Source organism: Coenobita brevimanus, chromosome 64 (genome assembly GCF_032717465.1).
Source record: "Coenobita brevimanus isolate Jiangsu-jjx chromosome 64, ASM3271746v2, whole genome shotgun sequence".
Lineage (NCBI taxonomy): Eukaryota > Metazoa > Arthropoda > Malacostraca > Decapoda > Coenobitidae > Coenobita > Coenobita brevimanus.
In genome coordinates, this window is record NC_137017.1 from 10,168,937 (window position 1) to 10,241,025 (window position 72,089).

A 72,089-nucleotide genomic window follows, 5' to 3' on the forward strand; every position below is an offset into this window, starting at 1 on the left:
TCCTGAGGTGGTGGTGATGGAAATGGCTGTGGTAGACAGAGGACAAAAGCGAGAGGTAATGGAGATGGTGATGATGGTGATGATGGTCGTAATCGTAATGGGGATGATGGTGGTGGTGGTGATGACCTTTCTTGCAGTTGTGATGATGGTGGTGACTGTGACAGTCTTGTTCGTAGTGGTGATGATGGTGGTGAAGGTGATGATATTTGTATTGGTGTCGATGGTAATGGTGGCGATGGTGGTGGTGAAGATACTGGTGATGGTGATTGTGGTGGTGAAGGTGATGCTGGCAGATTGTGGAAATGTTGGAGGAGTAGCTGTGATGGTTGTGGTAACGGTGGTGACGATGAATTCATATAGTTTTCTAGGAAAGATGGTGGCGATAGTGACTCTGTTGATGGTGATGGTGGTTGTTGTGAGGGTGATGGTGGTTGTTGTGAGGGTGATGGTGTATGTGCTGGTGATGAAGGTAGAGGTGTTAATGGTGAAGGTGGTGGTGATGCTGATGGATATGATGGTAGAAACTGTGATGAAGGTGACTGTGGTAGTGACTGTGAAGGTGGTGATGATGGTGAAGATGGTGCTGATGATGCTGAAAGAGGTCGTGATGGTGAAGATGGTGGTGGTAATAGTGAAAGTGGTGGTGATAGTGAAGACGGTATTGGTGATGGTGACGACGGTCGTCGTACAAGTGGTGATAGTAATGGTGAAGATGGTGGTGACGATGGAGGTGGTGATGAGGGTGGTGGTGATGGTGGCGATGGGGAAGATGGTGGTGATGAGGATGGTAGTTCTGGTGGCGATGGGGAAGATGGTGGTGATGATGGAGGTGGTGATGAGGGTGGTAGTGCTGGTGGTGATGAGGAAGCTGGTGGAAATGATGGCGAAGGTCGCAATGGTTGTGGTGAAATTGGTAATAATGTCGAATTTGGTTGTAATGGTGACGATGTTAGTGATAATGAGTCCCTCAAGGCTTTCACTAGCAGTGAAGATGAAACTGGTGATGAGTGGTTAAGGAATGCATGGAGTGATGATGATGATGATGATGATGATGATGATGATGATGATGGTGATGATGATGGCGATGATGATGATGATAATGATGATGATGATGTGTGATGTAATGGTGATAGTGGTGATGAATCTTGGAGTGATAATGGCGGAGGTGATGGTAGTTGTGGAGGTGATTGTGATGTGCGTGGTGATGGTGGTCGTCGTGGTGTTTGTGTTGGTGATGTTGCTATCTGATGAAGAGACTGCGGTAGCAATGAAACCTCGAGAGTCCCCCGGAGTGATGGTGGCGATGGTGATGGAGGTGGTGACGGTGATGATGGTGGTGATGGTGTGTGGTGCAGTGGTGATGACGATAATGATGAATACTGGTGATCCTCGAGAAATGATAGTGGAGGATTGTGGTGGTGTAGTTGCGATGGCGGTAATTTTGGTTGCAATGGTGAAAAGTCAAAAAATATGTCTTCTGGCACTGACATCTGCAGAAGACCGATGGACGATGGTGGTGGTAATGTTGGTAGTGGTGGTGGCGATGATGAAAGTGGTGGCGGTGATGGCGGTGGTGATGATGATGGTGGTGTTATGGATGGTGATGGTGTTGCTGATGGTGAAGGAGAGGAGGAGGATGGCGAAGATGCCAAAAGTCGTGGTGAATGTGGTGATGGTGGTGATGAAGATGGCGGTTGTAGTGGTGATAAAGATCGTGATGACAGTGAGGAAGATGACGACAGGGGTGGTCGATGCGGTAATGGTGACAATGATAATGATGATGGAGAAGCTTGTTGCCGTGGTGAAGAAGATTGTGGTGGAGAAAGTGATAATGGTCGTGATGACGATACAGTCGCAGGGTATGAGAGAAGAAACTGCAGCTGTGATGACAGTAATGGTGGTGTTGATGGTGATGTTTCCAAAGGTGGTGGTGGTGGTGGTGGTGGTGGTGGTGGTGATGGTGCTGTTTCCCAAGGCTGTGGTGCTGGTGGTGATGGTGATGTTTCCAAAGGTGGTGGTGGTGGTGGTGATGGTGGTGGTGAATCTGGTGGGGATGATGCCGGAGGAAACTGTGGCTGACGATTCATGGTTGACTCCTTGATATGACGGTCAGATGAGTTTCAGTGAAGGTGGAAGAATGTGATGTGGGTCAGGTAGAGGTGTGTGTGTGTGTGTGTGTGTGTGTGTGTGTGTGTGTGTGTGCTTTAGAGCGTAGGTATATGTGTGCTTGGTGGGGGAGGTTTGAGGTCGGGGGTGATGTGTTTTGTGATGTGGGTGTTCGTGAGCTTGTGTGGATGTGGGCAGGTGTTTGGGTGTGCAAATACGATCTAGAATGAAACTTTTTTAATGAGACTGAATATGATACATGTGGGAAAGGTGCTGGTGTACTAAATGATGAAAGTTCATGCGAGAAGTGTAGGTGGCCGTAGAAGGTATGGAAGAGTGTAAAGAAGTTAATGAGAGTGAACAAGCTGTGAATGAATGCTAAAGAAGGTGGATATTTGTAAATGGTCTGGATGTGTGTCCCAGAAGTATAAGTGGGCCAAAAATTTATGGGCGCTGGGATATTAGGTTTGGTGTAGGTGTAATATCCGTGAGTATTGGTGGGCCATACAGAGTTGAAGTGTAAGAATGATAGAAATTACTCCCAAAATACAGCTGAGTAAAAAAAAAAAAAAAAATCTGTGTAACTGTCGCCACGAAATGAAAAATCGGCTAATATTTAGGTATCGTGTCAGCACTCCAACCACTGTGCACTCTCCCTCACACTGAAGCCCAATAGACCCACCAAATGACCAGTACCAAAACCACAGATCATTTTATACCGTATTGTCAGTGTGAGTCAACACTTTTCAGCGGCATTGTGACCGAATAATCTATTGCTGCTATCTGACCGCGCTCCCTTATCGCATGATGTAAAGCTGTATTGTGTGTCAGCTTCTCATGTATGTATGCAAAAAAACACCTGCGGAGCTATAGAAAATACAACTCTATATGGTACACTGTAGAATTTTAGAGGACTGGAGAATGCTTCTGAATTACAGCTAATGACGTATGTTTTATACGGCCTCCCAGTTGTGTGATACTGTACATCTAATAGACCTTCATTATAAAGGCAATAATAATCATGCTTTTCGTTGTTTCATATCAAGTTTATTGAACATCCATTTTTTTTTCTCTCTTTTTGCACAAAATGTTTCAAATAGCACATCACAAACTGGATATACGACCATTATGCCTTGTATTTCAGATATGTCAGCTCACCAGCAAGGTTTAGATGAGAAGATTTCCTTAAATATACTAGAAGAAATATCCTCAGATCATAAAACAGACACTGATGTGGAACATGACATGGACAAAGAGAATGAAGATAACCCACCGATTCCTAAACAGTTGACATTTAACCCACTAACACTTGCTCAGGGTTCTACATGCGAATGTGCTGAATACAGATGTGAACATGAGATTTTAAGCATATAAACTATTTACACATTCAATCACAATTTTAATATATGCTCATAAATTGGTGTTCTAGGCATATTCAGTCGTAATTACTTGGAGTTAGGGCAACTTCGAGCAGTTTCAGGGCAAATTCCTTCCGCCCCTCCCCCCCACACCCAACCCTCACTGAAATGCCTTCCATTACGCTTATGCTTAGAGTAAGACCATAGGCAGACAACAGTTGTTTAATTGAGTGCGTGCACGATATCTTGTTACTGCTGCCATCAGACGATTACGTTTATCTTTGAACAGAGTTTTCGAGCAGAAGGAATTAGATAAGTTACATATTTCATTCACCCACTTATTTGACGTTTGCCCTAAGCTGAGTAAAATCGTCTAATGATATAAAAAACTGCCCAAGATTATTTGCGTCACTGGACTGAAGGAGCCAACTCCTTTAAGCCCATAACATTTCAGATTTGGTTCTTGTCATCCCCATAAGTTTTTATACGGCTTAGGTAATCTTTTCGACCTGGACATTAGAGTGTTCGTTAGCCCCTTCATCATTAGGGTTCCCTTGAAGTTGAATACAATCGTATCGTATGGTGGCGACTTTATCAAAATTTGAAAAATCGTAAATGTTCTGTACATCACCACATTGCAATAAACTTATTAGATTCCTGAAAATGGTAACCTAAAGTGCCGTGGCATCGTGGCAGCATATAAAATTATTTTGACTGATAAACTCAAGGAAATGAGCATTTGAAACTGGTTTTCTGATAGACAAGTTCAGCTGTTAATCAGCAGTTCTTACAAGTCTTCTTTTTCGATCTCAGGGTCTCTCTAGTCTTCTTTTCGATTTCAGGGTCTCTCTCTCTCTCTCTCTCTCTCTCTCTCTCTCTCTCTCTCTCAAGCACACATCCACAAGAGACATCGAATCGAAGCACACACACACACACACACACACACACACACACACACACACACACACACACACACACACACACACACACACACAGAGTTTTATATCTTTCCTATATATAAACCAAGGTCCGTGCACGTTCAGGCATACTATACATAGCCAAGCACCTCCCCCCCTTCAAAATACACAGAGCCACATACAATGCTAGGATGGTTCACACACAGAGGGATTGTGTAGCATATCTAATCTGAGGGGCTGGTGTGTTTTTTTCTTTCACCACACCAAACATACATACATACATACATACACACATACATGCATCAACTATTCCAGCTAATACCACATGATTTTCTTCAGATGAGAATGCGTCATTAGAGCTTGAATGTTTTAATACTGCCACTATCAACCAGAAGAAAATATTGAATGATAGATTATCCCTATTAACCCAGTATCGCGATTTCTACATTTATTGTTGCTATTTCCAGACAATTGTACTCAACTCAGGACAGTCCATTGCTTGTGAAGAGTCGTAAGTAACCATAGGCTAACAAAAGTAAACTATAGTAGCTGTAGATTTACATGTTGTCGGTCCACAGTGATGGAATTTACAGCAGCATTGTAGGTGGCATAGGAGGCTTCATACAATTTATCATTTAGCAATCTACCTAGCCAGTCATACAGCAACTTACTTTGGTATGTGTTTAGATATCCTTAATATTGACAGTTTTCATCCATGACGCACAGAAGGACAGTGATGTGTTATATGAATAAAAATCAACAAAACTGTAAGTGTTGCGAAATCTCCAAAGCAAACTTACTTATAATACAACCCACATTGTTATCATACCTTATCTTTGATGTCGGTAAACAATTATTGAGTTCAGTCGTTCATCCATCCATCATCAATTCACTATTTTCCTATCAGGAGCGTAGGGACCCCAAGCTGGGCTACTCAGTCCAGAAGACGAGAATTTCCTGCTGCTTATTCCTAAGCGGCAGTACCTGAGCAATGAACCCCAACTATTGTTTGAATTAAGCCCATATTGAACCATATCCGGTTGGAGCGGCCATCACTAAAAGTACTCACCACCGTCTTAAACCTAAATCTTACTGATTTCATCCCGTCAATCTTAAGGTGTAACTTCCATTATATTCTTCATACTAGCCTCTTTTTTATTCTTACATGATCAAAATTCCACGTCTTTATGGTGAGTGCCAAGCTGTAGCAGCAGATTAACAGTGCTGTATATGTAGCTAATTATGAAAGGATATAAAGCCATAGTATTATTAATTTTATGTCACTGTGCTACGTGAAATTAGCTACAAAAAATATGAGTCAAGTCAAGGTGAAAGGAGTATAATTATTGATAAACGTGTTGCCAACACACAGTACTAGTATCGTGTTACCTCTGCATTTCTTTGGTGTCACAAACAACAGTAAAGTTTCATTACTCCTCAGCAAAAGTATCTTCACCATCTCCATACACCACATCCATCTGATCCTCTTTCATTTCATGGAGTAATTTCCACTTCATTCTTCCTACACCTCATGATTTGATCACAACGGAAGCACTGGTACGGATCAGCTATTGGCAGACAAATACTGAATGTTTTTCTCATTCATCAGAAGTCTCCAGAGAGGTACTGGGTCGTCTTCTAAGTGCCTCTGGAAATATCGTGGCACCTAATCCTCAGCGATTTATTCTGCACATGACACCTGAATACCCTCTTCTGTGTTACTGGTGCATACTGTATCGATATTAAAACATATAACGTACAGGAGAATGTAGAGGGTGTAATATGTAAAATAAATCACAAGGATGATGTGCTACACTGTCTCCTGTCCCAGCTACAGTACACCCCTATGCCACACAGAACACAACTGCAGAATGTGGTTATTTTTTGTATTTCAGGCACGGTGACGCGAGGGACGCCTTCACGTGGTGGCACCGCGAAAACGGGGCGGCTACATTAACCGATTTTACAACATCTCCCTGCCTCCCCCTTTTCCCAAAAAGAAGGATATTGGACTGCCGGGACATCTAGGGCCTGCAGTTTACTTGGTTCACATTTCAGATGAAGCTCGTAGCACACCATCATGGTATACGAGGTAGCAGGCAAAACATCCACCTTAGTCGCTGATTTCAATCCTCATGTATGCAATAATATTTTTTAGAAAATTTGCAGATAAAACGATTTTTTTTTTTTTTTATGTAAGTAAGCATCGGTAATCGGCATTCATAGCTCCCTCTCTTTCAAACTCGCTCTCTAATCATTCCTGGGGCCTCCATTATCATCATGCATATGTAATAACATGCAAATAAACGTTATAGCAATGCTTGAAGACTTGATGTATGCAGTACAATTTAGTTGGGGTGTTTTTATAAATGATTTATCTATCTATCTATTGCCAGACGCCTCAATCCCGTTTGGGGTGGCCACAAACAAATCGCCTCCAAGTCGCCCTGTCCCCCGCCATTTCACTGCCCTGCTCCCAACTCACACACCCCTCTCTCATATACCTCTCCACCCCATCCCTCCATCTCATCCTCGGCCTCCCCCTCCCTCCATCTCATCCTCGGCCTCCCCCTCCCTCTTCCCCCCTCCACCTCACTCACATACACTCTCTTCGGCAGTCTTTCACCCTCCATCCTCTCCACATGGCCAAACCACCTCAGTGTGTTCCTCATAACGCTTCCTATCACATCCACATCCACACCACAACGCTCCTTTATATTCTCATTCGTCAGCCTGTCTCTCCACGTGACTCCACAGGCTCCTCTTAAATAACTCATTTCCACTGCTGTCACTCTTGACTTGTGTCCTTCCAACAATGTCCAAGCTTCACTTCCGTACGTTAGAGTTGGTATCACAATACTGTCATGTAGTAACTTTTTCACTTCCATGCTCACTTCCCTGTTTCTTATCACTGCTTTCAAAGAACCAGCAACCTTTCTTCCCTGCTGTACCCTTTCAAGCACTTCACCCTCCAAACCTCCATCCTTACTCATCACACTACCCAAGTACTTAAACGTACTCACATTTTCCAATTCCTCACCATCCAACCTCGCTGTACATTCACTAACTTCACCTCTCTCAAAGACCATCACTTTACTCTTCCCTACATTCACCTTTAGATTCCGTTTCTTACACACTCTCTCAAACTCATCCACCAAGCCCTGCAGCTCCCCTTCGTCTTCACTCAACAACACAGTATCATCTGCAAACAACAGTACAGGGAGTTTCCAATGGGAAAAAAGAAGAGAAAAGAAAGAGGAAAAAAGAAAAGGTTATAAAATCCCTACCGTAACACAAATTCTCTCTCTCTCTCTCTCTCTCTCTCTCTCTGGCTGTTGCAGTTTCTCGACTCCTCCCCATAAATATGAACGATATGAGATACCCTTAAATTTGTTTAAATAATTACCAAAAACAATCACTTATATATATACCGTTTAAGCTCGAAATATTACTCTTATTTCAGGGTTACATTTGTAAACATTTAACTTTTATGTTTACTTGTACATATTTTTTCTTAACTCTTACAGCTACTAAGCATTTCACTACCAAATTAACTTACAGTGAATAACTGAGTGACAAAATATGACAACCAAGGGGAACATGATAGGCAACTGTTATGAAGGCTTGCTTATCGGGAAAAATAGTTCATGTATTTTACATACATATATTAGCTACAGAGAGTCTTATTTGTGTTGGCTTAACCTCTACAAGAAGAAGAAGAAGAAGAAAAGTCGTAATAGTAGTAGCAGCAGTAGTAGTAGTAGTAGTAGTAATAGCAGTATTCTGGTCATCTACCACACTAAAGCACCAGTTGTTCCATACGAAGTCTTCAACGGTGGCAAGAACTAAATCAGACTATCTTTTAAACTGCTTTTTTTTTTATTCTGCTTTCAAACGACCTTACGTAACAACGACCTGCAGTAATGAAGACATTAATGTAGGCTTTCAACGCCTCTGACAAGAAAAGTCTCTCCTGAGCAGAAAAAAATTCAGGTGGTGGGAATGATAAAGCGCAAGGTATGTTGTCGATGTGAAGATATTAACCCTTTGAGTCAGACTCTGTAGACTATTTTACTCATCTCAGGAGAAACTTTTCGAACTGGAGGGCTTCGATATAGCCTTCATTAGCCTCTTCACTAACAATTATTCAAGGGGATGAGAAATGAGATCAGAGGGCTTTCTAATCATGTTATTGCTTTAACTGCTCTTACAGTAGACCTTATATCTATAGTCTGAGTGTTTTCACCTGACAAAGATCCCAAACCTCTTTTCAGCTTAGCTGATGACTAAGAGTAGTCAGAGGGATAAATCTGACAAGAAACCAAGGAGGCTCATTTCTACCTCATAACTACAGTTTCTGGAATTCCCTGCAGCCATGACTTAATATTCGAGTTGTGAGGTGTCCCAGTTCCGTCAGATGAAAGCAAACTGGCTACAGTGTTTAGTACCTTATTCTCTAGTGATATATTTCTCAGGTCTGAATTAAAAAATAAATTAAAACTAATTGGTCTATTAACACCTCAAAGCTAAATTACGCCAAGCTTTGCTAATGCTAAAGCCTACTACCATCCACGCTCTTGATGCAGTACTGTCTTAAAGTGATTATTATACTGAATGATAAGACAAATGGATTCCTGTAATCCAGAACAACTCCGCTAGATGGTGACCATATAACCAGATAGATTTCTGGTGGCCTAATGGGTTTAATGCTCCTACCGAATGTGGTTTATGAGCGATTACAGGCGAATGATGATTGGGACTTATTGTTCACATAATTCCACTCCCATAAGAAAGACTGAGCGTTCACCCTAAATATTGAAATTAAATAACGTAGTCCCTGGCTCCTACGCTACTGATAGGGCAGGCAAGGTGTGGATGATGAGTGAATTTACTTATACTAAAATCACACTAGAATCAGGACAGTGAAAGGATTGGAAAACGTAATTACAACATACTTTCTTTAGCTTTGTTGCACCTAATAAATGGATTGATTTACTACATATATTCTAACCCCTTCCACACTATGACGTAGTTTTTATTGCTGCCTCCAGACGCTTTCGTTCAGCTTGAAGTGAAGTGGTTTATGGAAGCTTTACCTAAGACATTCCGTTCGAAAAAACGATATATCCCAAGGTGAATGAAGCTGTCCGGGACATGGAAAGAATAAACTGAAGACTACGTCACCGGACTGAACAGATTATACTTTCATTATGCCGACGTAGTTTCCTTTGCTTTATTCTTGCCACTAATACACAGATTTATTCAGGTTTGGAGAGCCTCTCGTATTTAAGAGATTAAGGGAAGTTACATCTAGCCTTCCTATTGCTAAATTTTTCTTAAGTGGAATACAATCTTCTGAAGGTATCAAGAATAAGATACAAAATACGTCATCAGACTGAAGGAGTATAATGTCGTCTTAAAATTTCAACAAATAATAAGAAAACCAGAATTGTGCCACTAAACCCCGTCCTAAAGAAATAAGTCACAGCCGATATTCACATACACTGCTACCATCAGTTCCTTTCAGTATGTACAGTAGGACATATTTTTTGCTGGTTGGAAGTGAAATGGAAAGTAGTCTTCCCTTGTCTCTTGTTCTACTTGTAAAAACAAATCTTAATTGGGATTGAGAAATTATCATGAAACTGTAAATTGCATTTGCAGTAAGATACAGAAATGATGAATGCTGACGCTCCTTAAAAAAAAAAAAAAAAAAAAAAAAAATCTAAACTTCACAAAGAAACAGTGTACAAGAAAGATTAGTAACCCCTCGATATGGCATGCAATCAAAATCCTATTTTCTTCTAAATTATGCAAACTAGAGAACATAAGGTAAAAATTAAGCTTCAGGGGGAGAAAAAGTGAACTTGTATATCTGGCTGGTGACATAATAACGTTACTTCTTAGCTCTCCCGGTGACTAAAAAAATGACGTTGTTGTCAGCAGTGCAAAAACTAAACTTAAAATTAAGGCGAAAACAGATACTTTTGGTCACCTTAAGCAAGTAGACCCCTTCAAGATATTTTCAGTATTTCATCTCCAACCATATCTTAAAAAAATGCAAATATCCTGTTGCTGGTAAAGTTGTTAATGAATCCAAGATCATATCCTATGTTACGTGCTGGACAAGAAAATTTACTCTGTCTTTAATCACATCCCCATACGCGGGGTTAGGTTATGCACTCCCGTAGGACAACCTGCAATTGCTGCAACGACGCTCCTTCATCAAGAAGCAACAGATGAGGCCAATGGGGAAGCAGCAGATTCCAAGGCAGATCCCGCACGCGGTGAACTCACTCTGCAATATCCCAGCCTGCAAGAATCAGAAGAGAATGGATGCAGCGGAGAAGAGGCAAGCAACTTATCTCTGTGAAGGGCAACCTAAATACCCGACTGAGTGGAGCCAGTTGCCCATACCAGGACTTGAACACTGATGTTAAATGGCCGACAGCTTCGTAGTTAACAACATTAACCACTCCGATGCTGCTACCACATCATATTATACTGTCGTGCAGCCAAAATCTGTTCACTCCTGCTTTGCGTTCAGCAACATCGTTCCCCGACTTTGAGGGGGGGGGGGACTTGTGCTGAATGGCAAATACTCTAAATGTCCCAGGCAATGTAAATAATGACTCACGGACAGGTAACTAAAATTGTTTTTATATATCGTTATCTGATTGTCATCCCATCCTAGAAATTCACATGAATATAGCTCAGTTTTTATTTTGTAATGAGAGGACAGTGGATTATTCATCTGGAAGAACTATCTTTACATTTGGCAAAATGTTTAAGGGATGACAGATATAGTGCATACTCGCATACTATATAGTATATTCCGTCTCCCATTCGTACCTGAACAGAATTCTAGTCGAGTCCTTGTATTTTTCCAGCAAATAACTTTTCCACTTGTGAGTATAAGTTCTCCATCATCATCATTATCATCTAGACCTTCTTTCCCACCCTAGGGCAGGATAATTATACAAAATAGTTTCGAAAGGGGTCTGTAAGCTGAGCCTTTTTAATATTTAAAATGTATTGCAGCAATGACTAAGTCAGCTGATTTTAGTGTGGCGGTGGGTGTATTCATGCGTACTGCGATGACGCAGCAAGTGATAAGTTACCTGTGTTTAACAGATTAACCACAACCAACATGCATATTCTATTTGTGGAGGGTAAAATATTTTATATTCGGGGACGAAAATTTACCTATTTTACTTTTCATTCTCCTTTGGTGCCTAATATTCCTAAACTGAGAGAAGCTTGGTATGTTTCTCTGCCCGTAGAAAATTCACTTTGGTATTATGTGTCAGAGTGCAGTGATGCGTCAAAGAGAAAAGTGACGGACAAGCCCCAAGCGTGGAAGAGAATCCTTGGACCAGTAGACAAACTTCTGTCCTTGTCTGTACCGTAAGGCAGGTTGAGCCGTTTCCGCAACACATGAGAATCTGGATGCTTAATACATGAACCCCTCCATTTATCCTACGACTTACCCTACAGGCAGGACAGGTAGCGTTCAGGATGACGATAGGTGCCGCTGCTATCACCTGGGGCTGAGCTGTGACGACGGTGGGGGTCGCGTAGGATGTTCCACATTCCCCCCCCTGCACCACCGTCGCCTTCCCTTGTTGGGGGCCTGGTGGGGGAGGGGAGTCGAAGCCGACGGGTGGCGGGTTGGGGCTGTATGGGGGAGGGTAGTCGGGCACACCTGCAGGACTTAAGTTGATGAGCGAGTGCTATGGGATACAAAGAATTTCAAATATCTGAGGGAGTATAAAGGAAAAGAAAACAACATCAGATTTACTGGTTCTTTCCAAGCTGTTCTATGGGGTAGGCTAAGGAAACAATTCTGAGTAAAAGGCAAGGACATCAAGCCCACACGAGACGATGGTCCAGTGGTTAGGGAACTCGTCTGCTTTCCGAAAAGATTTTACTTGTTTTCCACAAGAATCACCAACGTCTCATATAAGTACTCTTTCTAAAGTCCTTTATATTTTTATATGCTCTTTTCATTTTAACTTGGCCCAGATTTTCACCCTTTTTCAGTTTATTTCAGACAACTCAGCGGCAGAGTACAAGACGACAGCTCTACGTCCTTTTCATAGCACTCTTCGCGACTTGCTTCATATATACAGTATAATGATGCTTGAATGTTGCTACAACTCATCATTCAAGAGGGTGAGTGTAGCAACTTTAGGCCAAGTTAGTGTAAAAAGACTATAACGGAATATTCCATTGTTAACCGCATGTTGCTGTTCACCCTTCAAGATAAACCAATTTTAGGCCAGGGTAATGTGGACATTCTAAAGATATGTACACGAACTCTTGAAAATACCGATTAACTGGTGCATCATAATGGAGAGAGAGAGAGAGAGAGAGAGAGAGAGAGAGAGAGAGATCTTATACTAACCCGTTCTATCCATGTCCTCGAGTTGATCTTAGCAGCTCACGGGTGCAACGTCTGCAAGAGTGAAAGGGTTCATCATCATCATCATCATTAACATCGACATCATCATGTCATTTCCCACCATCATCATCATCATCCCTTCCCATCATCATCATCATCATCATCATCATCGTCACCATCATCATCTCACTTCCCATCATCATCATCATCTTGTTTCGCCTCAAATACTGTACATTACCATACTCCCTGTGACAAATCGAGTTGGTAAAACCCTGCAAAATGAGAGAGGGAAACATGTAAATAGGCTACTGTAATGAAGCTTTCATTCAGCCATTAAATCCAGCAACTCCTTCTTTTTACCGGTACCTTATTCTTCTACCTCCAGACGATTTTCCTCAGCTTGAGACAGACATCTTGTAAAGAAAGAGTTAATGAAGCCGCATCTACCCCACCTAGTTCGAAAAATGTCTACAAAGCTGAATAAGTTCGTCTGGAGGTAGCAATAATGGAATACAAAATGCGTCATTAGAGGGAAATCCATGACACCCTCCCCTCCGATGAAGTAACTTTTATTTGTTTGTGCTATCTCTGGCCGATTTTATTGATTTATTTATTTATTTATTTTTTTTTAAAGCTGTTGGAGTCTGATACGGTTTTCTTTAACCTATTCAGTGCGTGAGATTTTTTGTAATTTGTATGAAATTATCTGACCTGGCCCCATTTTTGGCTGGGAATGAGTTCAGGATGATGGTGATGATGGTGATGATGATGATGAGAAAACTGTGTAGAGATACCAAAAAATAAACTGAAAAAAGCGTCACAGGTTAATCCTCTCATGGTCGAACAACTCTAGTATTCCATCCCACCTAATGTCAAACGACTTCATTCGATTGAAAGTGAGTCATGGGAGCCTGAAAGCATTATTATTGTCACTTTAACCTTTCGCGGGTGGGACAACTCTAGTGTTCTATTCCAGCTATTGCCAGACGATTCACATCAGCTGAGAGTGAGTCATGGGCGTCTGAGAGGGTATTACTGTTCCTTTTAACGCTTTTACGGTCGGGACAACAATACTATTCTGTTGCAGACGATTCTGCTCGATTGAAAGTGGGTCACAGGAGCCTGAGAAAGATAATGCTATCATCTTAACTCTTTTTTGGTCGTAACAGCTACATCATTCCATCCCAGTTAAAACTGCATGACTTTATTAATTGACCGAGAGTGAATCATAGGAGTCAGAGACTGTTCATGTCTCTACTTAGCCTTCAACCTGATGACGTAAATTCTATTTCACTCTTGCGATACTCAGACGATAATACAGTCGGCTAGTTTTTAGCCAACAGAACTGGGCAGCCCCCTCAACCTGAATTCTAAGTCGCGGTGGCATGAAATTTAGTAATCCTTATTTAAGAGGTACGAATGAGTCTCCATGATTACTGTTTTTTGTTCACTTTAACCTGGCGGGGGGTTTCATTCCTTTGCAGGAAAGACAGAACTGCGGCTCTACATTCATCTGTAAACACGTCTTCATGACTATTTAAATGTTAATTTCCTTGTTATAACAGAATAAAAACAGAGAGATGGCAATTTTAGATCAAGTTAAAATGAAAAGAGTATAAAGCACTTGCGACCAGGAAAGGGTTGATTTTAGGAGATAGTACGAGTAGGTGATTTTCTTTTATTTTGAAAGAAGAAAAAGTACTTACAAGTGTAGGGGTGTGGAATGATTTTGTGACTGTGAATATTGTTTTAAGTGGCTTTCTGTTCAGAATAAGACGACTAAAGTGATATTCAAGGTCACTTCAAGGAAAGACTAGTGTTGGATAATGGATGTGTGTGGAATGACTGTGACTGTGATTATTAGCTGAATTAAGATGCCTTCTGTCAAACATTGAGATTTAAGTGGTTTCCAAAGCAATTTAAAGGAAAGAAAAGTACTCACACAATGTGGGGGTGTAGAATGGCTGTGACTTGCGAGAGTGTGGAGTGATTCAATACTAATGGCCTTTCCCTATGACGCGCCCCCAAACTTAATCTTATCTACGGTCCGACTTATCAGCGGTTGCGAGGAAGTTATAAAGAATCCCAGCTTTTTTTTTTTTTTTTCAATTTACTACTGAAATTACAGAGATGAAGTATTTTATCCTCTCTCTCTCTCTCTCTCTCTCTCTCTCTCTCTCTCTCTCTCCACATGATTTTGTTCGTTTTAGCATTGACTTTCAAACTAGCTTTTATATATCTTTATAAATCTTGTCATCGTAAAACGTCTCATTTAAGCTTAGAAAAATCGTTTAGCTATAGCAGGAATGTAGTAGAAACACGTCCTCGGTGTGAAAGAGTTAAACCACTTTTATTATTATTATTATTATTATTATTATTATTAGTATTATTATTATTTGCAGCAAGGCATTTAATAAAGTCCCACCCAATTTCCCTAACAATGTCAAATCTGTAGATGACGAATTGTATTATTACTGTTTGGAGAAGCAGCAGCAGCGGCAGCGGAAGTAGTAGTAGTAGTAGTAGTAGTAGTCCATGTAAGGGGTTTGTCAGAAACTTCACTATTAGAGCTCTGGCAGAAGGCATGTTTAGAGATAACTTGTATTATATTCCAGTTCGAGTGGTTAGGTAGAGCCTTCACTGTTAGAAATCTTGCCTTAGTCAAGTCTATAGATGAAGTATTTTGTATTTTATTTAAAATAAATTGGAATTTCTACCCTTCACTACAACGGGTTCAAGCCAAAGTCGAGAGGCGACTGTTTTTATGATAGGGTTAGTTATAGCCTTTCTAATAGTGGTACTGTACTTATGAAGTTGAACAGAATCATCTGCAAGTAGTGAGAAAAAAACACTCACACGCGCAGAAACACTCGCATGCACACACACACACACACACACACACACACACATATATATATATATATATATATATATATATATATATATATATATATATATATATATATATATATATATATATATATATATATATATATAAAATAGCGTATACACTCAGAATTAGCTCAAGAGTCACCTCCTGAAAATTTCTTACGCAATTTTCTGGGACCATTTGTATTAACCCACGTCATTTTCTTCATAACCCAAGGTCTGTTTTTGTTGAAGGAATAAGGTACATGGGTAGACTTGCTGTTCTCCTTTCTTTGTCTTTCCTTTTAAAGAAATCACACTTGCGACAGAGAAATGATTGTGTTCGAGAAATCCTCTCCGATGATGGATAGGGTCGCCTTCCTATGGTAGCTCCTGTATAACTAGGTGGCTCCTCTGCCTGGTTACACAAACATCTCCCATCTCCCCCCTTATTCATTCAAAGGACAACTGCTCCCCGGTTTCAAGTTCAGACGAGCCTGGAGCCTCAGCAGCAACAACGGAATCCCATCCCAGGCTCAAGAAACTTTATGAGTGTGGCTTAAACAACAGCTTGCTACAGACAGTCACTGTGGTAGTTCCTATCAGTTAATACAATAGTCTGTATTTGTAACTTTTCCTAAGATTTATCTGTGTATCAGACTGATTGTTTATACACAGCCACTAATCTTTTACACAGTGAACACTTCACATTTACATGAAAGTAAAGTCACAGTAGCTGCTGCCTAAGGTTCATCTAAAATGTGATCCGGTAGATTACAGGCTGATGTAGCTCACCTACTGCAGTCCGACATCCTCCTTTTGGGGATAGGGAGATAGCTGACAGTGCTTAGACAACCAGGCAGTTGAGTATTAAATCTCATGTTCTTATAGTCACTCTCCATCCATCCCTCCGTCATCCAATGCTATGTTGCCCCATGAGGAGCGTAGGAGCCCTAGGCTAAGCAAGTTGGTCCTGACATTTAAGATGAAAGTGGCCAGCCTCACTCATCCCTGAGTGATATTACGTGAGCAAGAAACCCCAGCCATCCCTTGGATATAAACCTACACAGGCTCAGTCCGACTGGAGGGCCTTAATTACTCAGTAAACCACCAGGGGCCATATTTTGGTTATATGGTTACCACTCAGCGTAGTAAATGGTTTACTGGTGCACATGAAACTATTTGGCTTGTCACTCAGTGTTGAGTCTCTCATAGGCAGAAGGAAGAGGAAAGAAAAACAGAAGAGGGAGTGTAAAGTCACCCGTAGGCAGAAGGAAGAGGAAAAAATGAAGGAAAGAAACTAAGAAAGACAGAAGATGAAGAAAGGAAAAGTGGAAAGGGCAGACCCCCAAAGCAGCACTACATCGAGTGAGTGGACGGTAAGCGTCCCCATCTACCACCAATATATAGTCACTCTCAACTGAATGAAAATGCCTGTCGTTAGCTGACATAGAATACTTGAATTGTCCCGACCATCAGAGGGTTCATGTTGCCAGTGATAACTTTCAGGCTCTTATGATTCACTATCATGTGAGCAAAGACGTCTGTATTAAAGCAGTCTAAATGACATACTTGAGAATATTAAGATGTAATATGCATAATAAATCGTTAAGGAAGAGATGTAAAGAAAACTCGTAGGGTAAACATCCTCTTGTTTGTTACTGATGCAAACGATATCGATAATAAAAAGAATATAAATGACATAAGCGAATGTTATGGTGTAATATACATAATAAATCGTTATGGGAGAGGTGCAGCGAAGCTTCCTATGCCACCTACCATGCGTCTCCAATCTCTTATCAACATATCAGTTTCCAAGGAGTTATTTCATTAAACGAGGCCCTTCCTAATTCTGCCCACCTCTTCAGTATTGTACTGTACGGTACTTTGCTCTTTAGACTTTGCCTAAACTGCAATCTCTCCATCTTGAATGCTGAGCTGTAACAAGAGATTAAAGAGATTAACACTAGCACTTGACGCTAGTTGCATATAATTGCTGTGGAAAGGATGCAGAGTTGCAGTATTGTCTTGTTCCTATATTCAATTACGAGGAATAACCTGCGAGAGGAAAATCTCCGCCAAGTTAGGGTGAAACGACTTTGAGAGCAGTCCCAACTCAGTCACTTCGGCCCTATAGCTCTTTCACCTTAACCTGGCTTCGATTTTCTTGCTCTTGTAGCCTGTTTCATGTACCTCAGTGGCAAAACAAGTGTAAACGCGCTATGTACAGTAGATGCAGAACTACTAAGACTGTGATAATAGGCGTCGTTGAAACCTACGAGAATGATGCGCCTCGGATCCGGTTAACAGTAGTGAGATACAGAAGGACAGGGGCGTTCCTACAGATCCTTCTGAATCTAAAAAGACAATCCTGTGGCTGTGCATTCATTCCATAGTATTTCATTGTAGCTAGCACCATAATCTAGTGCTAATTTACTGCTACAGCTCTGCATTCAAGATAGAGAGATGGTAGTTTAGGACCGACTTAAAATATGAAGCGTTCTCAGTAATCTCTCTTATCAGTATATCAGCTTCAAGATAAGATCTGACTGCTTGCACAATGCCGTTCCTCAATAAGCCATTAAACTCCATGACTTCATTTCCTTCGATTAATTCGTGTTAGCTTCAGATAATTTTTTTTTTTCTTTTTTAACATCCGCGACCAACGAAGCGAATGCGGGTGCTATGATTTGATAAATCTGTGTTTGTGTGTGTGTATGTGTGTGTGGTGTGTGTGTGTGTGTGTGTGTGTGTGTGTGTGTGTGTGTGTGTGTGTGTGTGTGTGTGTGTGTGTGTGTGTGTGTGTGTGTGTGTGTGTGTGTACAAAATAACAATTTTTATCCTCTTTTAACCATAGTTGGTGGAAGGGTGGAGGGACAGCCAATAAGGAACATATTGTTGAGAACAATAGGTCAAAGGTCAAGGTCATGTGGCTAGATCGAACCCTGAACTTACAAAATCACCTTATTCAGCTCTAACCCAATTTGATCAAACTTGGGGGATTCGGTGGAAATTGAGCAATAATGAAGGGATTCAGTTTTTAGAACAATCAGTCAAAGATGACAGTCACAGAGCAAAGTCAAATATTCGACCTTAGAACAGTTCGTGGTCGCGGATGTTGCACTCTGAGTGCTCGTTCTTTTTTTTTTTCTTTCTTTTTCTTTTTTCTTATTTCAGGAGAGGCTTCGCACGCTAAAATAACTCGCCGTTTCCCTCCCTAGAGTGATGTATGTTTCTTTATTTCTTCTACATTCAGACGATTTATTCTGCTTAGAGGTGACTTCTCAAACTGGAGAGAGTAGATGTACAGGGTGATCCGTACATAAAGCTCCGACAGGCGATTTTGTGTGTGTTGCAGGAAGAGCTTAATCAACTTTATCAATGTGTATCCGGTATGTTTCATTCATTCATTTCCTACGCCCGTTGCTGCACCCACACCGACACCAATAGACTGAACCATGACAAGAGTGTACAAAACGCCGCCTAGCGAATTTCTAATGGAGTGCTATTTACCTTCCACCCTACATAACCTTCACTAAACCTTCAGAACTAGAAGCTTTTTCTAAGTTTAAATAAAATAATTTGAAATCAGGAAAAAAAAAAAAAAAGCCGAAAAGGGGGTTATTGAGGCAGACAATTTTCTTCCATCTTCCTGGTATTCCCCTGAAAATCCACAGCAGTCAGTCAAATTTACATCCAGGCCCCAGACGTTATGCTAAGTCAGCATGGACAAGACGGAAATAAACTTTGGATCGTATTTGAAATGGTATAGAAGACTTCACAGTACTACTGTCATAGTGATTAACTTTACGTATCACTCCTTTTTTAATTCTTTCTAGCACGATAATTATATCGCTTTATTATCGATACACTCTGCATGTATCGCAGACCAGAGGGTTTTGAAGTGTAATGTACAGGATAGACCGATCAGTAAAATATGTTACGATTTACCCAATATCACTGGAAATACGACTCTTTGTCTCGCAGTCTTACCGGGCCAGGCTTGGAACAGGGGTTCTTCCAGACGCAAGCCGGATGTGCTAAACAAGAACCTGCCAAATTGTGTGTGATGGTCGCGTGGTCAGAGAAGTGAGCTGCTGCCTGAAAGGAGAAGAATTCAGTCCAAGACTTGGACTGGGAATAGTCAAAACAACCTTTAGTAATCTTCCACAAGGCTCACCAACATGCCATAAAACGCATGACGCCAGTTCTGAATGAGATATCTCTAGCATTCATTCAGTAATGACGGGGTATTAGGCCGAAATGGTAACGTATGAAAGTGTGCAGCACGTACGAGGATTGCTGGCCTTTGGGGAACGGAGAGTTAAATTTACACTCGGAATCAAACATGCTAAAAGTAATAAAAAACTGCAGGTAGTGCATGGTTGAGTATACTGTAAGTGCTATGTTTTGTAATATGTGAAATGAATCACTAAGGAAGAGGTGCCACGAAGTCTCCAGTGGCACTTTGTATTCGGCTTTAAGTGGTTGTAGCCCCAGTTCCCTCAATGTGAACCCAATGGACTGCTGGCTGAAGTTGCCCCACTCTTGTAGTCCATCCTCCTCCTTTTCGAGGATAAGGAGGAAGCTGAGGAACCTTTGCATTATCAAGCAGCTCCACCACGTGATCATATTGGTGCCACCACATAATGGCGTCCTTCACCAGATACCAAAAGCACTATCAGATTGCCCTCCCAACTTTGTGTGGGAGGGAGGGTGGCCTGAAAATTTCCGAACACTTTTTCCTTAGTGATTCATTCTACATATTAAACTTCAGTATCCTCTTGTATGTTACTGGTGCTAACTGTGTCAGTATTAAAACGATACAGAAACATGGTAGAGAATGTCAAGGTGTAAGGTGCAAGGTGTTACAACGCTAGGGAAAAAAAAAACGTGCTATGAAATCTCTTATGCAGCATATACTGAAGCGAAGTATAGTAATGCTGGAAGCCAAATACGGATAATGACAGTGAGAAAGGGGGAGTGATAAGGCTGGTGCTGAAGTTGCCAGATCTTTAATCAGTTGGTGTAAAGGTATCCTGTTGACTGTAAGTGCATGCGCTTTGAGAGGTACATAAACAATAATCGAATACAATAAAAATGTCTAGGCATAATATACGTCAATGCTTTTAGATCGAAAAAAAATAGTAATATACAATGCGAGAAAGAATTTATCCGATAGTAGATGAATTATGTGGAATCTTTTGGCACTTTAACACTGTTATACTTTTGAAGCTTGAAATCTTAAGACATACGGTATATGTTATTCCAGACAATTGCATCATTATTACCATGTTAGTTTTTCAGTAACTATCATAAAGAGCAAGGAGATTCGCTGTCCACATTATCGCCATTTCCTATTTCTACATCCTTCATATCTGCGAAAACAAAACACTCCCTCTCACCCGTACCTTACTGTCAGATCTTTTATGCATTTGAAATAAGAATATTTTACATACTGAGATCATTTGGAGATTCTATTTAAACGCAGATTTTTTGTCGGTCCACATCATTCCCTTTTCTATTTTTAGATCCTTACACCCACTTTTTTTTTTTTTTAAGTTGCAAAGAGGATTTGGAAAATCATGACGATGATGATGATGATGGTGATGCACTGCTCTCATTACGGGGAACCACTTGCCAATTTGTATTTTACCGGCACAGGGATGGATTGATCCAAACAATCTCTCCCTCATTTGTTGGTTAGGGGAAAAAGTGTTTTAACACATTTATGTAGGATGGTGCCCTTTATTAAATTCTATTCTTGCCATCTGTGCTGGAGGGGGACGCCATCATGCGGTGACACCTAAATGTCCGGTCGGTGGAGCTTCCATGTTATACAAGCGCCACTCAGTCCCTTTTCTAGTCCCCGAAAGAGGGATAGCAGACTTTGGATAAAGGGCAGTTTCTGCCTTCAATCCACTTGATTCACGTTCAGATGAGTCGCCTCCTCCTCCTCCTCCTCCTCCTCCTCCCATCGCTGCTGCTGCCGCCGCCGTCGCCGCCGCTTGCTTCTGCTGCTGCTGCCACATTGTTGCTGCTACATGGAAGTTAAGTCAGGAACCCCTGCACCACGACATGGCTCATTTAAGCTGCATTAAATCGTCCGAGTCAAGCCAGAATACAGAGAAAAAGGGGCGTCACTGAAGTATTGTTGTTTTTGTTGTTGCTATGGCCTTAGACTCATATGGACGTAAGCCCGGTGGACTACAGGTTGAGGCTGCCCTTGTCTACAGTAATCATCCTCTTTCCACGGGATAACGAGGAAGCTGAGGTACGTTTATAACAGTGACGGATGCAATTCATACCCAACCATGATAAAAAGAAAAAAAAAAAAAATAGGGAAAGCACGTGAGACATGTCATTCACTCATTAGTAACTACAAGGGGAAGTTTTTAAATTTAATAATTTTGAGGGTAAATGCGATGTTGAGCAACTGACGATGCCCTCTTGTCTGATAAGGCAATAAGAGATGCAGTGTTCGTCACCAAGATAAGCCTTTTTTTCCGTTGCTGACTAAAAAGGATAGGAATGCAGCCAACACCTCAATATCGTCACCTGCAGTCACTTCGCCTTTGATTTTGCCTATTTTCGTCCAGGTTTTTGTCCTTTTGCGGTTTATTAGAAGGAGCTTTGTGCCAGAAAAACACAGTACTACCGCTAAACATCCATCCCATAGACCTTCTGCACAAATATTACCATATATTAGAGCTAATCTATAGATTCAGTTTGGCACTCAAGATGGAAGATGGCAAGTTTAGGCCAAGATAGAATAAAAATAATATATCAGTAGAAATACTGTGACCGTAATCGACTCCTTTTCTAACTGTATGCAAAAAAAAAAAAAAAAAAAAAAAAAAAAAAGGTACGTGAAGTCAGTAAAACAAATAGAACATGTGACTTTTTTCCCTACAGACCAAAGGCTAGGCTATACGGGTAAAGTCAGTAATAAAATTAGAACATGTGGCTTTTTTGCTGATAAACGACGATTAAAGTTAATAATACAAATAGGACATGCGACTTTTTAACTACAGACAAAAGACAACACGAGTAAAGTCAGAAAAAAAAAATTCAACGGTGAACATAAGACGATACGATTGATGTCAGTTTTAAAAGCAGCCACTAAATTTGGCTTTTTTTTTTTTTCTCCTTCTTCTTCTTCTAACCCCTGACAAAAGATGATGCAAGTACATCCAGCAAGAGAGGTAGTTACCGACTTTGGCTTTTTTCTGGTTATTGACAAGAGACGATTCGATTAAAGTTAAATACAAAAATAAATTACAGTCATCAGAAGAAATATCTTCAGCCAACAATAAGATGAAATTTTACTTTTTTTCCTAGCTGCTGACGAAACACGATGAGATAAATTTCATTAGCCGTAGGTTCGATGAAACTGAGGGTTGTATTCAAGTTGGCAAAGGAGATTTCATAGTGCTTTTTCCTCGAACATTTACTTTTTTTTCGTATTACACATTTTTCCCCTCTTGCACGATGCTGAGGCCAACCATGTTGATACTAGAAATATATAAATAGCATGGAAAGAGAATATCAAGGCTTACTATGAATAAGAAATCGCTGAGGAGGATGTTACAATGTCTCTTATACCAACGAAAATACGGCCCTGAAAAAAAGGAAGCCTCTCATGAAAGTCTGTATAATTGGTTATTCTGAAATGCTAAAAATTAAAGCACTCATGCTATTCTACTTCAGTATGGATTATAATCATACAATAAAGTACCGTTCTTCAAAACTTTTCCTCTCCGTGTCAGACTGTAAAAACAGTGTAAGTAAGGAAATATTACTGGTTAAAAGAAAGATAAAAAGACATCACAACCTTGGATAAACTGATAGGGAGTTAAGTTGATGAGAGAATTAATATGAGAAAAATTTGACATGGGATGTTATTATGGCATAAAGCTGAAGCTCAGGATAAGTGACAGAATTTATTTTGCATGGGACGAAACTGATGAGGGATAGCTCTGACATGAGGTAAAGTTCATGTAGGATAAAAATGATCTGTAATAAATTTTATGTGAGTTAAAGCTGATGTGGAATAAATTTGACCAATGGAGTAGAGTGGTATAAAAAAAAATATGAATGTTTGTCGTAAATACTCAGTACAAGAAAAATAATCTTTTAATCAGTTCTATCGCATGAAGTATTTTGTTTTATTACTACGACCAGCAGACGATTTATTTATCTTAGGGAAGACTTCTTCCACGTAAAAAAGTCTGTCCTAAAGTATGCACAATCGTTTGATGGTTGCAGGAATGAAGTTTCTGAAAATACGTTATCGAATTCAAAAAAACAAACTAAAAAACTGAGACAAGGTTAGCGGTGATTAGATAGGTGGGTGGGTAGGTGGATGGGTGATTAAATGGATGGATAGGTAAATGTGTAGGTAGGTACAGTACATTAGGTAAATGGGTGGGTGGGTTGAATAGTTGGGTAGCGAGGTGTGCTGGTGGGTAGGTAATCTGGTGGACGGGTAAGCAGGCAGGTAAATATGTTGGTAGGTATATAAACAGACCGGTGGGTGGTTAGGAAAGTCGGCAGGTAGGAAAGGTCAAAAGTGATTGTGCGTTAAAAGACTACACTTTAAATGATAATACGAGCCAACTCTATACCATCAGCTGAAGACACTGATGACAAATAGAAAGTCTATAGTAAAGTACAATATCGCTAAGTCACTCAAGACAAATAGAAAGCCTATGGTAAAGTACAATATCGCTAAGTCACTAAAGACAAATGGAAAGGCTATGTTAAAGTATAATATCGCTAAGACACTAAAGACAAATAGAATGACTATGTTAGAGTACAGTATCGCTACTTTATTGCAGGCGGGAAATGATACTGCCTAACACCAACCATGAAGATATATACAGGGTGTGCTGGGAGGAAGAGGCGTGACCGTAATGAAATGAGAGAAACATAGAAATACACTACAATATCAATACAACTCAAAATCAGAACGGTAAGTGTTGATGCAGTTATGGATGACCTTACTGGTAAAAAACTGTCTCCTCCTTTAAGGAACAAACAGCAACAGACCTAGTGGTCATTTTGAGGCTGTTTGTTGCGGAGAAAATTATAACTATGGTATCTAATTTTATGAGTTGATAAGCATAGTAAGGCAAAAGTTGTAGTGTGGTCAGTTTGCTTTCTTCTGACAGAAGTAACCTGATATCACAACTTCAAGATTAAGCCGGGACTGCTTTAAATTCGTTCAGCTTTAGTTATAAAATTGAATCTCCTTGGTCACTAGTTAAACCTACCCTCCAATCTGACTACACTTTGCCGTCAGCAAAGCTGAAAAGGGGCTACGGATTTTTATCAGGTGAAAACAAACGAACTATAATGTAGTGGAGTGGAGGGAACTGTGCTAGCTCGGTATAGGTAAGTTAGACATTGCTCAGTGCTGGAGGAAGTTTAGTATCTTGCCGTAGGTTCTCTGGGAGAGAGATTTGCCTGGGATGAACTCTGGGGGCAAACGGGAAGAGGATGAGGAGGAGGGGGATAGAGAGAGAAAGGAGGCGCCTGAAGCAGGGGAGCGAGACACAGTAGCCGTGCATTGTGGGATGAGAACGTCAACGGGCTCGTTATCCAGGTTGGGGCAGCGGAAACTGCCAAAGACTTGGCTCACTGTGTTGTTGGTCACGATCCAGCACAGCCGCTCGTCACACTCAAAGGGGTTATCTGGGGGAGAAAAGAAATTTAAAATATTTGATCTGAACGCCATAGCAACTTTAGAAGTAAAACTGATTATGTTCATAATGGCACCTATGAATTTAAAATACATTCATCGTTAGAAATGAAACTGATAACATTAATCAAGCCGCTACATACGAGTATACGGAAGGTGGTATACTGAGACGCAGTTAGAGCTAAGAATTTATATCGACATTTCGGCCACTGTCGAATTCTTAATAATTAATCGTACTAACTCTAGACATGTTTTCAGATTAAGCAGCCAGGAATAAAAGATCGATTTAAACTGATATCGAGGAGCTACTGGAAATTCTCCCAGGCTGGTGAGATTATGGGCCTAGGAACATAGCTTGCCAGAATGTACGGCCCGTGTTTTCGTGAATCCAGGAGGCTGTCTAGCACCTTGTCCATAGCGATAAATTTTGCTTCACTCTTTTAACTTATTTAAATGTTCATGTTACCTACTCTGACCGCATAAATAACATACGGACGATAGTTGACACTGTAATGATGCAGAAATAAACTGCTAAATATGCAGGATTAGAGCTTCCTTGTTCTTGTTGTGGCCCGATGTTCATCTGAAACGTGAACCTGGTGTTGAAGATTCCCTTCTCCAATCCAGGGAGGGAGTAAAGAGATGTTTGAATATCTGGTAGTTGAGTCACCCAGTTAATTCGGTGTCACCATGTGAAGGCATCCCTCTCCAGCACTAAAGGGCTATCTTTCCCGACGAGAATATGAGTTCACGTACCAGCTACCCAGAGGCGAGAGGCTGACCCGCACGAATCGATGATGGGCCTGAAGACTGACTCCTTGAGAGTGGACAGCTGATTGTGTTGTAGGTCGATGGTACAGCTACGGGGACCAGACAGCACACCCTCCCTGACAGGCCAGTAGATTATTTTGCTTGGTAAGTTAGGTTAGGCGAGGGTAGTATAGGCTGTTTGGCAGGGTTACGTTAAGCTGGGCTGTGTTATAGGTTGATGGTGTAGTTACGAGGACCTAATCACACACACACACACACACACACACACACACACACACACACACACACACACACACACACACACACACACACACACACACACACACACACACACACACACACTATATCATTTCTCCTCCATGGTGGATTATATAGCATTTTATACTTTAACAATTTTTTGTATGTTAATTATGTCGTTTTAGTATCGACAAACTTCACATCAATAGCATACTAATACAACAAAACACTTGGATGCAAAATAAGTCGCTAAAGAACAGAGGTTTTGAAGTTTTTAAAATCAATGAAAATCCGTGCATGACTGAAAAGTTCATGGAGAAAGAGAAACAGGAGGGGCGGGACTTTTGTCGCCGACTGTACGTACTGTGAACTGTCTAAATGTGGATGGCTATGGCTCTGAGGTGGAGTCAGGATTCTGGGTACTTGACTGGTGACTGAATGAGGGTGCGACCTGTTTGGGAGGCAACAGGCCTTTGCTTGCTCTCTGGACTCTACCGTGGGTGGAAAATAAATCGGGATGATAATGATGATGATGATGATGATGTACGTACTCAATATTGGAGATGACGTTGCAGGAGAGGTTTAGGAGGAAGGAGGGCGCATAGTGGTCAGGGATGCTGAAGGCGTCTGCAGGCAGACCAGAGATCAAGTTGTAAGACAGGTCCAGTGATTCCACGACCGGCAACTCTGGGTAATGAGGAATGAGAAGGGTTAAAATAACACTTACTGTATTGACTATCTGAGGATCACTTAAGCATAGTTATTTTGGAGAATTCATAGCACCTCCTTTCTAGCGACTTATTCAACACATTACACATAATGGAGTGGCAGCAGGGTTTGTACTGGCTCTACCCTCATGCTTGGGCACCGGGTTCCAGCAGCACTTCCACTGCCTTTTTCTTAATAGGCTTCACGGCGTGACTTGATACTCCCACCTCGTTCTGGCAGCAAGGTATCAAGAATCCTTTCAACCTCTTATTTAAAAGGAGGTGATAGGGGATTGCTCGTGACGAAACCAGCACTATTTCAGATGAACATTACACATATATATTATACGGTATGTTACTGATGCAAACTCTGTCGATACTGATTATATGAACAAAATTATTAAAGCACTAAATACAAAATAAATCGCCAAGGATCACGTCTACCAAGCTTACTATGTCAAACAAGAAAAAATAATACAAGTGATAATTACCTATGAGTATCAGATGTCTTTTTAGAGGAGAAACTTAAAGGCACTGGGAGTGAGTTTAAAAACAAAAAATAAACAGTTATTTATTAAAAATTACTGAATACAGCAGACCAGTAAGACCATCTAACTTGGCTTGCTCATTCCATTAATATGGTATGGCGTTAGCTAGAATGGAATGCATGAGAAAACTGATCACACACACACAAAAAAAATAATTAGCATCTGAGGGGACAGACAGACAGACAGACAGAGGTGTCAGTGGTCAGACTTAATACATCGTGTTAAAAAATGTGTGCTCTCTCTCTCTCTCTCTCTCTCTCTCTCTCTCTGTCTGTCTGTCTGTCTGTCTCTGTCTCTCTCTCTCTCTCTCTATCTCTGCAGTGTCGCTGTATATTGGATTATTCTTTCTTCCACTAGACGATTTTATTCAGCCTGGGGAGAACCCTTGTAGGAAGGAGGAAATGAAGGCTATACGAGTATCTAATCCGTCTATTTCATAAAGCCTTTCTTATCCAGAATGACATCTACGAGTATCAAGAGATACAGGTACTCCATTCCTTTGGAAAGCAAAAAATAGAGTAAATTGTGTGTATGTTTATGTCCCTACATAGGTAGATAAATAAATAGATACATGGGTAGGCAGTTAAAGTGATAATTCGAGAAGAAAAAATAAATAGATAGATAGAATGATTGACTGATTGACTGGTGGGGAGGAGAAGGAAAGAAATTAACTTTCTCACCTGCAAAAGTATATTGTCCAATCTGCGTGAGTTTGTTGTGTGACAGCCTGAGCGTTTTCAGGGAAGGCATAATGAGGTTACGAAATCCCGGAATGAAGTCGATCTGGTTATAACTGAGTCGCAGCATCTCGAGGTGGGGAAGTTCGTTGAGGGTGGAGAAGAACACATTTGCTAGTTGGTTCATCTCTGCAATGATTAGTTTAGTTGAAGTTAGGTTATGTTACATTAGGTAACATTAGACGGCCACCATTCTTCTCCTAGAGCTATCAATATAGGTGTTCCTCAAGACTCTGTCCTGTCACCAACTCTCTTCCTTCTATTCACCAATAACCGTCTAAGCTGCACTGTATATCTGACCCCATCCACTCATACGTTGATGACTCCAGCCTTCGCCTTTCCATTCGTTTCTCGCAGCTTCAACAAACAAGGGATGAGGCCATGGCACACTTAATGTCTGATTTGAAACATATCTCTGATTGGGGTAAAAGTAATTTTGTTTTTAATGCACCAAAAAATTAGTTATTACATTTCTTCAACCCATCAAAATCTTCCGCATGAGTATCCTCTAATTTTCAACAACATCCAGTGCAATCTTGCATCGTCTTTGAACATACTTGGGATTTCATTCTCTCGGTAATTATCTTGGGAAGATCATATCACCTCTCTTGTAAAATATCCTTTCAAAAGATTAAGTCTGCTAATCCGACCCCGTGCCTTCTTTACCCCTGCACAGTTGTTGACATTATATAGGAGTTTTATTTTGCCCCTGTGTAGAACACAACTCTTATATTTGGGGAGACTTCCCCACATACAGCTCTTCTCAACATGGTAAAGTCAGAGTCTTTTTGTCTCATTTACTCTCCTCCTCTTATCAGCTTCCTTCAACCTCTGTCTCTCGGTCGTGCTGTTGCATCTTTAAGTCTTTTCTATCACTACTTCAGTGGTCACAGTTTATCAGAACTGTCTACTTGCATCCCTCCAGAGCTTCGGCGGCCGCGTAGCATCCGTCTAGCAGCAAACTCTTATCCCTTCTGTGCCCAGCTCTCTAATGCAAAAGTTGCCCGTTACTCCTAGTCCTTCATTTAGGCAACAGGTAAACTATGAAACTGTCTTCCTTTGTCTGCATTTCCTACTGCCTATGACCTCCAGTCTTTTAAACGCAGTGTGTCCAGGCATCTCGAAATGAACGAATCTTGAATTTGAGTCTCTGTTAACTTGTTTCTATTTATTCTTGGAGGGAACAATCTTGCAGGTTTCTAGGCACTAGTTCCATCTTCTTTGCTTAAAAAAAAAAAAAAAAAAAAAAGCTCAGTGGTAAAATTCTACCATTCTTTTCACAGCGTTTTTTTTTTTTTTTTTTTTTACTAGCATCACTGTCTAATTATTATTAGTAGTAGTATTAGTACTATTTCTTTGTAGTTCAGTATTCAAGTTGGAGCTGTGCCATTTATACACCTAGTTAAAGTGAAGAGTATAGGGTAAGTAGTTATACTTTATTTCTGTAGCGACGTATTCTGTCAGCGAATTATTTCTGCCCGTGAATATTTTACTTTTACCTAAAGCGTTAATATTTGCCTGTGAATTATCTGTGAGATCCTTGAGGATAAATACAGACGCAAGCAACAAAAAAAGAGTAATAGTTTAATATACACAATAGATAGTTAAGGAATGGATGTCAGTGAGTCTCCAGTGCCACATAAAATGCCAGCAGAGGAGGCAGATGAAGGTTCGTAGCACCTCTTCTTTAGCAGTTTACTTCGCATGCCTAGCAGCTCTCTTTGCACTGTACCTAAACATTCTTTTTTGTGTCATTTATATTGAGTTCATATAGAAATGGTTTGCATCCGTACCGCACGGGAGGAGACTGAGGTGTAATAATGTACAGGAAAAATTGCCTGAAAAATGGGTGTTATACAGTCTTCTGCTAGACCTACAGGGCCTTTAACCCAAAAAAGATGCTTAACCCTTTTTATCAATATGATAGCCACATGTAGTCAAACTAGATGAGCGATTTAACTAGCAACAAAATGACACTTACCTCAGCTTACCTAATAACTAAAGCACATTGAATTTAATGCAACCACGACCTGATAAACTATGCAAGTTATGGTAGTGCCCCAGTTCCGTCAGGGGAAAGTAAACATACTATGTAAATATCTTTCCCTCAAATGTGAGAAGACTCACCTAGGTTGAGGAGTTTGAGAGTACTGCTGTAGGGAGTGAAGGCGTGGTTGTCCAAGGTCTCAAACTGGTTACTGGTCAAGAAGATCTCCTGCAGGGGAAAGCATTCGTTCAGGATCTTCACTTTTTACTAGGAACACACACACACACACACACACACACACACACACACACACACATATATATATATATATATATATATATATATATATATATATATATATTCTCTCTCTCTCTCTCTCTCTCAAGGATCTTAAGTAATTTTAAATAAGAAAATTTCGTCAGACCACTTAATTATGACTGGATAATTTCATGTGATTATAGTTTTCACTCTAACCCACTGATAACGAGTTCGCCTTTTTAGTTTTCTTCCTGCCATCTCCTGAAAAAATTATTTACCATACTTAGGATACACTTCGAACTGGAGGGGTTATTTACATAATAAACCTCTTCAGTACGAGATAACTCTCCTAAGCTTAATAATATCGCACAGTAGTAGCAAGAGTACACTAAGGAGAACGTCACCCACATGAATAATTGATTTTATATTTTTCATAATAATATTCACTCCAGCTTAGCTGTGAAGCTCTTTATGAATGTATAGGTGTGGTAATCTTGGATCGTACCCAGGTGATAGTGGAGGCTTCGTAGCATCTCTCCTTTTGCCAATTATTTTGCATAGTACGTTATCATTTTCTTGTGTCCTGTTTATATACTTTTTAATATCGACATAATTTTCATCAATAACATGCAGGAGACAACTGATGTGATGTCCAGAATTAATTGCGGAGGAAGAGGTGTTACGAAGGTCTCCTGTTCCTCCTAGAATACGACTCTCATGTTAAGGTACCTGGAATCTGAGTGGCCCCCACAGGTCTTCCTCCAGCTTGCAGTCCAAAGCCGTCCCATCAACGATCAATCTAAAGTAAGGCAAAGTTTATCTTGTATAATAATAATAACAGCAGTAGTAGTAGTAGTGGTGGTGGTGGTGGTGGTGGTGGTGGTGGTAGGAAGAGCATAAAAAACGGTTGATCTTTTGTTCGTCAAAAAACACCAGTTCTTCTATTGAAATCAGTAGCTCTCAAAACCTCGAAATAATTACATTATCATCAGATTATAGGTACAGCATTGCGTCCGAACAAAGTCACCTACTATCATCTCGTAACTCTAACTTAGATTAAATCTGACATCTCTCCGTCTTGAATGTTGAGTCTTAACAATATAGTAAAACTAGAATATAATGCTAGTCAAAAAGAAGTGCTGTCTAAAGGATGTAGAGCAATAAGAATGTCTTTTTCTGTCATGGAGCCCTCTGAAATGCGCTGAAAAAGGAAGAAAATGTAAGCGAAACAAAAACAGACCTTTTAATCCCTCTATCACAGTTCAATCAACATGATAATAAATTTTCAAGAAGAATCTACAGTTGTTCCCTAAATGACCACGGAGGTCGATTGCTTTATAGATATGCATAAATTATATTTAAAAGGAAAAAGAAAGAAAGACTAGAGGCCCCCCAAGGAGGGACTCACCTGTATAAATCTAGCGCGGCTAGGAATATGACCTTGATCTTGACCTACTTTCACCAATTTCGAACCCGTCCGAGATTTTAATCCCTACTACACACCTGTAAAATTTTGTGATGACATCTTGAGCGGTTGTGAAGTTATCGTGCTAACAGACACGCAGACAGACACACAGACACTCTGAAAACAATATACCAGCTTCGCTATCGCGGCTGGGAAAAAGTGTCTGTCCTTACCTAAGATAATAGTTTGTGGGGAAGGCGGAAAGGTTGAGGATATCGGTGAGCTGAGTGCAGGAGGACAGAGTTGACCCGCAAGTGATTTCTGCGACAGTAGCGTTGAGGCACACACACTGGAACGAACAGCATAAGAATAAGTTAGTTCCGTTCATAGTCTCTCTCTCTCTCTCTCTCTCTCTCTCTCTCTCTCTCTCTCTCTCTCTCTCATGGAGCCTTTCATGTGAAAACATTTGTCAGAGATTGCACGTTTGTCCACATATATACAGAACGTTTGCTTATGTGTGGAATAGTTGGTACGTGAGGGAGGATGTTTGACGTAACATGGTTTGTGTGTGTGTGTGCGTGTGTGTGTGTGTGTGTGTGTGTGTGTGTGTGTGTGTGTGTGTGTGTGTGTGTGTGTGTGTGTGTGAACCAACTCATTTTTATTCGTGATTTGCGTATAGCACAATGATGTTACTAAGTCTCTTCTGCGCTGATTGAAGCAGTCAGACAATACCAGAAACAACAGATAAATGATAGATGGGTTAACAGACATAAAACCCACAGTGCATAAAGGGGCCAATGTAGACAAACAAGCTCAAGAATGAAGGTACCTGTTCTTAGACAAAGAGCAAAAACCTCTTTATATTCCTCTGTCTTCAGTCACTAGTATCATTAGGAAATTCTTGCAACTGTAGCGTCTTTCTGCTGAGTGTAAAATGTTTTAGTGTATAATACCTTTAACAATCTATACCACCTGTAGCTTAGAACAAGCCATATCCTAAGAAAACACTTGTTCCTTAGCGATTAAAATTGCATACTCCACTCGAACATTCCACTTATGACGAAAGAGAGAAGGGAAGGGGGACGCGGAAGAAAAGAGAATGAGTATGTTTCAATTCTGATATAGCTTGTATCAGTAACATACAATAGGATACTAAGGCATAATGTACAGAATAAGTGACTAAGAAAAAGGTGTCTCGAATCCAAAGTCACTTAGAATAAGACCATTCACCTTGACTCCTATTTATCAATGTAAATTCATATAACTCGATGATATGAATAAGGAAGAAATGAATGATGCCTGTGTGTGTCTGAGTGAGTTTATGTTCAATTGTCAAAGACCTGGAGTGTGTGTGTGTGTGTGTGTGTGTGTGTGTGTGTGTGTGTACTGCAACAGGGTGAGGTCAACCAACTTAGTATGTGGTTTGTGTGGTACACCGATCCTTCACGAACTTTCTCCTGTGGTAATTGAAATAGATGGCAACAAGATATATCGACGGATAGATGAATAGATAGATAGATAGAAAGAGAGACAGACATTCAGTTTATTAATTCATTCATTCACTGGCTAACTGAAGACCAGATAGGTGAATAAAGATATAGATATATAAGCCATCATCCTTACAGAAGGTAATACAGTCTGCGGGACCGAAAGAGTAGTTTCTGTATTCTCGTCAGCTTATGTATATTAAACTTGACTGTATCCTCGTTAAGTGTTCAGTCATTTATTTTAGTTAATTCTTCGTTGCACGTACTGTAGTGTAATTCTACCTATTTAAAAAAAAATAAGATACAAATATTCTTAACGGCATAGAACACCAACAGCAGAGGCAGGTCGTATTTTCAGTAGTTGCTTTATATCGCTAAGGAAAGGTGATATACTCATTTCACCTTGACAGTCCAGATTTTCGTCATTTTGTGGCTGAAGATCAATGGAAGAATAAGGCAGTACTACACTCTGAGATACAGTTTTTCTATAGTACTTCTATGTGACCTAGCACTATAATTTTGGGTTAATCTGTTGCTACAACTCAGCAATCAAGCTGGAGAGATGGAAATTCTAGGTTTTGCTAAAATGAAAAGAACATAGGGAGTCTCCTTACTTAACTAGAATACGGCAGATAGTCACCGACTTACCACGCAAGGGCTGATGTCGTAGGCAGCTGGGCACACCCCGCAAGTCGTGGTGTGGTGATGGGTGTGGTCGTGAAAGCGAGAGGGTTTGTGTCGGAGTGGTCTGTACTCTTGTACGTCAGGGGTAAGGCTGTGTCGAAGGGCAGAGGGACTTCTTGCATCACGGGTGTGGGTATGACCGTGGGTATGAATGTGGGTGTGGGAGCGAGGAGAAATATGCCTAAGTGTTCTTTGATCTTGTACGTCGGAGGCAAGGCCGTGCCGGAGGGCAGGAGAAGGACTTCTTGCCTGAATCGTACCAGGAATCATCATCGTCGTTAACACCACCTCCAGGAACCACAAAAATCTTATGAGCATCATTTTCAAGTCTGCTGGTCAGTTGTCTCTCCTTGCAACTGCACGTGGGGAGAAAGGCAGAGAAACTTTAACAACCGTACTCATGTGGCGTCGAGGGATCACTGGGTATTGTCGTCGAGATTTCGCGACCCGCTTGACACTGGCACCGTATCGTTGGCAACTGGGAAATCACATCCACTTTTCAAATACATTTTGTGGTTTCACGCTACCAGATTTATAAACGCTCTGGAGCTTCATATGTGCATAATAAAGCTGCTTTATACATTTACCGTCACTCATACGGCTGCCAAATGCTTGATAGCCGAACGAGAGTGAATATTGATAATACGACCAAACAGAAACGATTCTTAGCAATAGTTAACCTATGAAGACTTGTTGATCGTAGAGTCTGATTAGGACACTTGAAATATAACTCGTGTATTATCTCCAAAAGGGGCGTAACTTCTAACCCCGATTAACTAAACACGGGTTCTACTTTTCTTTCACTAACCCATATGGTTCATAATCGCAGTTACTAAAGCATACTCAGTTGCGATTTTAATAAACTCTCAGCATATCTTCATGTTGGGCCTGGAAAAAATTAAATCTGAGGTGATGTACGGGTGTAGGAAAGTAAAAGTAGCGCAGAGGCCAGGAATCATAACTAAAATATAGCTTAAGGCTAAAGTTGTGTTTCAGATTGGTTGTATATATATGTGTATGTGTGTTTGCCTTCATTTCTATAGCTTCTAAACCCTTTACAAATAACCTACAGATAAGAAAGAAAGAAAACGAAAAACAAAAGAGCTGTAATAATAGTAAAACTGTTAATGGGATCTGGTTATCGTAAAACTTACTGATTAGAGACCTTTATAAATACAAGCCCTAAATGTTGGAGAGAGAGGTTATCAAGGGTCGATTAACGCCTCTTGTATTGTTCTATGGATGTGTGAGGGAAAGCACGTACAGTTGCGGGCAGTAATCTCTCTACACTTTTTAATACAACATTTATGAAACACACGCAAATAACCTGGAAAATTTTATTGGGTTCAGAACTCCTCATTATTGGTTATATATATAAATGATCTAGACTTAGGAATCACCAGCAGTATTAGCAAATAGGCCAAGGACACAAAAAAAGGGCGTATCATTAACTCGACTGACGATTGCCTAAACTTACAAAAGGACCTCGATATATTGTCCAAATTGTCTAAAAAATGGCAATGGAATTTAACGCTGAGAAATGTAAAGTACTTAAAGTAGGGAAGACCATTGGAGACACTAAATACAACTTAGATAACAAAACAAAAATAGTAAATCAAAATGCGAGAGAGATCTTGAATTATGACTGAATAAGACCTCAAACCAAGGCAACAGTGTGTTGATGCGAGAAATAAATCAAATAGGATCCTAGGATTAACTTCGAGAAGCGTGAGCAACAGGTCGTCAAAAGTAATATTGCACCTTTATCTAAGCCGTAAGGCCACACTTAGACTACGCCGCGCAATTTTGGTGTCCTTACTATAGGATGGACATCAATTCGTTAGAGAATGTACAGAGAAGAATGACAAAAATGATACATGATGTCCGGAAACTGTCATACGCAGACAGACTAAAAAGACTAAATCTGCACTCACTATAGAGGCGTAGAGTAAGGGGAGACTTAATTGAGGTGTTTAAGTGTATGATAGGAATAAATAAGGGAGATATTAGTAAGGTAATTAAAGTGTGCATACAGGATAGAACTAAAAGTAATGGTCTCAGACTAGAAAAATTCCGTTTCAGTAAGAAAATAGGTAGAAACTGGTTTGGCAATGGAGCAGTAGACGAATGGAACACGCCACCTAGTAATGTAGTTACTGCCCTTTCCATTGAGAGTTTCAGCCTTGGGCTAGATAAGCATCTGACAAAAAAAAAGGGGTAGGTATACAGTAGAAAAATAACAAAAATCTTATAACCAGTACTAATTCATTCTTTTTCCTTTTCAGATTACACTACGATAGTCTCGTTTTCTCCTTTAACACTTTCCTATAAAATGTCCACGCCAGTTTTTCTATACTGCGTGGTGTTCTTTCTTACTTACTCCTGCCGGCTTTGGCTGGAGGGTTTGGAGGGCGGAGGAGAGCCTTCTTCTTTGCTATCCCTATCCCATTCTAGTAGTTCAATTACTCTTCTAGGAGCTGCTTAGCATGGGCCAACCGGCCTACTGCAGTTATCCTCTCTTCTTATGTTCTTACGTTCATCACTAGGTTTCTACAGCCGTTGTTCACCGTCTGATTGTATGTCGTAAGATAATGAATCGATCTATTTGCCTGAAACTGCACCTCTGAATGAAAATGTCTGGCACACACACACACACACACACACACACACACACACACACACACACACACACACACACACACACACACCACTCGCTGGTGCAGTGATAACGCTCTCGCTTGCCAATTGGTGGACGGGAGTTCGCGCCTCGCTCAGGTTGCGAAAAGTTCCACTGACGAAGTGGGTGGTTACTGTCCCCCTTGAGCAAGGGGTCGGGTGTGTGCGTGTGTGAAGGTCACAGCCTTGCCCTTAGATCGGACTATATGAGCTCTCAGCTCCCTTCCGGGAGGGTAAAAGCTGACGATCACGACCATCAAAGTGATCCTGACCGACCCGGTGAATTACACACACACACACACACACACACACAAGAAAAAAAAGAAAGAAAGATGACAGGTTACGGTTAATGTCCATCGACTGCACAATACTCATTTACTCTAACCCCACTCGGTTCAGTTGATATCCAAGTGTAGTCAGATTGGTGGGCTGACCATTAAGCAAGGAGGTTAATCCTACCTCATTACTATGGTTCACTGAATTTCATGCAACCACGACAGAGTGTTCAAGAGAATAGTTGCCCAGTTCCGTTAGATGAAAACAAACTGACTACAGACGAACTAGTCCACATAACACCAACTTCCCCCACATTAGCATGAAGTTAGAGCAGAGAGTATATTAATATGAGATAAGGTTCCAAATAAGTTCTCGATGCAGGCTGCATTCTCAACTTACAGAAGCAGATGAAATGAAACATGTGTCGAAGATAAGCAAAAGTGATAAATAGGCAGGTATGTATGTTGGTAGGTAGGCGAGTACAATTTCTTAAAACTCAGTTAGATTGAAAGAAAAGACTGTAGCACTTTCACTTTGACTTGTCCCAGATTTTCGACCATTTACACTTCACATATCTCTGTGGCAGAAAAAGGCAATGATAAGGCTTTACATGTTTTCAGTGGCATTTCCTCTTGACTAGCGTGATATTCTAGTATTGATCTTTTTCTACAACTCAGCATTTAAGGTAGAGAGACAAACAGACAGACAGAGACAGACAAAGAGAGAGAGAGAGAGAGAGAGAGAGAGAGAGAGAGAGAGCAATTTAAGGCCATGCAGTATGTGACGAACAGGTGCATACCCAGAAAGTTTAAAAGGAGGGGCCTTTTTTTTTTTCTTTCATGTGCAGCCCATGACTCGCGAGCGCAGCGATCCCGTACAGCCGGGGGGTTCGGGGGTCGCTGTAAGCCCCCCTCCCGAGAAAATTTTGCCTTTTGGCCAATTTTATAATCATTTTCAGGCCATATGGAATGGGTATATAAAAATAGCATACTCTAAAGTCGTTTTTAAGTACTCTGTGCCACTGAGTTTTATATATATATATATATATATATATATATATATATATATATATATATATATATATATATATATATATATATATATAAAATCAATCAATCATTTCCTGTGGCACCCCACGGGATGCATAGGGCCTCGATGAACTCTTTCCACCAATATTTGTCTCTTGCCGTCTGCTTCAGGTCCCACCAACACTCCTCTCCTGCTTCTCTTTTCATTGTCCTCAACCAGATTTCCCTTGGCCTACTTCTACCTCTTCTTCCTCTAGCAGTCCACTCTGGCACATCCTGTATTAAACTGCCTTCTTTTCTGTATATGTGCCCCAGCCACTTCCAGAGAGGTCTCACATATTAATTAACTGGTTCCTCTCTCGTACTATCCCTTACTCTTTCATTTGTAACTCTGTCTTGCCACTTTACCCCAAGAATCCTTCTCAGTATTTTATTCTCAAATCCTAATACTTTCTGATCTGTTGCAATTGTACTGTACCATGACTCATGCCCATAAATTAAAATTGGTCTAACCATGGACTTGTAAATTTTCACTTTAGTATGTACCGAGCGCATATTATTATTCCAAACAGATTTCAACATTCCAACAGCTCGCCAAGCCTGTCTAATTCTCTCTCTCTCTCTCTCTCTCTCTCTCTCTCTCTCTCTCTCTCTCTCTCTCTTTCTTGAAAGGGGGGAAATGGTCAAATCCCCCCCCCCCCGGTACGCCACTGGTGATGAACGTGGCAATAAACAGTCTTGCATTTAGTTACACTTTGAAATTTCTGGGGCACCCTGATTGTGGAACCAAACACACACACACACACACACACAAACACACCGCTCGCTGGCTCAGTGATAGCGTTCTCGCTTGCCATCTGGCAGACAGGAGTTAGCGCCTCGCTCAGGTTGCGAAAAGTTTCACTGATGAAGTGAGAGGTTACTGTCCCCCTTGAGGAAGGGGACGGGTGTGTGCGTGTGTGAAGGTCACAGCCTTGCCCTTAGATCGGACTATATGAGCTCTCAGCTCCCTTCCGGAAGGGTTAAAGCTGATGATCACGACCATCAAGTGATCCTGACCGACCCGGTGAATTACACACATAGGTAGAGAGAGAGAAAGAGAGAGAGAGAGAGAGAGAGAGAGAGAGCGACAGACAGACAGTCACAGAGACAGACAGACAGACAAACAAACAGACAGAGACACACACACACACAGACACAGATACACACACACACACACACACACACACACACACACACACACACACACACACACACACACATACAGTGAAGGAGAGAAAACACACACATACACAGAGTGAAAGAGAAAACACACACACACACACACACACACACACACACACACACACACACACACACACACACACACACGCAGAGAAAGAGAGAGAGAGAGAGAGAGAGAGACCCGCAACCAAGGCAAGCCACAGTGACGTCAAATGAACCTCTGTGGGGAGATAAGCGACGCTTGTATCTCTGGGAACCACAAGTGCGTAACATGAGCAGCCTAGCGGAACGTGCGGGAAATAGTTGTCACGCCCTCACATTTGATAAGGCGCATAACAAGCGGATGCTGAGGGTACATGCTTCATGCACACTTTATAATGAAGGGACAGTGCAGTACTCTTGCATTCTGTACTCATCCAATGCCTGGATTTCGTATCTTTGATGTCCTGGGAAAATTTTCATGATCATAACTTTCCCTCTCACTATCAAGGATCAACAACCACTACTAGAAAGAAAGGTGGGGGACAATTGTCTGAGATGATGCTAGTTCGATCCTAGGCTTGGGTAGTGAACAGTATGATTATTTGAAGTCACTTTAAAAAAAAAAAAGATTTTACTAATCTTCCACAAGACCCATCGATGTGTCGTTATTAAAAAAAAAAAAAAAAAAAACGCTAATACCAATACATCATTCTGAATGAGACAGCCCTAGTATGTATGCAATATAGATGGTGGGTATTGGTGTCGAAGTGTGACATGTGAAGGTATTTGCCTCGTGGGAGGGCTCCGGAGCCCAGGGGGAACGGGTTGTTGTGCCTATGCCCAGAGTCGCACGGAAAAATGGCTGATTCATTAAAGCTTAATAAAATGTATAAAACGGTCCTTCTATGATTTGTGAAACATCTGTAGTTCTTAGATGTGGTCAGTCTGTATCCGGCATTCCAGAGTTTAGTCAGCAGTGATACAGAAGGGCTAGAGATCACGTGGTTTAGAAACTTCAGCAAAAAACTTGAGGGCATATCTACACCTTCGTGCTTTCAGTTTTGGTATAAGGAAACTAGGCTGTTTGGATTATCTGTACCAGCGTACTGAGAGTTTCTGTGGAAACGCAACACTTTCGTTTCAGTTTGGACCTTCAAGTATGAAGAATTAATAATGAGGAAGCACTCTACATCAGCTCCCCCACCCCCAGAGTAAGATACGCAACCATCGATTTACAAAGACTATTCCACGTCGTTTATTTACATATCAATTTATTTATCAAGTATACTAGTTTTTTGAATTTACAGTGGCTTATTATTTTATAATAAATGTAAAATGCACTGAGCTCTATAGTATGAAGAGGCTATTTTCGCTTCGAGCGTGTGATTTTGGCCACCATATTGAAACACCAGCACTCTAATTCAGATTCAAATACTTTATTTCCACTAAGCAGTGGTTATTAATAAAGATACATTCGTGGTTCATAATACAAAAACATATATGAATTATGATTTTTTTTCTGTCTAGTTCATCGAATTATATCGGGTACATTTAGCCAATGAGTATAAAACAGGGATACTGGGGAACAATCTTCCCGCCCCATCCCAGGGGGCAGTTATGCCATAGAATTAAAAGTAATATATATTTCTTACATAAGAAATGTAACGCCATCTCTCTTCGATGAATTCCTGTGCCCATTTTTGTATCCGTAAGCTGCACAGTGGACCATGGCACTATATTTTCCGGAATCATCAGCTGCTTTCAAAAACCCACAGAGCTGCTCAGTACAAAAATTAGAGGCATCAGGCGTGGTGTAACATGCACAGAGTTATACATATAGAGCGCGCGTCCCTGTGTTGTGGTATGGGCGATAAGTGAAGCCAGCGGGCCCGGCGCGGCGGCCATCTTAGGATGCCCACTCTACCGAGTCCCGACCTTCCCGTACAGCTCATCATAATTCACAAATACTAACCTTTCCCGAGTGTTTTTTTGCATTATATCCTGATGTAAATAGATAGAGCAGTTATCAGTATAATTACTTTAGCTATTTTAAGCCTTTTCTCCATTACTATTGCGCTCTGAATGAAGTGAGAAGAAAAGTTATTCCCGGTCCCCTTACCTTGTCTCTACGCACCATTTTACTTTGAATATACAAAAATCAACGATTAGAAGCGAACATATACCAATTTATTAATAGCATTACATTAATTGAGTGGATGGTGAGTGCCCTCACTTACTGGTTCTTAAATAATACTAACTTAGTTAGTGTTTTCCTAACATAACAGCCTCTTACTTTAGCAGTGGTTGCTTTTGTAAGATGATGCAAACGTATCTTGCAATATGCAAGCACCACTGCTTTAATAAGAGAAAAATGTGATTATTATCAGGTGAACATTCAAACATATGGGAATTATGTGTTTTAAATGCAGTGCTACCAGTCTCTTTCAATACAGAATATGCAACTAGAGAGGAAATTCTGGGAATGTTACGTAGCTCTGTCATGACTTTTCAACATTTTCTGAAATATTTTCTCTGTGGATCTGCAGACAGACACAGCACTCATAGAGGGCTTTATCAAGCCGCCTTTGTCCTTAACCAGTATCAATGCACAACTTTTATCATTGTTCTTAATTTCTGTTGCTGTAAGTGCAGACAAGCAGTCTGGACATGAAATATTTCTCTTTACCATTTTAACTGCATATCCGGCAATGTAACCTACTGCAGCTTCCTTATAATCTGACACATCTGTAAAGTTTGGACAGTCTACATAATCATGATCTTCTTGGGCAGGACTACGAGGAACGATATCATATCTTCTTGCCATCATAATATCTTCAGTTTTATCCTCTAAAGCTTTCTTCATGACACTGCTAGATGTTGCAGATGTGAGCACTTCAGTGAGGTCTTGTGCAGAGACATTCCCGTTTGACATTTTTATTTCATGCCTCAGAAGGAGTCTCTTGTATGCTGCCATGAGGTTTAACGCAGAAGGGTTATTTCGAAAGCCACCAGATGCTCGAATTGCACAGAAAAAGAGTTCTAAGTGATCCTGTGACAGCTTATAAGTTAGAAAGTACTGGAGTGGCTTATTTACACCTACAAACTGTTTATAAAGTGCCTGAACACTCTTAATGGCAGCCAAAAAACCAATGAAAGGTGTCTTTCTAGAAGTTTTGTACATGAGGATGTCATCAGAATTAGTGATAGTCATTAGATAAGCAAATGCTTGATCTAAGAATGACATTGAAACTACTTCTGTCTCAGGTTGAAGTGCTGCTTTCATTCCTCTAGCAAATTTGTTTTTCGAGTTCAGTACATCAAAAAGTTTATCAGCCATTTGCAGAAATTTAACTGTACCCTGACAATCCTTAAACTGTGGGAGATGTAATGAATCCCGACAGAAGATTAATGCATCAGCTACACTAGAACTCAGTGTTTGCGCAGCACGTTTTACTTTCATCTTTTGAGTGTGCCATGAAAGATGGATATCCCTGAGTTTATTACCTAAATGAAGGCCCTCCTCTTCTTGAAGTTGATGCAGTGCTTGAATATATTTCCATTCTATTTTATTTCCTGATCACAGAGAAGCGAGAACATCTTACCTGTTTTGAATTGAGCGTGAGACTGGGCATCCCAATATGGCCGCTGAGCCACTTCCGGTTGCGTCACTTTCAAACCAGGGTGGCGCACTCTATATGTATAACTCTGTGGTAACATGGCTGCCGCTACACCAGCGCCGCCCTGGCGGCGGCTACATAAATAACGTAATGTTACCAATGAGAAAGCCTCTTCATATTATAGAGCTCAGCGGCAAAATCTGGCATCAAAATGATCGGTACTAACGGGGAAAAAAAAAAAAATATTGAAAAGCTAATAGCAACTTTCACTTCATCCTTTGACGCTGGGCAACATACTAGACAGTGGCATTTATATAACCTTAAATGAACGAACGATAAACGCCAAGTGATATAAGTGTGTGAAATATTTACATTTGGGGGAAGGCAATCAAAGCGGATAAACAGGAGTCCAACTCCGCAGAGATGAAGTGGAAACATTTCCAAATCGGCTTAGCCCTTTATTGTAAAACAAATTCCAACATTGGCTTTGAAAGTTTTGTTTGTTTTCACACAACTTACGAAGGAATAACTAAATTGCCCATGAATAGTGAAGGGATTAGAGAAGAGATTCCGAGCCTTTCTCAGACTCAACTGTGATCGTCTTTTCAGTGTAAGTATAGATACTTAGATACTTAATATGAACACTAACAGTAAGGTCCCTCACTGACTTTATATTAAGTATCTATACCGTAAGGAAGGTGTGTTCTACAATGCTAGGGGATTTTCACGTGAAAACACACTGGATGGTTGCATTTTCGTATTGTGGAATATGCAGACACCATTACATTAAGGTAGGCCATGTATTGTGATTATGTGATTCGGAGAACGATTGGAAGTAAGCCGTGTTCCCTCAATCCCCAGTTTGTTGGGGGCACCTTTGGCTGTCATCAGTGTATTTGATATAGGTAGTACGAGGTAACGCATTTGTTTTGGCGCACTGCATCAGAGCCGAGGCATCATGCTTAGGTAAGATGAGTTAAATCAGGTATCAGATAAATGTGTAAGAAATGGAGATACCCGTTAAGGGCCGAAGGCCGGTGGGAACTAGATAGGCAATATAATACCCATATTCTCTCTGCCTTTCACAAAGACCTAATTCCGTTTTTACTTTTTGGCAGGATGTTTTGAGTAAATGCCAGTTCAAAAAACACTCCTTATTGAACCAGCGATGACCCTCGTACAAAGATCTCTTGGAGAGATAGCTGTGATTGGTTTTCATAAGTTACGTGATTCCAACACAGTGAAGTGGGTGTTAAACATCATAAAATGCATTTATAACGGTTTCAAATGTATATAAAAAACTGACAACAATGTAAGACGGACCGCTGCTGCTACTATTTGGTAAACATGGCGGCACGGTCCGGGCTCTTGCCGTACTGAGGGAAAAAATCAGTAATCTCGTAAACCGTTCATTTCCGAGAGCAACAACACATCCTGGTGAGTGCAGCAAAATGAGGTGCATAGGCTGATAGGTAGAAAAAGTTCGAGTTTTCTGTGGGACCGATACTGTAGTTTGACCAATTTTTCTTCTGAATACATCCATCGCAAATGCTCTGTTTAGTACTACCGGTACCTGTAAGTAGACAAGGAGTGGGAGTGGTGGTTGTACAGCTCGTAGCTCCGTCTGTTATCAAATCTACATCCAGGCTAGATTAAATTAGGTTAGGTTAAGTTAAAATAAGTTAGGTTAAGTTTAATGCAATGAAAGACAAAGTTAGGAGCTGGTTACTCCCCCCCCCCCCCATCTGTTGTATGTATGAAGAAAAGCATTTGTGACGATTGCTTATTTAAGAGAAAATGCAAAGAATTGCTTAAACTCAGCAATGAGCATATTAATTTCAGTGTCCGTAAGTTGGGTGTATTTCCGAAATTTTACCACGTACTCTAGTGCTATTACCCACCATAACTTCGTGACCCCATTATTGTTGAATTTAAATTCCCCAAAGAATCAGTTTTGCCTTTCAGGCAGTCACAGTTTTGTACATTAAAGAAAGGTTTTCTGAATATTTTTTGTGGTTCATTTGATTTTTGACTCATTTCTTTTGGAATTGCCTCATTTCCCTGTTTTTTCTGCCTCCTCTATCTCTGTTGAATGTGGGAACTCTTAGAGAGAAAAGAAGCATTTTCTATGGAAAATGGTGGTTAATATGAAATTAATTGCATAACAAATCAGAAAACCCATGTTTAATCCAAACCTAACCACATCTAACATAACTCAATAGGGTGGCCTTGCTCCTCAGACCCCCAAAGCGTTAATTTAACCTCATCTAGCCAATCAGACTGCATGGAAGAAAAATGAGACAATGAAGTCGGCAGTTTTAAGCACTAATCTAACGTCATCAAACTAAGGAAATGGTAGGGGAAAAAGTTGTTGCTGTTGATGAGAAAAGCACAGAACTGCATACCTTGTTTGCCAGTTAGTATAAGAAATACACCACACCCTCACTGTACAATCACTATAGTGTACAGTCATTTACGTGTGAGATCAATAAGTATTTAACTTCTTCTTTTACAGTCACTGTGATGCCTGATTTCTCATTACCAGTATGTGATCTTTTCCATGATTACAAAACATAATTCATCTAATATTGGGTTTCAAAAATTCATCTTAGTCATAAAATGATGCTGTGCTGTACCCAACAAAGTATCACAGAATTAGCAAGTGGAAAAGCGGGTGAATATCCAATAATGAAAGTAGTAGAACCAAATTAGTTTCAGGAATATGTGTACAGTATACGGTATTGATTTTATTTCATTAAAACCAAGAAACAGTGTGCACCAAAATGTGCTGAGTGAAACAAGGCATTCTTGCCAGCATTCTAGGAGAGTTCACCATCAAACCAAATCTCACCCAGTAAGTATAGTACCGGTACCTTAATGTTAAAGTTTTACACTTTTTTTTTTTCCATGATATGCGAAGAGTAACTCTAGATATATGGGCACATGGCACGTTTTCCATAGACTGATCCTTTTCACAGGCCGATATCTGAAAGCATTAACCTGGGAAGGAAGACACAAGGAAGACGACTGCAAGTCTTGGCTGAACTATGTCATTCACTTTTATCGGGAGATACTGAATGGGGAGGAATCGTCGCCTTGACACTTGCATGAAGGGACTTTTATGGATGGAGTGAGAAGGTAAGTGAAGTTTACACCTCGCAGCATTTGGCTTGCATGAGTGAGTGGGAATTACAATGCTTGATGAATGAAAATATTGATGATAATGACTTCTGTATTTTCCGTATTCTGGATGATAACTGTTCCATGTATAATAATGAGAATAGAATTGAAGATGATGATGATGGTGATACTGGTAATTTTTTTTTTTTAATAGATAATGAATGGAGGAAGGAAAAACAAAGGGAAAAAAAAATAAGTCCATGTACTAAAGGCATCCTCCATTCATAAAATATTTATAACAACTGGATTTGAATTGAAGTGGATTAAATGTTTGTGGGAAACAACTCCCAGGAAGTGAATTCCAGATAGTAGTAGTTCTGGGGATAAATGAATTTTGATAAGCAGAGGTTCTGCATTGCGGGGAAGAGAGTGTGAATTCATGGGCGCTCCCAGCTGCCCGAGTATTTCGGGAGAAAATGTGAAGGGGAGGAACAATTGAAGCCAGTTCGTCTGAACACTTACGGTAAAAGTATCTATAAAATAATGCAAAAGAAGCAACATCTCAACGTACTGATAATGGAGGAAGGTCTTGCGTGATGGCAGGATTATTGATTAATCTAATGGCTTTATTTTGAATTTTGTCCAACTGCCTCAATGCAACCGCTTTGCATCCATTCCACATTGGTGAACAGTATTCGATCTGAGAACGCACATGACTTTTGTATATTGTGGCCACCTGCTCGTCAGTGAAGAACTCACGAACTCTGCACAGAAGTCCCAATTTTTTGGAAGCATTTTTAGCAAAGGATTTAACGTAAGCTGTCCAGCTTAGGTTGGGGTTTAGAGTAACACCTAGGATATCAGTTGTAGTGGATATGGGAATATTGACATCATTTAAAATTATGTGAGTCTGAGGGATTCTTTCTGTTGGAGAAATTAATGCATTTAGTTTTCTGAGCATTAAATGAGACCAGATTTGTTTGTCCCCATTGATTAATTTTAGAAAGGTCCTGGTTCAGAGAAATTGCTGTGTTTATTTGGGAATTTATAATATCAAATTGTGTAAAGGAGGTACTAAATGTGAAAGAACTACGAAGGGTCGAGTCATCAGCATAAGAGCGTATTGGGTTGTGAGTGACAGATAGGTCATTTATATGAATGAGAAAGAGGATTGGCGCCAAAACTGATCCCTGAAGTACGCCAGCATTTATGGAATGAAACCGAGAATAAATACCTTCTACCATGACCCGTATTTTTCTATTATGAAGGTAAGAAGAAATTAGAGGAACCAGTGATGCAAGGCCATAGTGTGACATCTTAGACAATAAGGCCCAGTGCCATACTCTGTCAAATGCTTTTGATATATCTAGTGCTGCTGTGTGTTTCACCGTGTTGGTCTATTGTTTTGTTAATGTGATGGGTAAGAAGGCAAAGAATGTCTACAGTTGAACGTTCTTGTTTAAATCCATACTGCCATCATTGATTAATTTATTGATTTCTAGATGTTTGATTATGTTTTTGGTAAGTAGCGTCTCAAAAACTTTACCGAGAATGGAAGCTATTGCAATTGGTCTATAGTTTGATGGATCAGAAGTTGCCCCCTTTTTTGGAACAGGATGGATATTTGTTTCTTTCCAAGAGGCTGGAAAACTTAAGGTACGGATGCATAAGCGGAAAAATTTTGCCAGTACAAGAGCCAACACTGAGGAGCAATTTTTAAGTACTATTGAAGGAATTTCATCTGGACCAGTAGCTTTGTCTGCTGAGAGATTCTGTAATACAGCTTGTACTTATCTGGTGTGAATCATGAAAGGAGGTATTTGAGGGGAATCAAAATCAAGTACAGGAATATTGTAATTTTCTGTATTTAAGGTTGAGTTTGTTGAAAAAATGTCAACAAGAAGTTTGACTTTTCCACGTGGATCACTTACTAGATTTCCACTGGGGGACTGTAAAGGTGGAATGGAAGAGGAGGCAGTGAAGTTAGTTTTGAATGAATTAAGAGTTGACCAGAATATTTTGTTATCATTTGGGTTGTTTAATAGTTTGTTAGCCTGTCTATGCAGAAAGTTTGATTAGAAACATTGATGATAGTTTTAGCATGGTTTCTGATATTTCTATAATAGTTAAAGGCTTCTTTGGTTTTGGTCCTTGTATAAGTGTTATAGGCTATTGTTTTATATTCTGTTACTCTAGCACAATTGTGGTCAAACCATTTAGGAGAATTCATCTTTTTCTGTAACTATGATGGGGAATGAATGTTTCCATGCCGACTTTAAGGAAATCCTGTATGTTGCCCAATGTGGAATTTACATCTTGGGAGAAAAAGGAGGTCCAAGGAACATCCATGAAAAAATTACGGAGTCCCTCCCAGTCTGCCCTGTCGTAGTGCCATTTAGTCACCACGACCTGTTCAGAGCAGGAGGGTGTGGTAGGTGTTAAACTGGTGGCTTGAATCAGACAATGATCCGAGGGGGTACTTCACTTCGACACTGTAATTATCTGAATTGGTTGTTAGAAACAAGTCCAATAGGTGGGGATTTTGATCGGGGTTGTCTGGTATATGGGTGGGTTGACTGACTAACTGGGTGAGATTAAATGAGTCTGCAAATAGCTCACATTCAAGACCAGAGTCATCATTTCTGGCTGAATAAGTGAGCCATTCAACAGTATGGACATTAAAATCGCCCAGGATAGTAATTTCTGATGCAGTATTAATGCTGAGGACACTTAATTGCGAAGACAGTGAGTCAAATAAACTTGGCTCTGGAGGGGCATTAGGGGAACGTAAACACAACAGAAATACTTAATTTTACCAAAAGAATTTAATTTGTATATGGAATAGTCGAAATAAGGACAATTAAAGTTAGTAATCTCCTCCAGGGCAATTTCTAATTTAGCAAGGCAACATACACCTCCTTTGGGTCTGAAATTTTGAATCAAGATATAACCAGGAAAATTAAATCTAGCTAAATCAGAGGTGGAGCTTACTTGTGTCTCTGTCAAAAATAGCAGATCAAGGGATTCAAACTGGAGGAAATTTTGAACAGAGTTGATGTTGGAGTGAAGTCCCCTAATATTGCAAAAGAAAATTTTACTGCACTGACGAGCAGATTTAGGGCGCCGCAACACTGGAGGTGGCACAGTCGCTTGATGACGACCGGGAGAGCCCTGTGCAAACGACCCAGCCCTGCCGGTGGTGGGCACCTGAGAAACCACCGCACTAATTCCCAGTATAGCAGCAGCCATGGTTCTTTTAATGGGGGGGGAGAGCAGGGATGTGTTGTGAAATGTGTATGATGTGTAATGACAAGATTGGTATTTTATGGAGAGACGATAATTGGTTTAAGGCAATGTGATGTAATGTGGACGTGTATGTTGTGTAAGGAGGGTAGCCTGAGGCCCTCTGATGTTTGAGGCAGAAAGATGTGTAACCAGCTACCAAGGCCTAGGAAAGGGAGAAGTGGATCCCAAATCTCATCTTGCCAGCTTGTTCTGATTTCAAGATTCACTGGAATTTGATGGAGGAAACAGGAGAAACCTTTATTCTGCAGTGGACTAACTTGGGCTGCAGATGATGATTATGGACAGAATTGCAAGATATCTATCAGCACTAAAACCATCTGCATCCATTCATCTTGCTGTGATGTTAAAGGTAAACCAGATTTCTTTTTCATATGCTATGTAGATGCAGGCCTGGTCAGTAAGCCCCCCTCCCCCCCCAAATATATATATATATATATATATCTATATATATATATATATATATATATATATATATATATATATATATATATATATATATATATATATATTGTTACATAGCCTATGATTTCATCATCCTTTGTGTAATTTTAACGTACAGTATGCTGCATGTTTGATCACGAGCGTGTTCTACCTCACTCCCTCTTCTACCCTTATCGTAGAGTAAGTCGTTCTTTCTGTTGTTCAGAGCAGGATTGTCAACTCTTTGTCCCCATGGCTTCATTTGCGCGTCCTTCTTACAAGTTGTATCAAGCTCTGCCGGCCCCTATATAATGAGCTCAGTCTCTGCATTATTGCCACTTAGATCTACTCCTCATTTTGTTCACATCTCTGTCCTCCCCTGTACGGTTATTATTGTGAGTGCTCAGGAAGTCTCCAACCATCTAGCAGCTGTGTAATTTGAGTATAAGTGTTGTTGCATTTTTTCTTGTACTGTATAGCTTAAGGTGTTAATTCTTAGGCCTAGTAAGGTTTTTTGTGATTCATGTATTTTTTGTCAGTCATTTTTTGATAATAGTTTGTATCTGTAATAATTTATCTTGCATTAACTGAGCATTACCCAGTGTATTTTCATTTTATCAGGGCTGACTTAGATAAATTTACTCTTCCTAATTTCGTGTTAATAGAGGCTATTGCAGTTAACCATATATTTAACCTGTTTTTTGCCATTACATTATCCTTATGAGTCCTGAATGTTTTGTTGTTAGTTTGAGCATTAAACTTTAACTTGTAATTTTACCTAACTCTTTTGTTTTGAACCTGGAACTTTACGGGACAGTAGTGATTTTTAGTATTCTCACTTAAAGTGTACATTATCTTTCTCTGTTCCGTAACATAAATTTGGCGACCTCTTATCAGGATATTCAGGATATTATCATAAGGATATTGCTTGATATTTTGTGACTGAGATTTATTCATGATGTCTACTATTACTACACTTGATGAAGCCAAAGATTTTTTGTCAAATGTGCAAACAGTGTGTGATGTAGAAAACAGACCAAACAATGAACTTAAGCTTGTTGCTCAACAATTGGGAATTGCTGTTCGCTCTCATCATTCTAAAGATCAAATTGTTGACATGATTAATGAAAGCTTGTTTAATGTAACTCCTCCAAATGAGCAAACGCAGATTGAATTAGCTAAGTTACAGCTAGCCCTGCAGGAGGCTCGTGTTAAGGAGGCTGAATTTCAAGCACATGCTAAGGAGGCTGAGTCTCAGGCTAAGGAGGCGGAGTCTCATGCTAAGGAGGCTGAGTTTCAGGCTCGTGCTAAGGAGGCTGAGGCACAAGTTGAACTTGCTAGGATTCAGGCAGACCATGAGTATCGCATGAAACAAGGTGGAACTGGATCATCTAGCTCTGATGATTTTGATGTGGCTAAAAATGTTAAACTTGTCCCTCCTTTTAATGACTCTGATTTAACAAAGTATTTTCAGTTGTTTGAGAGGGTAGCTACAGGTTTTAATTGGCCAAAAAAGAATTGGCCAGTACTCCTTCAAACTGTTCTCACCGGTAAAGCTCAAGTAACTTATGCATCTTTGCCTCAGGATCAATCTGATAATTATGATGTAGTTAAGAGCTTGATTCTTAAGGCCTATGAGCTTGTTCCTGAAGCCTATAGAGTAAAATTTAGGACAACTTATAAGCAAGATAAGCAATCCCATGTTGAGTATGCAAAAATCAAAGAAGATCTGTTAGAGCAGTGGTTAAATTCTAAGAATGTGGATTCTGATTTTGGTAAATTTAAGCAGATGATTTTGCTGGAGGACTTCAAGAGGTGTATTTATAAAGATGTAAGCCTATATCTTGATGAGAGAAGAATAGATTATTTGTCTGATGCTGCAGTTTTAGCTGATGAATATGTTCTCACTCACAAGAGATATTCTAAAGAAAAAGGGAAAGCTGAGAGTAAGTACGTTGCCTCTACTCAGAGTACAGGTAACAGGAAAGAGAATAAAGATGATGTTTCTCAGGAAGTAAATACCAGCTCCACCTCAAGATTTCAGAAAAGTAAATGTACTTATTGTAGTAAGCTTGGTCATACTACGGAGAAATGTTTCAGGAGACAGCGTGATGTGAACAAAAAGGAGTCTTTAAATATTCAGTCAATTGGTCTAGTGTCCACCCTTGAGAGTTCCCAAATTCTTTAACCGAGTTAACTGAACCTGCTTTGAGGGGTAACTTAAATTCTCATGATGGAGCTCCTCTTTTGAGCAGTAACGTGGGTGACACTCTCAAGAGTTCATGTGCTAATTTCCTGTCTGATGGTTTTGTCAGTCCTCTGGACAGTAATAACAGGAAATCAGTTAAAATATATCGTGATACAGGTGCTTGCCAATCCCTCATGCTGACCAGTGTTCTAGGCTCTAATGTTAATTCCTCTGATGAAACTGTAATCTTACAAGGTATAGGGAATAATTACTTCTCTGTCCCTCTGTGCAGAGTGAATTTAGAGTCTGGTTTTGTTAATGGTTCTGTTATGGTTGGGTTGGTTGAGACACTCCCAATGTCAGGTGTAACTTTCTTACTTGGAAATGATATTGGTGGAAGTCAAGTGTGTCCAGCTCCTCAGTTGTCTAGTGAGCCAGTGGCTGCGGCCCAGGATTGTGATGTCCCTGATGTGTTCCCTGCATGTACTGTCACTAGGGCTAAGTCTAAAGTTACTGGTGACTTAGCGGATAATGATGATGATGATGTTATCCTAGCTGACACTTTTCTTGCTAATTTGGACCACTCACCAGATGAGGCAGTACCCCGTAGTGTTGATAATTTGTCTCGTCAAGAGTTGGTTGAGTTGCAGGTTGCTGACCCTGAGTTGAAAGGTCTAGCTAACTCTGCTTGCAGTGAGGAAGAGTCAGCTGGTGCTTCTACTTGTTATTATATAAAGTCAGGAGTACTTATGAGGAAGTGGAGACCCCCAACAGCATCAGCCGACTGTGAATGGGAGGTTGTACATCAGGTTGCCATCCCTCGTGTTTGTAGGCAGGATATCATTAGAGTGGCTCATGATTCCAGTTTGGCAGGACACCTTGGAGTAAGGAAGACTGTGGCACGCATTTTGAAACACTTCTACTGGCCAGGTATCTTCAGGGATGTTTCCTGGTATTGTAAGTCTTGTCACACCTGTCAAGTTGTGGGGAAGTGTAATCAGACCGAAAAGGTTGCACCTCTAGTTCCCATTCCTCCTTTTGAGGCGCCTTTCACCCGTGTGTTGGTGGATATTGTGGGCCCTCTTCCTAAGACTTCTTCAGGATTTTCTTATGTGTTGACCCTGATTGATATGGCTACTCGTTATCCTGAAGCCATTCCACTTAGAAATATCTCAGCAAAGAACGTGGTTAAGGAAATGCTAGGGTTCTTCACAAAGTTTGGCCTGCCCAAGGAGGTACAGTCAGACCGGGGAAGTAATTTCATGTCAAATGTTTTCGAGCAGTCTCTGAAAGAGTTGGGCATCACCCAGATCACGTCTTCAGCTTACCATCCCCAGACCCAAGGAGCGTTGGAGAGATATCATCAAACACTCAAATCGATGCTCAAGAAATACTGTTTGGAACATCAGAAAGACTGGGATAAATGTCTTCCATTCGTTGTGTTTGCCGCAAGAGAATCTCCAAATGAATCACTGGGTTTCTCACCTTTTGAACTACTGTTTGGCCATGATGTAAGAGGACCCCTTAAGCTACTCAAGGAATGCTGGCTGTTGGAGGAAGATGACGTCAACCTGCTGGAGTATGTGATGAAGTTCAAAGAACGGCTGTCCACTGCTTTACAGCTGGTGAGAGAGAATTTAGGAGCTGCTCAGGAGAAGATGAAGACTTGGTATGATAAGAAGTCCAGGTTACGCCACTTTCAGCCAGGAGATCAGGTTTGGATTCTGCTACCGGTTCATGGGCAACCTCTTCAAGCCAAGTTTAATGGTCCTTATTTCGTGGAGAAGAAACTCAGTGATGTCAACTATGTCATCGCCACACCAGATCGTAGAAAGAACAAGCAACTTTGTCACATCAACATGCTAAAGTTATATCACAGGCGGGACGAAAATAACCCAGTCTGCACTGTAGCTGTTCCACCCGAGTCTGCAAGTGAAGCTCTCCCATGCAGCATGAGCCTGAGTGATAGTTTGGGGAAGAATCCTGATATCATGAATGATCTCCAGACTAAGCTTTCTCATCTAGCTCCCGAGGAAAGGCAGGAGTTTTCGGCATTACTGCAGGAGTACCCGCAAGTGTTCCGTGCCACTCCAGGAAGAACCACTGTGTTGATGCACGATGTCGATGTTGAAGACGCAAAGCCAATTAAATTGCCTCCTTACCGTGTGAACCCAGTGAAAGTTCCTCTCATCCAGCAGGAGCTTGGCTACCTGTTGGACCGCAAGATGATTGAGCCCTGTCAGAGCGAGTGGAGTTCTCCTGTCACTTTAGTCCCTAAGCCAGGTGGGTCACAGCGGCTTTGCATTGACTACAGACGTGTTAATCAGATAACCAAAACAGACACTTACCCTCTCCCTCGCGTGGAAGATTGCATAGACAAGATCGGAAAGGCTAGGTACATAAGTAAGTTTGATTTGTTAAAGGGATACTGGCAAGTACCTATGACTGAACGTGCCAGGGAGATCTCATGTTTTGCAACACTAGGAAAGACTTTTGCATGTTCTGTAATGCCATATGGTATGAAGAATGCACCAGCCACAGTTCAGAAGCTCATGAATGTTGTAACCGAGGGTTTGGCAGGGTGTGTTGTTTATATTGATGATGTATTAGTCTTCAGTGACAACTGGAAAGATCACCTTTGCCATGTCAGTAAATTTCTTGAGCGTTTAGTTCAGGCTAATCTTTTAGCTAATTTATCAAAGTGTGAGTTTGGTCAAGCTAAAGCTCAGTACCTTGGGTACGTATTGGTGATGGACATGTTGCACCACCAGCAGCTAAGGTTCAGGTTATAAGTGATCTTCCCAGACCTAAAAGTAGGAAAGAGCTACAAAGATTTTTGGGAATGGTAGGTTATTACCGGAGATTTGTTCTTAACTTTTCAATTCTTGTATCACCACTTACAGACCTACTGAAAAAGGGAGTTGAATTTGTATGGACCGATAACTGTGAATCCTCTTACAACAAACTTAAAGCTATCCTATTAAGTCAGCCAGTGCTCACTACTCCAAATTTTGCTAAGCCTTTTAAGATGGCTGTTGATGCAAGTGATACAGGAGCTGGGGCTGTTTTGCTGCAAGAGGATGATCAGGGTATTGAACACCCTGTATCTTATTACAGTAAGAAGTTCACTCCACCTCAAAAGAACTACTCAACTATTGAGAAAGAGCTTTTGGCCTTGATTTTGGGTTTACAGCATTTTTCATTTTATTTGTGTTCTGGTTTTGACCCCATAGTCATTTATACCGATCATAACCCACTGAAATTCCTTAGTAAGTTTAAAGATAAAAATCAGAGATTGACAAGATGGAGTCTACTTCTTCAGGAGTATTCATTAGACATACAACATGTCAAGGGGAAAGAAAATGTTATTGCAGATTGCTTATCTAGACTTTAGACAGATTGTTTTAGAGTAATAAGAAATTTCCTTTGTAAATTTCTTTTTCTTTGTGGGGAGGTGTTACATAGCCTATGATTTCATCATCCTTTGTGTAATTTTAACGTACAGTATGCTGCATGTTTGATCACGAGCGTGTTCTACCTCACTCCCCCTTCTACCCTTATCGTAGAGTAAGTCGTTCTTTCTGTTGTTCAGAGCAGGATTGTCAACTCTTTGTCCCCATGGCTTCATTTGCGCGTCCTTCTTACAAGTTGTATCAAGCTCTGCCGGCCCCTATATAATGAGCTCAGTCTCTGCATTATTGCCACTTAGATCTACTCCTCATTTTGTTCACATCTCTGTCCTCCCCTGTACGGTTATTATTGTGAGTGCTCAGGAAGTCTCCAACCATCTAGCAGCTGTGTAATTTGAGTATAAGTGTTGTTGCATTTTTTCTTGTACTGTATAGCTTAAGGTGTTAATTCTTAGGCCTAGTAAGGTTTTTTGTGATTCATTTATTTTTTGTCAGTCATTTTTTGATAATAGTTTGTATCTGTAATAATTTATCTTGCATTAACTGAGCATTACCCAGTATATTTTCATTTTATCAGGGCTGACTTAGATAAATTTACTCTTCCTAATTTCGTGTTAATAGAGGCTATTGCAGTTAACCATATATTTAACCTGTTTTTTGCCATTACATTATCCTTATGAGTCCTGAATGTTTTTTTGTTAGTTTGAGCATTAAACTTTAACTTGTAATTTTACCTAACTCTTTTGTTTTGAACCTGGAACTTTACGGGACAGTAGTGATTTTTAGTATTCTCACTTAAAGTGTACATTATCTTTCTCTGTTCCGTAACAATATATATATATATATATATATATATATATATATATATATATATATATATATATATATATATATATATATATATATGCAAGGTATGTTACTCTAGCAAAAGCCCATATGATACTGTACGTCAGTTTACCACCCTAAGAATTTTCAGGCATGAGGTTTTTCAGTAGTTTAGAAAAGGCCTATATGATCCCACATGTCTAGTGTTTCTGTATATGTTAGAATCAAGGTTATTTTTCTTGATGCCACAGGAGTTTTTGTAGCATCTCTTCTTAAGTGATTTACTTTTTGCATACTACATCATAACATTTTTCATGTATGCTGTTTATACCATCTTAGTATCATCGTCATCATTATCACCCATACCTCTTTTCCTACCCTTGGATAAGGGGATGACGTTGAACGTAGAGAGTCAGGAAAAAAAAAAATGAAGGAGAAAATAAATAATCCTGTCCAATTGAATGGGCCACACTCACAGTTCAGGTCCCTTGACATCAGTAGCGTCAATTAACATTGTCGTATTTGCAGCTCCAGGCTCATTTGAATGTGAACCCTTCATCTGCAGTCTACCATCTTCCATTTGGGGATATGGAGGAAATTAAGGGAAATTAGGGAATGTTTATTTAACCACGCAGGGGAGCCACCTGGTTTTTCATTGCACAAGAGAGGATATTGTGATGTCTCTATCTACCTCTGTCTACTGCCAGACGCCTTAATCGCGTAAGGGGTGGCCACAAACAAATCACCTCCATGTCGCCCTGTCCCCCACCATTTCACTGCCCTGCTTTCAGCTTTCACCTCCTCTCTCATATACCTCTCCCCTCCATCCCTCCACCTCATCCTTATCCTCCCCCTCCTTCTCCCCCCCTCCACCTCACTCTCATACACTCACGTCTCTCGCTGTCCATTTTCTCCACATAGCCAAACCACCTCAGTGTTTCTCCTAACGCGTCCTATCACATCCACATCCACACCACAACGCTCTTTCTATTCCTCATTTGTCAGTCTGTCTTTCCTTGTGACTACACATGTTCCTCTCCAGTGACTCATTTCCACTGCTTTCACTCTTGACTTGTGTCCCTCCAACAAGGTCCAAGCTTCACTTCCATACGTTAGAGTTGGTATCACAATACTGTAATGCAGTAACTTCACTTCCATGCTCACTTCCCTGTTGCTCATCACTGCTTTCAAGGAACCAGCAACCTTTCGTCCTTACTGTACCCTTCCAAGTACTTCATCCTCTAAAGTTCCAGCCTTACTCATCACACTACCCAAGTACTTAAATGCACCCACATTTTCCCTTTCCTCCTCATCCAACTTCACTGTGCATTCAGTGACTTCATTTCTCTCAAAGACCATGACTTTACTCCTCCCTACATTCACCAGATTCCATTTCTTACACACTCCCCTTCATCTTCACTTAACAACACAGTATCATCTGCAAACAATACTGCAGGGAGTTTTCACACAGTGCCCTCTCTCAGTAGGGCCAATCCAACATCCATTGCCCTACCTTGAATCTCTTTTGTAACCCTATTCATATACAGATTGAACAACCATGGAGGCATGACACATCCCTGTTTCAATCCAACCTTCAGGTAGAAAAATTCACTCAGTTCACTGTTCACACGCACTGCAGCCTTAGCACCCTCAATACATACTCATCACAGCATTCAGCAACTTCCCATCTACTCCATATATTCTTAATACTTTCCACTATCCTTGTCTCTCCACCCTGTCATATGCTTTCTCCAAATCCATGAAGACTACATACAGCTTCTTTCCCTTCTCTAGAAAATTTTCCACTAAAGACCTAAGAATGAATATCTGATCTACACAACCTCTTCCTCTTCCTAAATCCTCCCTGTTCTTCTCCAACTAATTCCTCTGTTATTTCCCTAACACTGTCAATAAGTATCCTACCATATACTTTTCTTATTACACTAAGAAGACAAATGCCCCTTTGATTAGCTACCACACAATTCTTTTTTCCCTTTTCCTTTGCACAGGGGAATAATTATAGCTGACCTCCAATCCTCCGGGACTTTACCTTCCTCTCAAGCCAATCTGCACATCTTCCACATCCATTCTACTACTATCTCTCCCCCATGCTTCAGCAATTCACCACACACTCCATCAATTCCTGGGACTTTCCCCATTTTGACTTTCTTCATTGCTTCCACAACTTCCACCCTACTGATTTCTTCCTCTCTTCTCACGTCCCTCCTTCTCCCAGCCATTCCCCAGCCACTTATGCTTACATTACTTTCATTCTCTATGTTCAACAATTCCTTAAAATGTTCTGTCCATCTGCTCAGTTTTTCTTCCTTCTCCACTAGTAATGTACCAGTTTTATCTTTCACTCCCCGACTGACTTCTTTAACACTCTATCGAACTCTACCTTTTTCCAGAACATTTTTTTTTTTTTACATTCCCATAACTTTACACTCAAATTCCCTCCAAATTCCTCATCCAGTCTCTTCTTACTCTCTCCTACTAATCTTTTCACCTCTCTCATCCTCTCTACATGTGACTCTCTCTTCTGTCTCACAACTTCCTCCACACCCGTTTTTCATCCTCTCACTATATGCTTTCTTCTTTTGTGCCACAGCCTGTCTCGCCTCTTCATTCCACCAAGCAGTTCCTTAGCACCCTCTTTCGTCTTCTCTTCACCCCGCACACCACCTCACATGCTGCACAGATTTCTTATGTGAATATCTTGCACACACCTCCCCGTAAAACAAATAAAGTCAGATGGCCACCCCTTACGGGATTATGGCGTCTGGCAATAGATAGGTAGACCTTCCACATCCCCCATCTTTTCCAAGTCATATTTATGCAATCGCTCCTCCACTTCTCTCTTATATTCTGCCTTTCTTTTTTTTCCATCCTCTAGTAACCTTTCCACCCTCCTCGTAAGAACTACTTCCTCCTGTCCTTCCCTTCTATTCCTCCTCTTCAGTTTCATTGATTCACCACCACCAAGTGGTGGTCAGAAAGTCCACTCCCCCAACCTCTATATGCTCTTGCATCTATTACATACCTTCTTATTCCATCATCCACACACATAATCAATCACTGCCTTCCGTTCATTCAGTTCACCACCCACTCTTCTCATCACTCGCCACGTATACCTGTGGATCATTTTGCGTCTGAAGAGGGTATTGACTTTCACCAACCTCCTCCCGGGACAGATGTCCACTGCCATTCTCATCCACTTCTGCAGGCACACCCCACTCACCAACTGTTCCATCCACCTTCACATTCCCTACTTTTCCATTCATATCTCCAATCAAGAACACTCTCTCATTCCATTCAAACTTTCCCATGCACGCTTCCACATTTGTCCAGAACTCTTCTTTCACTCTAGCCTACTTGCACAATCTTGCATTGGCTCATACACACACACAGTCGTCCACATTTGTAGTCCAACTTTCAATCTTACCCACACAATTCTTGAGCCAGCTGATCCATACTCTCTTATATTGCCCTTCCATCTCTTGACACAACAAAAATACACTCCTTCTATTGCCCTCTCCTTCTCACCCACGTCGATGAATATACCCCATCCATACTTGAGATATCTATCAATCTACTGTATCTATCTATCTGCCAGACGTCTCAATCCCACAAGGGGTGGCCACAAACATATCGCCTCCATATCGCCCAGTTCCCCGCCATTTCACTGCGTCGCTCCCAGCTCACCCCCCCCCCCTCTCTCATATACCTCTCCATGTCATCCCTCCATCTCATCCTTGGCCTCTCCCCCCTCCACCTCACTCACATACACTCTCCTCTTTAGTCTCTCACTCTCCAACATGTCTGACCTTTCTGTATCATTGCTGACTGTGTTCTGTAAGATGGAGTGCAGGATGTTCACATTTAACAACTAGGAAGCATTCAGAAAGTGCATATCTTCACCAGTGTCAGTGTAATTCATGGTTTACCATATAGACCAACCTCCATGCAACCTCTTTGGGGGAGGTAATTAATTCAGCAATCATAGTCTGCCCTGTTAAATAGTCAAAAAGAAGGCATACCTTCATTGACACCAGTAAAATTTATGATTTATTCCTGCATATGTATTCACCTCAAAATCTAAGCAGCTTCTTGATCCAGTGCCCACATACCCACCAGATTTTGTTGAAATCCGATAAAAGCATTTTGAGATGGCAGTATGATGTCCACACACAGACAGACTTGGATAAATACATCTCTTGTAAAATCTGCTTCCAAGAGATTGGGTGTGCTAAGCCGACTCCGTTCCTTCTTTACCCCTGCACAATTGTTGACTCTATACAGAGGTTTTATCCGCCCCTGCGTGGAGCACAATTCTCATGTGTGGGGAGGCTCCCCACATACAGCTCTTCTCAATAGGACGGAGTCAAAGGTTTTTCGTCACATTAACTCTTCCCATCTTACTGACTCCCTTCAACCTGTCTCTTCACCGCACTGTTGCATCTTTATCTCTTCTATCGCTGCTTCAATGGTCACTGTTCCTCTGAACTGTCTGCATGCAATCCTCCACCTCTACGACGGGCGCGTAGCACCCGTCTAGCAGCAAACTCTCACCCTTTTTCTGTCCAACTCTCTAATGCAAGAGTTAACCGTTACTCCCAGTCCTTCATTTGCGCAACAGGTCAACTCTGGAACTTTCTCCCTCTGTCTGTAATTCCTGCTTCCTATGATCTCCAGTCTTTCAAACGCAGTGTGTCCAGGCATCTCGAAATGAATGTCTTGTATTTTGTTTTTCCCTTGGAAGGAACAGTTTTGCGGGCTCACTGCCTTTGGTTCCTTCTTCCTCACATAAAAAAAAAAAAAAAGTTGTGGCAAACTTGACATACATTTGACCAACTTTCCTCTTGTTTGACCAGCTCGCCCCATATTTGACAAACTCAACGTATTTGACCAACAAATTAGAGATAACACTTCTACTATTTTAAGAATATAAAATAGCCCTAGGATATAGGTGGGGGCACCCATCATCCATTCACTCAATGTAGTGTTGCCACATGGTGTGTACACTGAGTGACAAGCCAAATGGTTTCCTGTACCCAGGATACCATTTACTACTCTGGGTAGTAACCATATAACCGGAGTTTCTGGCTGGGTTAAGTGTCCCCCAGATACCCCTGTCTAAAATCACTTAAGTTATGGCAAACATTTTGGAGAGTCTCGGAGGGCCCAATAACTGACCAGGGCCCCAACCAAATGGGCAGATTTCATGACCGTGTGGAATGTGAGAGGTGTGACTGAGGAGAGTAAGAGGGTGGAAGTGTTGAATGTGTTCCAGAGTGCAAGATATTCTGTGATGGCATTGTGTGAAATTAAAATGAAAGGGTGTGAAGTGGAGGAGTGGAAGGGTGTAAAGTGTATAAGGTTGGGCATGAATGGGTGAGGAAGATGCAAGGAAGGAGTTGCTTTGTTGATGAATGAAGTGTGGCAGAGTGGAATGAGAGATTACAAATGTGTCAGCTTGAGATGTATGTATACCTAGTTCGTTTTTTTTTTTTTTTTTTTTTTTTTTTTTTTATATAATTCGACTCTGGACATAGGCTTCACAGCCTGCTCTCGAGGCCCAGTAGTCCTCCTACATTCCATTCACTTCCACATGTCACCACTTCGGCGCTAACACCCACAGTCCATATTGATTACATGCTTGGGCTGTCTCATGCAGGACTGGCGCATTGGTATTAGCGGGGGTGAAAGTGCTGTGATCGTAGCGTATGCACTGTGTGATGACAGGAGCGAGACAGAGAAAGACAGGTTTTGGGATGAGCTGGGTGAAGTAGTAGGAGAACTGCTGAGGAGTTATAAAGTGTTTGTAGTGGGCAACATGAATGGGAGAGTAGGCACTGGTCCTGAGAATGATATATTTCCAGCCGTCTTCCAGTCCTGTGCCGCCCCATGAGGAGCGTAGGAGCCCGGGGCTAGGCAAGCAGGTCCTGACATTTAAGATGAGAGTGACCAGCCTCACTTATCCCTGAGTGGCATTACATGAGTAATAAACCCCAACCACCCCATGGATATAAACCTACATAGGCTCAATCCGATTGGAGCACCTTAATTACCCACTAAACCACCAGGCGCCATAATTTGGTTTTATGGTTACCACCCGTGGTAAATGGTTTCCTGATGTACAGGAAACCATTTGGCTTGTCACTCAGTGTAGAGTCACCCATAGACAGAAGGAAGAGGAAAGAATGAAGGAAAGCCAGAAGAGGAAGGATGGAAAGAAGGAAGGAAGAGAGGAAAGGGCAGACACCCGAGAGCAGCACTACGTCGAGTGAGTGGATGGTGAGCACCCCCACCAACCTCCAGAGAATGATATAATGGGTAATAATGGAACACCAACAGAGAATGATAATGGGAAGTGACTAAAGGACATGTGTCAGGAAAGGAGGTTGTGCATATGAAATTCTTATTTTAAACACAAAGATGCACATAAATATACGTGGTATAGAGGGAATGGGGATCATGTTAAAAGGAGCGTGATTGATTAAGTGCTCATTGAGAAATCGATGGTGAGTAGTGTTGCTGATACGTGGGGAGTGGACGATGTGGAGGTTTGTCAGATCACATGATTGTGGTATGCAAGATTAAGCTGAGAGGCGTGTAGTGGACCAAGAGAGAGAGGAGGTGTCAGGGAGAGAAACTGAAGGTCGAGAAGCTGAGGATCAGAGAAACAGCAGATGAATACGGGGCCAAAGTAGGGGAGGAGTTAGAATCAGTGAATTGGAATTAAATGAATCTGGACATTTTGTGGAATGTATATAGGACTGCTTAGTTAGGAATGCTAAAGCGGTGTGTGGTGTGGCAAGAGTAACAACAAAGAAGAAAGGTACGGCATGGTGGGATGAAGAGGTTATGAGAGCAATAGAGGAAACGAGGAAGTGGCACGATACAGGACAAGGGTTCAGTGGTTCATCAGTGATTCATTTGAAATAAGAAATAAATATATTGAGATCAAGAAGCATGTAAAGAGACTAACGAAGAGGAAAAAGAAAGAGGGAAATGATGATTTAGGTAGAAATGTGAATGAAAATCACTCTGAAAATAGGAGATTATTCTGGAAAGAGTTGCAGAAATGTAGAATTGACAGTGGAAAGAAATGTGAAAGTGCGAAGGATGTAAGTTGTAGATTATTAACCCATGGGGATGTAGTAAGGACCAGATGGAAAGAATATTGTGAAAGTCTGATGAATGGGAATAGAGAGAGCAAAGTGACTTTTATCATGATTGGTTTTGAGGGTGTACAGAGAAGGGATACAGTGCCAGGAAACGTGACACTTACAGAGGTGAAAAAAAATGGGAAAGCAGCTGGGTTTGATGAGGTGTATGCAAAAATTATTAAGTGTAGTGGAGTGAGCAGAATGAGGTGCTTGTTGGAGATATGGAAGAAGGCATGGATGAGTAAAACTTTGCCTGTAAGAGTGGAAAAACACAGTGATTGTACCCCTATACAAAAATGAAGGTGAGCAAAGTGAGTTCAAGAATTACTGTGGCATGAGTCTATTGAGTGTTGTAGGGAAGGTATATGGAAGAATTATTATAGAGAAAGTAAGAGAGATATCAGAAGTCCTAGTGAGTAACAAACAGGGTGGCTTTAGAAGTAGCAGAGGATATGTGGGTCAGATATTTGCAGTGAGACAGGTAGTGGAGAATGCATATGAGAAGGACTGTACGGTGTTTATGGCATTTATGGATCTGGAAAAAGCATGCAACAAAGTAGACAGCGAAGGATTGTGAAAGGTTTTGCGCATGTACGGTGTAGATAGCAAGCTGCTATGTGCCGTCAAGAGTTTTTATGTTGGTAATGAGGCATGTGTAAGGGTAAATAGGCATCTGAGTGAATGATTCACTGTCAGTTTGGGCGTGTGACAAGGTTGTGATGTCCCCATGGTTGTTCACTATATACGGTATATGAATGGGGTGATGAGAGAAGTAAAAACACAAGTAATGGAGGGAGGGATGGCATTGGTAATGAATAGTGATGGACGGAATGTCTCAGATTTGTTGTATGCTGATGATACAGTGCTACTTGCAAATGCTGGACAAGGGCTTGGTAGACTAGTGCAGAGTTTTGTAGATGTCTTTGAGCGTTGTGCCTTGAGAGCAAATGTCTGTCTATCTATATACCTAGGCTGCTTCCCCCAAGGAAAGGAAGGTAGCCGAGACAGGACGACACACTCTCAATTTACTCATCCACTCACATTCATTCACATCTTAGCCCCGAAAAGGACAGATCCTCACCGCACCACACCGCACGAGGGTCAACTGCGTAGTGCAATCGGTGACATCCGAGCAGGGCCTGACAGCAGAGCTGGTTTACCCCTGCCACATCATAATGGACCCATCCCCTTACCTGCACCTGACCTAATCAGCTATCAGACAAAATGCAGAATATCCCCTCAGGGCTGCGTCATCATTTATTCATTCACAATTTCCCTCCATTCATTTCTGTCACGCATAGCCACTCTTCCGTGCTCAACAGACATCCCTCTTGCATCCAACGCTCTTTTCACACTGTCCATCCATCCTGTTCGTTGTCTTCCTCTCAGCCTTACACCTCTCACATCAGATCTGGTTATCTTTTTCACCAGTCACTCATCATCCATTCTCTCCACATGCCCAAACCATCCCAACACCCTCTGCTCAACCTGATCAGCCATCTCCCGAACAACTTTCTCCTTCGCACTGCATCATTTCACTCTCGATCCATACGCGTCACTCCACACATACTCCTCAGACACCTCATCTCCATTACATTCAAACTTCTTCTCTGCTACACCCATATTCCATGTTTCAGCCTCATATAATGCAGTCGGGATCACATCACCCTCATACAGCCTTCTCTTTACATCCATTCTAAGCTAACGACATTTAAACACGTTTTTCATTCCTTCCAGCACCTTTCCAACTTCATTCATTTTAAACTTCCCTTCTGCATCTATTCTTCCATCCACAGCAACATGTGGCCCTAAATATTTTAAACACTCTTCTTCCTCAACCAACTCACTGTTCAAAACTGTATTCATCCTCCTATCATCTACCAACTTTGTACACTTCATCAAGTGAAATGGCAAGAGACAGGGTGATGTGGAAGCGATTTATTTGTGGCCACTCCTTACGGGATTAAGATGTCTGGGTACAGACGGATAAGTAGTACTGTTATGCGAAGCATAATCCTGAGTAACTAAGAGATAAAAATAAGATAAAAGTAACTAAGAGATAAAACTAAGCAAAAGTAACTGAGATAAAACTAAGTGATAAAAGAGAACCTGGAGGACTAGTGCAGGAGCATCACCAGGTATCTCCCTTAAGCTGTATGAAATAGCCTGGTGGTTGCAAGAAAAACAATGCTAGTACAGTACTATGTGAAACTAGCACAGTGGAGGATGATACAGCCAAGATGAAGCTATAAGGGTTAGTCACCTAATATGGCAGTAAATAGCACCCGGGACTATGAGGGCGGTATCCTCACTGGTTAAGGAAGCTCCCCAACACCTTTACCACTACCATCATTGCCACCACCACCAACTACAATAATTGCAACTCCCAACCACTCAACCACCTTTGTCCACTAAAACTATCACAACCATCCCCATTAACCACTATACTAACAACCACCAGCATAAGCATCACCACCAGCTACCACCACCATTATCATCATCATCATCTACCTTAATTCTAAAGAATCAACCACCATTATGATCTTTATCTACCAGCATTACCACTAACACCATCACCTACCACCATCACCTCCACTTTAGCCTCAGTAATTTTACAGCCTGTTTAACCAGACAAGGATCTCCAGACCCTTTTTAGCTTGGTTGATGGCCAAGGGTAATTACATCCAAGGACTGATTTGACTAGTAACCAATATGACTCATACCTACTACATAACTAAGCATCATTGATTTTGTTTGCCTGTTACTAAAAAAGATAAAGATTCCAAACTTTTTAGTTCGTCTGTTGGCCAAGCATAGTCAAGGTAGAGGGTTGACTCGACTATACTACACTTACTCAAACATGGCCTAAAATTGCAATCCCTCCATTTTGAATGCTGAGCTGTAACAAAAGATTGATGCTAGAATATGATGCTAGTCATGAAGAAGTGATATAAAAGAAGAAGAGCCACATAACATTAGAACCTCTCTATACCAGATCAATGAAGGGAAAGCCCGACCCAATAAGCCGATAATCCAGTAAATCTGATGGTCCCCGTCTGAAGCGGGATTTTTCAAGCACATCATAGAAAATAAATGAGTAAAATAGCATATTCCAGTATTAAAAATGAAAACTACCCATTTTGTACTAACTTTGCCCATAATTTCACACCTTTGTCCTCCCCAGCCTAGTCCAAGTGGGTGGGAGAAACTGCTGCCAGCTTTGGTTAACAGCATTCTGAGTCACCCAGTATATGGGGAGGATACAGTAGGTTTGTGCCATACACCCCATGTAACGGATAGTGTATGACAAATGCAAAAAAGTGTCTGGTGGACCCAGAGTTGTCCAGTGGGTTTGCATGGATTTTTCCAATTAATGGATGGTATCTGGTAATGTCCAACAGTTTGTCTGGAACCCTCAAAGTGTCCGTTAATCCAATATTCAGTCTAGCAGGGTGTGCTAAAAAAAGGGCATACTGTATTGTCTTTCGGCCACAGACCTTCATGGAATAATCTACAAAATGACAAAAAATGGACGAAATCAAGGTGAAAGGTCTACAATAAGCAAGTTGAAACATACCTACTGCATGATTAAGTCATATCAATTTTAGAGGAAGTTTAACTGACAAAATTATAAACTTATTTTGGTTTGGTATATGGCCAAATGAGTTACATTCAAATAATCATCTGACTTATCAATGGCCACCTACCACCACTCAGTGTAATGCTGCGAACTGCTTCCTTCACGTTCATTGTCCTTTTCCATCTCCCTTTGTTTTTACCTATTTTCTTCCATCCTTCCTGTTACTGTATTTGTTACTCTTCTTTCCACTTCAGATAGCTCCGTACAGTACCATACGAAGCCTAATCATTTCCTATAACCAAGGAAACCATTTATAGTGCCAGGTGGAAACCACTTTACCAAATAATGGGGTGATACTTCCTATGGTGCCCTTGTTGAGTGGGTGGAGAGATGCTAAAGCAACATCCATCCGGGACCAAAACCTCCACCCACATCTCAATGTGCCTCTCTGTGGCCTGATTATACGAATATCCCTGAACTCTTTCCCTGCCCCAGAAAATGGTGGAGGACTGAAGGAGACGGGCAACTTCAGCCTACAGTCCAACAGGTTTATGTCCAGCTGAACCTGGGGCAACAGCAACAATAAGTTTTTATATAAAACACATTCTAAAGACTTACACATTTTACTTCAGTATCTACAAGTTTACATTATAAAGAAATATACTTACATCTTAGAAACAGGTATTAATAGTTGGGTTATTCAGATAATCATGCTCTGATATCACCATGTGCAAAAAAAAAAAAAAAAAAAAGTTAAAAATATATATATATATATATATATATATATATATACTTCTTTTATCACACCAGTTTCTGTTCACTGTGAATGCCTTACTTATGCACTTCCTCCTCTCCACGTTATAGGTAGCTCAAGTCCATCTGACATGGAGTTTAGTCCTACAAGCCTAACATGCCTTTATACACTGGTATAAAAAGTTGCAAGTATGATGACACAGCAATTTTTACTTTACCCACACACACACACACACACACACGCTGGAAAAATATTAGAAGTTACCTCTCATGAGTAGTAAAATATATACGTTCCATATAAGCTACTGCATGTGAAAGAAACTCAAGGATGATACAGCCATATTCCTTAAGATGAGATCAAATGGACATGCATAGAAACAGAGGAGCAGTTGGATAAGCTCTTATCTCAAGTGACAATCAATGTGAGGACAAATTGTTGACATGAACTGGAGATGAATTTGGCTTTTTATGATGAAAATGGGTGCTGGACAGGAGCACCTCCAAGTGGTGAAATGGATAGAATCAGATGGCAGAGCTACCCAATTGTACAAATGCCACTCCCTATCCTCCAGATGGAGGGTGATGGACTGCAGAAAAAGGGCAGCTTCAGCCTGCAGTCTACTGGGTCCTCGTCCAGATGTACCTAGGACCAAATGACAACAATGATGAAAACCAGCTTAGAGTTTTTTGAAAATGTGCTGATGACTTACCAACTACAGTTAAGCGTGAAAAGCAGTCCTCAATATGAACACGGTAAAAGATTAAAAATATCACAACTTTTATTCATACAACTGATACTGTACCCTGGGGAAAACTGGTAAATCAGGAAGCAATGGATCTTGAACAGGCAACTTTTCTTCAACTTACCATGGACTCAACAGCACAGCAGGATGTGAAAAAAGGAGACATAATGAGGGCTTTCTGCACCTATTCCATATACCTGTATATATAGGTAAATAGCCTGATTCAGGATGGTGGCCTCAAGGCAAAACAAAGGCAGAAACTTCTTTAAGTAACACAGGAGTTAGAGAGGACTTGTGTTGCACATGACCATATCCTAAACAATACTGAAGTGTTCCTATCTGATATAAGAGTTTGTTAAAGAGAGAAAATAAATACTAACATTTGTCATAAATTGTGTCCTTAGCCTCCAACTAATACCTCTCAGGAATGGATGTAATCATATTACATTAGTTTTGTTACAACTGAATAATGAACAACCAAAAGCAATACATATGTTCTCATCGAAGAAACTATTTTACTCAGGACAAAAAATAAATAACTGAACTTACTGGATACAGAACTTCAAATTACACTACTTTAAGAACAGTTTGGCTTCAGAAACCATTTCCCTAACCTTGTTAATCTTCATGATTTATTATTTAAGTGCTTAGTAATACTTTATTCACTTCTCATTCATGATGATTACTTTTGTTTTTCAACATGAATTCACTTTCAGTGTTGGTTTCCCTATAGTGTTCCTACAGCTGCAAAGCAGTACAGTATACAGTACACCAAATAATGACAAGTGATAATTGTAAGCTGATTAGTTCTAGTACACATATAAAAAAAAATCTAGTAGACTACAGCTGACAACTGCAATGAAACTGTTGATGATTATATAATGATTAGAAGACTTCTGAACTTTACAATGTGCTCAACGGACTGATGTCTTACTGTATTTGGACATACCTTAACATGTTGAATCTGGGCAACCTTTTACTTTATTCTTGCTGCTAACAAGCATTTTTTTCAAAACTTTGTTTAAGATTAATGATCTGATGGGCTTTTTTAAACCTAAATATTACCCTTGCATCTGAAAAAAATCTGTCCTATGTTGAACTGTATAGTCATAAGATAGCAAAAGTATTACTAAAGTGACAATCTCTGACTCCTTCCCTCCTTCTAAACCCTATTCTCATAAGTATTTTGTCAGCTGTGCCATATATTTACACGAATATTTCTGTAATTGGTTGTGCAGCTCCTCAGCTAAAATTTCACATGTGTAATATTATTGCCATTGGTTTTCCAGCTTGCAATATTGATTCTGTCCTTATCACTGCTACTCTGGGATATTAACTATTCTAATTACTGCTGCTCTGAGATATTTCCTCTATTCCTGTCACTGCTGCTTTGAGATATTACATCAATCTGTATCACTCTTACTCTAAGATACTGCCTCTTCTTTTATCCTCATCACTTCTATTTGGGATATTAACTCTATCCATATCACTGGTTCTTTGGGATAATAACTGCTTCTTTAGGATTATAACTATATCACTGCTTTCTGTTATTGACTCTATTCATATCATTGCTGCTTTGGGACAGTAACTTTGTCCTTATCACTATTACTTTGGATTATTGATTCTCCTCCTTTCACGGCTACTTTGGGATATGTAGTCTTTCATTATCACTGTTGCTTTGAGATGGTAACTCTATCTCATCACAGCTACTTTTGGATATTAATTCTTTCCCTATCACTGCTGCTTTGGGTTACTGTTTTTGCCCTTATCAATGTTACTTTGATATATTCCCTCTATTCTTATCACTGCTACTTTGAGATATTCCCTTTCCTTTATCACTGCTGCTTTGGGTTGAATGTGGAGAGATCGGGCCACGCCCAGGTCTTGGGCAAGGCAGAGTGGATGTCGTAGTCATAGTTGTACTGCTGGTCAGTGATGAACCGAGTGATGTCCTTTGGCTCTGGGTATGTTGAGGCAATCCCTGGAAAACACACACACTGTCAGTATATTCCACAACATGGATTAATCATGCAAAACCTCGGAGGACAAGTTTACATATAACAACCTCCAGAAAAAAATGCGTAAGCTAAGTCCCTCTCTTAATGCCAAGGATCCATTCAAGAAAAATGTGAAAATAAAGGAGGTATTCCACAAAAAGATGTGACGGTCTATGCAAATTTTCAACAACTAGTGTATAACTGCGATTCTACAATTATGGGGACACATTTCTAAAAAATGCTATACAAACATACAAGTACATCTTGTCACTGATAAGCTATGCTATGATTATATATACATATACCTATCTATCTGCCTGTCTGTCTATCTGTCTTATTACATATATATATATATATATATATATATATACCGTATATGTATATCATCATCATCATCATCATCAGCCGTTTGAGTATCCACTGCCGGACCAGCCTGTCCCTACAGAAGTGGGGACGATACAGCCAATGTATCTCTACCAAGTGGCTTAGGCTGTCTAGTAGAGATTGTATGTAGGGTGAGAAGTGCTTGTAAGTGTAATTGTAGTGTTGGAGTGGCTTTGGATGTGTGTGTAGTCTGTGAACCAATTGTAATCGGCATGTGCAGGCTGACTGGGTGCAAACATACTTTATAGCATGTGACACTGGTTCAACCACAGCACCCTTGGTGTCCGTCAAAGTAGTACGTGGCCAGGAGAACGCTTCCAATGTTTATTACCCTGGCGGGGCGCGAACCTCGTTCTTCAGCGTACGAAAACGCACACTCTACCACTGTACCGCAGAGGCTCCATATACAGTATATATATATAGTGCTGCTCTTGGGTCTCTGCCTTTTCCTCTCTTCCTTCCTTCTTTCTATCCTTCCTCTTCTGTCTGTCTCTCTTTCATTCTTTCCCCTTCTTTCTCTCTACGGGTGACTCTACACAGTGGCAAACAAAACGATTTCCTGTACGCCAGAAAACCGTTTACTAAGCTGGGTGGTAACTAAATTATGGCACTTAGTGGATTAGTGGGCAATTAAGGCACTCCAGTCGGACTGAGCCAGTGAAGGTTTATATCCAAGGGTTGGTTGGGTTTACTGCTCATGTAACACTATCCAGTGATGGGTGAGGCTGGTCACTCTCATATTTAATGTCAGGACCAACTTGCCTAGCATCAGGCTCCTACACTCCTCATGGGACAACACTGGATTAGATGATGAATATATATATATATATATATATATATATATATATAATATATGGATAGATATATATATTATATATATCCATCCATCCATCCATCATCCAATCCTACATTGCCCCATGAGGAGCATAGGAGCTTGGGGCTAGGCAGTTGGTCCCGACATTTAAGATGAGAGTGACCAGCCTCACTCATCCCTGAGTGGTATTACATGAGCAATCAACCCCAACCATCCCTTGGATATAAACCTTCACCAGCTCAATCCGACTGGAGTGCAACAAGTACCCAGTAAAACCACCAGGCGCCAAAATCTGGTTATATGGTTACCACCCAACGTAGTAAATGCTTTCCTGGTGTACAGGAAACCATTTGGCTTGTCACTCAGTGTAGAGTCACCCATAGGCTGAAGGAAGAGG

General features: G+C 40.7%; 2 protein-coding genes across 6 annotated transcripts in view; both read right to left on the reverse strand.

Annotated features, from left to right (window-relative positions):
• Nucleotides 1–10,556: 10,556 nt before the first annotated feature.
• LOC145404642 (uncharacterized) lies at nt 10,557–34,450 on the reverse strand. The gene is made up of 10 exons (XM_080276163.1): nt 34,142–34,450; nt 32,240–32,355; nt 31,331–31,400; nt 30,484–30,571; nt 28,300–28,485; nt 26,916–27,051; nt 26,113–26,243; nt 25,213–25,349; nt 11,872–12,114; nt 10,557–10,694 (listed from the first exon to the last, which is right to left on the reverse strand). Exons 1-10 carry the CDS (start codon nt 34,448–34,450, stop codon nt 10,557–10,559), a joined length of 1,554 nt encoding a protein of 517 aa, XP_080132289.1.
• A 33,161-nt stretch (nt 34,451–67,611) lies between these two features.
• The window catches only part of Men-b (NADP-dependent malic enzyme b, mitochondrial), an 89,659-nt gene continuing 85,181 nt past the window's right edge, over nt 67,612–72,089 (reverse strand). For 4 of the 5 annotated variants that reach the window (XM_080276190.1, XM_080276192.1, XM_080276193.1 and 1 more), the window contains one exon: nt 67,612–70,478. In XM_080276190.1, coding sequence (XP_080132316.1) covers nt 70,333–70,478 — 146 coding nt within the window. In that variant the 3' untranslated portion in view covers nt 67,612–70,332. The remainder of the gene's footprint in view (nt 70,479–72,089) is intronic. The other variant, XM_080276191.1, reaches the window with a different exon arrangement.

Excerpts from the sequence above, each read along its gene's own strand:
- LOC145404642 (XM_080276163.1), bottom strand. The coding sequence starts at position 34,450 with ATGATGATTCCTGGTACGATTCAGGCAAGAAGTCCTTCTCCTGCCCTC. Across the intron at positions 31,401-32,239 it reads CCCACAAACTATTATCTTAG|ATTGATCGTTGATGGGACGG; the intron begins GTAAGGACAGAC and ends GCCTTACTTTAG. Across the intron at positions 25,350-26,112 it reads CTCTCGCCTCTGGGTAGCTG|ATAACCCCTTTGAGTGTGAC; the intron begins GTACGTGAACTC and ends TTTCTCCCCCAG.